The sequence below is a fragment of the Coregonus clupeaformis genome, chromosome 24, assembly GCF_020615455.1.
Source record: "Coregonus clupeaformis isolate EN_2021a chromosome 24, ASM2061545v1, whole genome shotgun sequence".
NCBI lineage: Eukaryota > Metazoa > Chordata > Actinopteri > Salmoniformes > Salmonidae > Coregonus > Coregonus clupeaformis.
Genome location: NC_059215.1, coordinates 45,351,136 through 45,423,224, shown reverse-complemented (window position 1 = coordinate 45,423,224; position 72,089 = coordinate 45,351,136). Strand labels below are relative to the sequence as shown.

At 43.3% G+C, this 72,089-nt stretch overlaps 1 protein-coding gene across 1 annotated transcript; it reads right to left on the bottom strand.

The window, feature by feature from the left end:
• Positions 1–36,735: 36,735 nt before the first annotated feature.
• On the bottom strand, positions 36,736–52,347 carry eif2d (eukaryotic translation initiation factor 2D). Its single transcript, XM_041845158.2, has 15 exons — positions 52,121–52,347; positions 40,511–40,701; positions 40,333–40,416; positions 40,143–40,233; positions 39,926–40,033; positions 39,168–39,430; positions 38,725–38,842; positions 38,524–38,569; positions 38,218–38,324; positions 37,961–38,119; positions 37,770–37,859; positions 37,516–37,611; positions 37,304–37,424; positions 37,040–37,214; positions 36,736–36,922 (listed from the first exon to the last, which is right to left on the bottom strand). The coding sequence occupies exons 1-15, from the start codon at positions 52,174–52,176 to the stop codon at positions 36,849–36,851; spliced, it is 1,779 nt and encodes a 592-aa protein (XP_041701092.2). The 5' UTR covers positions 52,177–52,347; the 3' UTR covers positions 36,736–36,848.
• Between the last annotated feature and the right edge of the window lie 19,742 nt (positions 52,348–72,089).

The window sequence follows — 72,089 nt, the reverse complement described above, 5'->3', positions numbered from 1 at the left end:
AGATGCAGAGAGAGGAATGAGAATCAGGGGCTCCGGCTTTGATTTCAGAGACCTCAGAGACATGGCAGCAGTCAGAAGGACCATATAGGTGTACTAATGTAATTCTCTCAGATCTAGAGCATTGTTTGTTCTATGTCATTGTAGAATGTCAAGTGTTGAAGATTAACCTCACACTTCTCATCCAGGAGAGTTCGGAGAAGAAATGCAGATAACCGGTTTGTCAAATTATAAAAAGTTTGACTATCTCATTGTGGAAGAGCGGATGCTCATACATGTTAATGCATTAATAAAGGGTCTAAAGACACTCGTAATCTGGAGTATGAATTATGAATGCTGACATTTCAAGCCTTTCCAGACATGATAAGTGCCTACTGAGTGAGTGTAATCTACATGCATACTGTATGTGAAATCCTGCTTCACTCTGCCATAGTCACAGTGAAACCTGACAGCGAGATACAGTATCTCCATCTCTCAAGGAACACCAGGGTTCTCTCTTTTTCCCTCTGAGGCCTAGAGGAAGTGGATAGGAAGAGACTGAATACAGAAGAGCGGAGGAGATGGACAGAAAGATGGAGAAAGAGAGAGATGGAGAAAGAGAGAGAGATAGAGAGATGGAGAAAGTGGTATGAAGCGAGAGAGATGGAGAGAAAGCGAGTCAGCGGGAGACAGGAAAAGACTGAATGAAAGCCAGAGAGAGAGAGAGTGATAGAGAGCTTTTTGATGAAAATATAAAGGTGCTGTTGTGCTGTCTTAACAGCCTAGATGGAGAGAATTAAAGTCTGTAAATGAATTAAGAGTAAGGCCGGGCTATAAATAGCCCAGAGAAGGGAGGAGGAAGGAGTCTCGGCTGATGAATTATGCAACAGACTGTGAGAGATATTCAAAATGACAATTATGTTCACATTCCACTTACGCAGAGTAACAGCCCAGTGACGTGAGGGAGACACGCTTACTGGGAATCTCTCGACAAGGGCACTGCAGATGACCACGCTAGCTAGCTAGCTACCTACGTCAGATACACACACAGTCTATGTTCAATCAATAACGTTTTCCTGGAAAAAACGAAAATTGAATATTATATTATAATATTGGAATATTCAGCCTTACATTTAAATTGTTCAAGATAAATTGTGTTTTCGCCTTATCACGGAAACCTGGTAACAGTGTTTTAATTCAAAAGAGCTCCCTGCTCGGTCCACTCATATTGATTTGTATATCGATGGTGTGACTTTCTAAGTTTCTAACTCTTTCTGTGTGAAATACCAACTCATCTTATAACCCAAAATAGATTTATCATACTTTGATGTAATTGTTTTTGATTTGCTGTTAAAAAAAATTTTTGTCTTTGTGATGCTATACAATCTCAGACAGTGAGATTATCAGGTCGTAAACATTATTGATCAGAATCGATTTCCTCTCGAAATTAAAGTTAGGCTCGTAAAAAAGGTGATGAGAGATCCCTTTAAGTAGAGAGAGAGAGAGAGAGAGAGAGAGAGAGAGAGAGAGAGAGAGAGAGAGAGAGAGAGAGAGAGAGAGAGAGAGAGAGAGAGAGAGAGAGAGAGAGAGAGAGAGAGAGAGAGAGAGAGAGAGAGAGAGAGAGGGGGGGGGGTACAGACTGGGAAAGATAGCTGGGCCTTTAGATCATCTCTTTTACAGCTTAAATTAAATTTGAATTATTACTGCAGGAATTTGGGTTTGGTTTCAAGACACTGCTCTTAACCATTAGAGTGCAAAGACTAGAAATTTGCAGAGAGCTAACATGCAAAGCTAATTCTGGATTGCTGGCAATGAATCTTGTATGCATCATCTTCCAAATGGCAAGCTAATGTTAGAGGGACATTGAAGGAGGAAATGCCTCTGTATAAATGCATTTGCTCATTACTCAAATATATTTTTCACCTACTTTGAGAGGAAGTTCGAAAAGTGCATTGAAATGATCGATTTCATGTCATGGATTATAGGCTATTCAATTTCTTTCAAATGTGAATGAAAAAGCCATACAGTACAGCGACAGCAGCACAGTTATTGTTATTACACAAACAAAATCATACAGTATGCTCATATCATCAGATATAATCTGGCATGCTTCCCTGTAGCCTAGCTCTGAAATGCCTGCATCTTCATCAGAATTCAGAACAGCGTGTTTAGCTCTCCTCTCCAGCCACAACCGCTTGCAGCAAACATACATAATTCACTATTGTCACCATAACAGGATTCCAAACAGCAGTACATCATGAAAGTGCAATTTGCAACAGCTAGCTCTGGCATGAAATACATCTGAAAGCACATACAGTTAGGTCCATATGTATTATTTATTTTAATACTGTATAAAATAAATAATACATATACTGAGCTATATTGTATGCAAAAAAAAAGGGAAATTGTATTATTTTATACCAACACAATTGCTCAGAGAAATATATATTGTTTAACAAGTAATACAAATAATTTTAAAAAGTGTCAAAATTATCGCCCACCCTATTGCCACTCACAAGGACTATGTGCTCCCGATCTCCATGGCCAATGTGAGTAAGACATTCAAGCGTGTTAACCCTCGCAAGGCTGAGATGACATGATGGCCACGCACACCAGTGGTGGGTTTGGTGTCGAAAAACGGAAGCATATGCAGAAAAGTACCTCATACCTACGGTAAAATATGGTGGTGAATCTTTGATGTTATGGGGCTATTTTGCTTCCACTGGTCCTGTGGCACTTGTTAAGGTCAACGGCATCATTAACTTTACCAAGTACCAGGAGATTTTAGCCAAAAACCTGGTTGCTTCTGCCAGGAGGCTGACACTTGGCCGCAAGTGGATCTTCCAGCAAGACAATAACCCCAAGCACACATCAGAATCCACAAAGAAATGGTTAATTGACCACAAAATCAGCTTTTTGCAATGGCCATCTCAGTCTCCGGACTTAAACCCCATTGAAAACCTGTGGTTTGAATTGAAGAGGGCAGTTGCTCATCTTTATAAAGGGTGCCAATCATTATAGAACTGACTTCATATACCCACGCACACTTCCTCAACCACATGCTGAGACACAAGAATGTGACGCACTCATGCACCATGGATGCACTCACCCACCAGCATGCACACACACCAGCACACACACACTCTCTCTCTCTCTTTCTCTCTCCTAACAACATTATGATCCCTCATCTTTTCCCCTTACAGTAAACAGCAGGGAAAGACCCCTAGAGTGGTGTTTCTTCACAGCTAGCGCTAAGCATCTTTCTAAAGGTGAACACCATTCATCATCAGCATATTTAGAAGCAATGTGGAAAGCAGCATCGTTCTTGAAGAATATGTTGAGTGCATGAATTGACAGTACAGCGTGGAGGATAGTGATGTGCAGTTCACAGTTCGTTACACCTGTGTGTAACACAAACGTGTTGTAACTGAAAAATACTGTCAGCTACAACTGTGTTAAAGGGATACTTTGGGATGTTATCTACTTCCCCAGAATCAGATGAACTTGTGGATACCATTTTTATGTCTCTGTGTCCAGTATGAAGGAAGTTAGAAGTTGTTTCGCGAGCCAATGCTAACTAGCGTTAAAACAATGACTGGAAGGTAGTTAGCAACTTCCTTCAAACCCTATGCAGAGACAATGGTTTCCACGAGTTCATCTGACTCTGGGGAAGTAGATAAAGGGCATCCTTGCCAAAATCCCAAAATATCCATTTAAAACCATTTAAAACTGTGTACAGAAAGTGTATATTTGTGGAATTAATCTAATTGTGATTTTTCAACCAAATATTGCGATTTGACTTGCGATATAGATCAAAACACTTCAGTGAACTGTTGGAATCATAGACATTGTCATGACAACAAATGAAAAAGTTACGTAGGATTTATGACAGGGTAGAAACCAAAGTGTCAGTCAGTGTTTCCCAGGGGACCCTTATCACATTTGAATAGATGTTGCATTGAGACAAAGATTTTAGAATAGGCTATCTGATTCAGAACATGCCATTGCACAAGCAACATGCTGATCTACACCACCACTGGTAGCAACCTGTATTAGAGCTAATGTTTGCTTTGCCCTAGGTTGTGCATTTAGCTAAATGACATTTAGCTAGCCAGCTAGCTAGTAGCGATTAGCATTAGCGATTAGCATTATTTGAGGTATATGCCAGCTTCTTTAGACTAACTCATGTTTTTCAGAGAGCAAGATACACAACCTAATAGTATAATAGAGAAAAGCAAAGTGGAAAGCAGCATTGTTCTTGTTTTGGAAGAATATGTTGAGTGGATGAATTGACATCACAGTGTGGAGGATAGTGATGTGCAGTTGGCGAACAATTCGTTATTTTTGAACAACTATTTTTACTGACTCTAGAGTCATGATTTATTTTTCAGAGTGACTCGCTCATTTTGGTAACACCTCATTTTAAGGGGTCCTTATTACGGTGTTATTACATGTGTAATAACACTGTAACAAGTATTGTAGTTAATTGTAATAACTCATAGTTACACTGTAATGACAAAATGTAACCGGTGGTAATTGCAGTCTGTAATTACAGAGGTGTAACAACAAATGTTTGTTACCATGCTTGTTACAAATGGGCAAGTTTCTACTAAATTCACCAATTTTGTGTTTCGTTTCTTCTCAGCTGCATCTGATTCAGTAATAACTGTCACAAAGTTGTCATCTCTTGTGGACAGATGCGCTGGGTGTCCGAGACTACGAAGGTTGGAGGCTCATAGGCTCTAATTACCTATAATGCGCACTCTTCAAAATCTCCACTCAATGTTGTTGCTAGCACTTGTCCCCAAAAAGTGTGCCATCTGGGTTAACTTGGTTGAGTTTACAAAAACAGATCAGATATAGGTCAACCTCACTGACTGGGGTCTACCATAGAGGTGTCACCCCAGATTATAATAAAAAAAAAATATATATATATATATATATATATATATATAATGAATGTGTATGTTATTTTAAGGCTTCCGGAAGCACCGTCCAAGTGAGAAAATAAACACACTAGTACAACACAGAGTACATGCAATATCTGCATAAGTATAATGTATTACTAGGTGTTACACATAATTTTGATAGTTAAAATGAAGTGTAACTTGAGGGGTACTTACTTGTAATTAATGTTTACTTACGTACTACATTACCCATCCTGACCATTATGTTAAGGCTTCCGGAAGCACCATCCAAGTGAGAAAATAAATGTAGCTAGTTAAAATGAAGTGTATCTTGAGGTGTACTTACTTGTAATTATTGTGTACCTACAAAGTACGTAACCCATTCTGACAATCTAATCGTCAGCTTCTGAAAGCGCCATCCAAGTGAGAAAATGAACACACTAATACACCACAGAGTATACAGTGGGGAGAACAAGTATTTGATACACTGCCGATTTTGCAGGTTTTCCTACTTACAAAGCATGTAGAGGTCTGCAATTTTTATCATAGGTACACTTCAACTGTGAGAGACGGAATCTAAAACAAAAATCCAGAAAATCACATTGTATGATTTTTAAGTAATAATTTGCATTTTATTGCATGACATCAGAAAAGCGGCACTTAATATTTGGTACAGAAACCTTTGTTTGCAATTACAGAGATCATACGTTTCCTGTAGGTCTTGACCAGGTTTGCACACACTGCAGCAGGGATTTTGGCCCACTCCTCCATACAGACCTTCTCCAGATCCTTCAGGTTTCGGGGCTGTCGCTGGGCAATACGGACTTTCAGCTCCCTCCAAAGATTTTCTATTGGGTTCAGGTCTGGAAACTGGTTAGGCCACACCAGGACCTTGAGATGCTTCTTACGGAGCCACTCCTTAGTTGCCCTGGCTGTGTGTTTCAGGTCGTTGTCATGCTGGAAGACCCAGCCACGACCCATCTTCAATGCTCTTACTGAGGGAAGGAGGTTGTTGGCCAAGATCTCGCGATACATGGCCCCATCCATCCTCCCCTCAATACGGTGCAGTCGTCCTGTCCCCTTTGCAGAAAAGCATCCCCAAAGAATGATGTTTCCACCTCCATGCTTCACGGTTGGGATGGTGTTCTTGGGGTTGTACTCATCCTTCTTCTTCCTCCAAACACGGCGAGTGGAGTTTAGACCAAAAAGCTCTATTTCTGTCTCATCAGACAACATGACCTTCTCCCATTCCTCCTCTGGATTATCCAGATGGTCATTGGCAAACTTTAGACGGGCCTGGACATGCGCTGGCTTGAGCAGTGGGACCTTGCGTGCGCTGCAGGATTTTAATCCATGACGTCGTAGTGTGTTACTAATGGTTTTCTTTGAGACTGTGGTCCCAGCTCTCTTCAGGTCATTGACCAGGTCCTGCCTTGTAGTTCTGGGCTGATCCCTCACCTTCTTCATGATCATTGATGCCCCACGAGGTGAGATCTTGCATGGAGCCTCAGACCGAGGGTGATTGACCGTCATCTTGAACTTCTTCCATTTTCTAATAATTGCGCCAACAGTTGTTGCCTTCTCACCAAGCTGCTTGCCTATTGTCCTGTAGCCCATCCCAGCCTTGCACAGGTCTACAATTGTATCCCTGATGTCTCCCGAGTGGCGCAGTGGTCTAAGGCACTGCATCGCAGTGCTAGCTGTGCCACTAGAGATCCTGGTTCGAATCAATGCTCTGTCATAGCCGGCCGCGACCGGGAGACCCATGGGGCGGCGCACAATTGGCCCAGGGTAGGGGAGGGAATGGCCGGCAGGGATGTAGCTCAGTTGGTAGAGCATGGCGTTTGCAACGCCAGGGTTGTGGGTTCGATTCACACGGGGGGCCAGTATGAATTAAAAATAAATAAATAATAATAATAATGTATGCACTCAGTAACTGTAAGTCGCTCTGGATAAGAGCGTCTGCTAAATGACTTAAATGTAATGTAAATGTCCTTACACAGCTCTCTGGTCTTGGCCATTGTGGAGAGGTTGGAGTCTGTTTGATTGAGTGTGTGGACAGGTGTCTTTTATACAGGTAACGAGTTCAAACAGGTGCAGTTAATACAGGTAATGAGTGGAGAACAGGAGGGCTTCTTAAAGAAAAAATAACAGGTCTGTGGGAGCCGGAATTCTTACTGGTTGGTAGGTGATCAAATACTTATGTCATGCAATAAAATGCAAATGAATTACTTAAAAATCATACAATGTGATTTTCTGGATTTTTGTTCACAGTTGAAGTGTACCTATGATAAAAATTACAGACCTCTACATGCTTTGTAAGTAGGAAAACCTGCAAAATCGGCAGTGTATCAAATACTTGTTCTCCCCACTGTATATCTGCATAAGTACAAGGTTGTCGCTAGTTCTTACACAGGATTTAGCTATTTAAAGTGAAGTGTAACTTATTGTTACTTATGAGCAATTTTTATATTTACTGAACAAAAATATAAACGCAACATGTAAAGTGTTGGTCCCATGTTTCATGAGCTGAAATAAAAGATCCCAGAAATGTTCCATATGCACAAAAAGCGTATTTCTCTCAAATGTTTGTACAAATTTGTTTACATCCTGGTTAGTGAGCAGTTCTCCTTTGCCAAGATAATCCATCCACTTGACATGTGTGGCAAATCAAGAAGCTGATTAAACAGCATGATCATTACACAGGTGCACCTTGTGCTGGGAACAATAATAGGCCACTCTAAAATGTGCAGTTTTGTCACACAACACAATGCCACAGATGTCTCAAGTTTTGAGGGAGCGTGCAATTGGCATGCTGACTGCAGGAATGTCCACCAGAGCTGTTGCCAGAGAATATAATGTTAATTTCTCTACCATAAGCAGCCTCCAACATTGTTTTAGAGAATTTGGCAGTACATCCAACCACCTCATAACCGCAGACCACATGTAACCACGCCAGCCCAGGACCTCCACATCCAGCTTCTTAAGCTGCGGGATCGTCTGAGACCAGCCACTCGGACAGTTGATGAAACTGAGTATTTCTGTCTGTAATTAAGTCCTTTTGTGGGGAAAAACTCATTCTGATTGACTGCCCAGTCATGTGAAATCCATAGATTAGGGCCTAATGAATTTATTTCAATTGACTGATTTCCTTATATGAGCTGTAACTCAGTAAAATAGTTGAAATTGTTGCGTTTATATTTTTGTTCAGTACTTATTACTCATTACTAAGTGAAAATACCTAAACAAAAGATGAGCTTCTACTTTAGTCAACTTTATTTCTACATGTAAAAATACCTTATATTTCTTACAAAATAATAATGTTTTTTATTGTTAGATTAATAATTAGAATCATTAGATTAAACAAAGATACATAGGCTTACTCAATAATATAAAATAACTATTCTAGTGGTGATTAAAATCTGTAGCCTATAATATGGTGAGTAGCCTAGATATCTAGCAAATTTTTCTTGCCTTTATAACATTACAAGTAACAATGGAAATCGACAACTCTGTCTCTGACTCTGTCTTCATCCGCTTCTTTCTTGTAAGCATTTCTCATCCTGGAGTCTGAGACCTTGTGGGAATCTGTGGTAGAGAAGAAGAATGTATGACAACTTAGCATAGACACTATACATTACCCCTAGTTATCATCATCATGATTTCTATAGTTTAGGCATATAAACTACATGACCAAAAGTATGTGGACACCTGTTCGTCCAACATCTCATTCCAAAATCATGGGTATTAATATGGAGTTGGTCCCCCCTTTGCTGCTATAACAGCTTCCACTCTTCTGGGAATGCTTTCCACTAGATGTTGGAACATTGCTGTGGGGACTTGCTTCCATTCAGCCACAAGAGCATTAATGAGGTCAGGCACTGATGTTAAGGCGATTAGCCCTGGCTCGCAGTCGGCGTTCCAATTCATCCCAAAGGTGTTCGATGGGGTTGAGGTCAAGGCTTTGTGCAGTCCAGTCAAGTTCTTCCACACCGATCTTGACAAACCATTTCTGTATGGACCTCGCTTTGTGCACGGGGGCATTGCCATGCTGAAACAGGAAAGGGCCTTCCCCAAACTGTTGCCACAAAGTTGGAAGCACAGTAGTTAGAAGCACAGCTGTAGCGTTAAGATTTCCCTTCTCTGGAACTAAGGGGCCTTGCACAAACCATGAAAAACAACCCCAAACCATTATTCCTCCTCCACCAAAATTCAGAGTTGGCACTATGCATTGGGGCAAGTAGCATTTTCCTGGCATCCGCCAAACTCAGATTTGTCCGTCGGACTGCCAGATCGGGAAGCATGATTCATCACTCCAGAGAATGCGTTTCCACTGCTCCAGAGTCCAATGGCGGCGAGCTTTACACCCCTCCAGCAGATGCTTGGAATTGCGCATTGGTGATCTTAGGCTTGAAGCTCCTGACGAACAGTTATTGTGCTGACGCTGCTTCCAGAGGCAGTTTGGAACTTGGCAATGATTGAGGACAGATGATTTTTACGCGCTACGCGCTTCAGCACTCGGCGGTCCTGTTCTGTGAGCTTGTGTGGCCTATCATTTCGCGGCTGAGCCGTTGTTGCTCCTAGACGTTTCCACTTCACAATAACAGCACTTACAGTTGACCGGGGCAGCTCTAGCAGGCCTGAAATTTGACGAACTGACTTGTTGGAAAGGTGGCATCCTATGACGGTGCCACGTTGAAAGCTCTTCAGTAAGGCCATGCTACACCTAATGTTTGTCTATGGAGATTGCATGGCTGTGTGCTCGATTTTATACACCTGTCAGCAACGGGTGTGGCTGAAATAGCCGAATCCACTAATTTGAAGGGGTGTCCACATACGTTTGTATAGTGTAGCTAGCTAGGCCTAGCTAGTTGTTGTGTTATCCAGATAGCTATAATAGTGGCTGTGTTGACACTGACCACTGATAAATGAAAATGATCTTGCAACGTCCCATGAAACGTGTCAGGAACATTAATATTGAATATTCTGAGAACATGGTAACGACGTTCTTGATATGTTCTGTTTGACATTAAGGGAATGTTCTCCTAACTCTAATGCCAAAAGATGCTAAAAAGGTTCTCAGAAGGTTTTTGCTAACATAGATAGTATGTTGCTCTAACTAACGGAAAACTGGACACTCAAACATTAGGGGAACATTACAGGTAACATTACAAAAACGTTCTCTTTCCCTAGAATTGTTAGCTGGGGGGTTCTGCATGCTCTGGGCATTACTGAATGAAATGAACAAAATTAGTCAAAAGATTTGGTATTTTGACTGAACAAGTTGAAAAGCTCAGAGTCAGTAAAAAGAGTCAAACTTCCCATCACTAGTGGAGGAACTGTGTGCTGCCTGCTTGAGTGACAGGGGGCAGGGCTTGGTGTGTGTGGCCCGGGCACTAGAAGCAAGCAGCCACGGGAGGCAGCTTGTCTTGTTTGAACAGTGTAGAGAAGACTGTTGTGACGAAATATTGATAAGCACTCCATTTTTTTATTGGATGCTCCCCCATCACCCAAAACTCCAAGCCACACAGAAAAATATTTAGTCGCACTTTGGAGCCCTGCCTGGAAGAGCTCTGTGCTGTGCGGTAGCTATTCACCCTAATGAAGGGCTGTATATCTGTTGGTCAAGCAGTGGCAGGCAGAGTTTAGCCATGCTATCCAGGAATCACTATGCCTCTATTTTCCCGCTCTCTCTCCTTTTCCGCTCAACATCAACAAAGTATTTTCAGGACGCTGCTATTAAGTTTGGACCGTACCCAAATAAAGTCTGGTTTTAAAAATCAATTTTAGCGATAAAGCCTCCATTGTGGGCTGGGTTATTCGACTCGGCGGAACAAGTGATTTAAAGGGGTTTTGATGCCAGATAGAATTCCAGAGAACAGGCCTCTGAGGTTTTCTGCTGAACATAAAGCCAATTGATCTGCCTGTCGAGATGGTAAGCTCCCAGCTCGACACAGGCTTTGTTCGCAGGTACAGCAAACAGACCTATTCACAATCTCGACAGGGGGTGTTGTTTCCTTTCCTGCACTTGCTTCTGCGGTATTACTGATCACGTTTACATGCGCACAGTATTCCGGATAGTAGCTCATATTCCGCTTAAGGTCTTATTCGGGATAAGATGTTTACATGCACCTTTGATATCCCGCTCATGAGTATCCCTGTATCCATGAATAAACAGAATATTCCTCACTTAAGTTAATATGGGTTAAATGGAATAGTAACTGAAATATGAACACTGACTGTAGGCCTATAACCTCTCACATATAGCATAATGTAATATGAACTCCTGCAGAATTATGCATTGCTTGCAGTAAAATGATACAACAAATGTTAATTTTGTCACTGGAACAGGAGTGATTTCTTTCTTTCAGCATCTCTTGAGAAAATGTGAATGTGTGTGTATTGTGTTATCTTTGACATTGTTATGCAAGCAGACCATATTTCAACAACAAATATGGTCTGCTATTAGCGTTATCAGAAACGCGTTTCATATTTTTCTCAGCTTTTTCATTTTCTTGAAACCGGTCAAACTGATGACATTTGGACATTTTGCACAGGACCAATCTTTCCACTGTTTTGGAGTTATTGCATTTTCTCCCCGAAACAGACAACTTAACCGGTGATAACTAGATTACTAATGCATTCATTCTATTGATGTAATACATTATTCTGATGAGCACGTTATTTAGTCTTCTAGGGCAACAAGTTATGACAGAAGAGTAGCTGCGTGTATCTAACAGACAAATGTCATAACAAATGTCGGAAATTATAGTATGGCCTACCAAATGTCGGAAATTATAAGGAGAAACTTGTCTAAATTAGGGGTGAAAGTAGCCAGTAGGCTATACGGTCCAGTATGGAGTATCAGCAACATACATTATTATGGTGGATCGAACTGCGCAGGTAGCCTACTTTTTGAAGTGATTTGTTTGACAATCAGATGAAAACGTCATCACACAACACCATGATATGCGAAACTGAGCCTGCTCAGACCGTGAAAAACAACAGTAAACAGGATAAGATGTTTACATGCCACAGTATTCCATCTAAGATCAGCATAACCCAGGCATTCTAGACGGATTTCTCATAACCGGGATACAAGCTTTTTCGGGTTATTGTAAACGGGTATGATGTTTATATGTATCATCTCAAGAACTGAATACTTGAGTATCTCGAAAAATAAAGGGATATTGGTGTTCATGTAAACGTGGTCACTAACTAAAAACAGGATAGGTTAAAGCTATATTTACCATAACTAATTGAAATACCAGCTTTCACATGTCCATCTCTTACACAAGTGCAGCTGGAGGAAAGGAAATGAGGAAAGGAAGTGGTTTTTGAACTATTGAGATACCAACCAGGGCCCGGTTTCCTAAAAGCATCTTAAGGCTAAGTTAATTGTTAGAACCTTCGTAGGAGCATCGTTAAATCTAAGTAATGTTTCCAATGTTGCACTTGAAAACACTCGTAATCTAAAGCCTGCCTCAGCCCACTAGAACAGCTAAGTGCATCGATAGATGCTTTTTTGCGTCACTTTATACACAGAATATCTCCGCTAAACATAGAATCACATGGTTTATCCGTCTCTCTCACCACCGATAACTTCAGAACAAAATTGACTACAAATAGAAAGTTGCCAATGTCTTTGCAATTGATACAATCGACATATAAAAATGAAAACCGAGATTAATATAAACAGTAGTCTATAGGCCTATTTCAATTATATTGAAATACACTGTATATAAAACAGTATGTGGACACCCCTTCAAATTAGTGGATTCGGCTATTTCAACCACACCTGTTGCTGAAAGGTCTATAAAATTGAGCACACAGCAATGCAATCTCAAAAAACAAACATTGGCAGTATGGCCTTACTGAAGAGCTCAGTGACTTTCAACGTGGCACCGTCATAGGATGCCACCTTTCCAACAAGTCAGTTGGCTCAGCCGCAAAGTGGTAGGCCACACAAGCTCACAGAACGGGACCGCCGAGTGCTGAAGCGCATAGCGCATAAAAATCGTCTGTCCTCGGTTGCAACACTCAACTACCGAGTTCCAAACTGCCTCTGGAAGCAACGTCAGCACAATAACTGTTCATCGGGAGCTTTATGAAATGGGTTTCCATGGCCGAGCAGCCGCACACAGGCCTAAGATCACCATGCGCAATGCCAAGCGTCGGCTGGAGTGGTGTAAAGCTCGCCGTCCGCCATTGGACTCTGGAGCAAAGGAAAAGCATTCTCTGGAGTGATGAATCATGCTTCACGATCTGGCAGTCCGACGGACTAATCTGGGTTTGGCGGATGCCAGGAGAACGCTACATGCCCAATGCATAGTGCCAACTGTTAAGTTTGGTGGAGGAGGAATAAGGGTCTGGGGCTTGGCTCCTTAGTTCCAGTGAAGGGAAATCATAACGCTACAGCATACAGTACAATGACATTCTAGATGATTCTGTGCTTCCAACCCTGTGGCAACAGTTTGGGGAAGGCCCTTTCCTGTTTGGCATGACAATGCCCCCGTGCACAAAGCGAGGTCCATACAGAAATGGTTTGTTGAGATCAGGGTGGAAAAACTTGACCGGCCTGCACAGAGCCCTGACCTCAACCCCATTGAACACCTTTGGGATGAATTGGAACGTCGACTGCGAGCCAGGCCTAATCGCCCAACATCAGCGCCCGACCTCACTAATGCTCTTGTGGCTGAATGGAAGCAAGTCCCCGCAGCAATGTTCCAACATCTAGTGGAAAGCCTTCCCAGAAGAGTGGAGGCTGTTATAGCAGCAAAGGGGGGACCACCTCCATGTTAATGCCCATGATTTTAGAATGAGATGTTCGGCGAGCAGGTGTCCACATACTTTTACCTGTAGTGTAGATTTTATGTTCAATAAATTGAGTTATATTTTGGTACTTGTAATTTGTCTCAATATATTTCAGAATCAGTGGCGGTCAGTGCCGTTTACGATGAGGGAGCACGATTCTTTTTTTATGAGCATGGCCTTATTTCTATTACAACATATTGGATGACTTTCATTCCTATTCCATTCACCTAGCTCAGTGTAACATCGATAGGTTTAGATTACTACATACTCAAATTTTCCCTATACCCATCATCAGGTTGCTACAACCTCGCCTATGATTGAAAGTTTCCAACGTAGGTGCACACGTCGAGAGAAACATTTGAGTAATCAAGGCGACAGACAGTGACACTTTCAATATTGCCTTGTACATTCTTGCCTGCATATAGCTGATCTAGGGTGTAATCATTAGTCCAACAGTTGCAAACAAGAGTTTCTATTGGACAAATTCAGGTATGTTTGTCCCCGTTTTGTTCCATTTGCTTCCGTTTAAGAAACGTTTTTCAACAGAATCAGAGGAATGAATACACCCCTGATCACACACAAGCACAGTTCAGTTTCATAGCAGCCAAACAGCATGATCACTTTGCTCGTTAATTCCTTCTCGCATCTACGCATCTCCTCCTCTCAACTTTTCCATTCGCTTGTGGACTTCAGTGCACAACACATTAGCTGTCTGTGACCAGGCGAAAAATCCTTTCCAAGCCAAACCTTCATATCATAACCGCTACACACAGCCTACATTGTTGTCACCATATTAGCTAACGTCATAGTCAACATAGCTACTAGAACTAACGCGTTAGTAAACCTGCTACAATCATGCAGTACAGTGTACAGTCAGCAAGTAGTACAGCAGTTACACCAGCGGGCCCCGGTGACAATACATTAATAAAACCAAAAGCTTACCTTGACTTGGAAAATGTCCAGTGTTGGATAGCCATAGCCAGCTAGCTAACATGGCATCCCTCTCTGTTTGAGCCGGGTGTTTGAGTAGGCTAAACTAAACTAGCTAGCTGCATTCCCTAGCTAAGTAAGTGGAAATATATATATATATATATATATAGCTAGCTCTCTCTCTCTCTCTCTCTCTCTCTTGCTTCTCCTTCATTTTTGAAGAAATTAATTTGTTAAAAACTGTTCAACTATTGTCTTTCTCTCTTTGAGTCAGCTACTCACCACTTTTTATGCACTGCAGTGTTAGCTAGGTGTAGCTTATGCTTTCAGTTCTAGATTCATTCTCTGATCCTTTGATTGGGTAGACAACATGTCAGTTCATGCTGCAAGAGCTCTGATTGGTTGGAGGACGTCCTCTGGAAGTTGTCATAATACCTGTGTATGTCTATGGAAGTTGGTGAGAACCATGAAACTCCTAGGTTTTGTATTGAAGTCAATGTACCCAGAGGAGGACAGAAACTAGCTGTCCTCTGGCTACACCATGGTGCTACCCTACAGAGTGCTGTTGAGGCTAATGTAGACCATTGCAAAACAGTTTGTTTTAATCAATTATTTGGTGACGTCAATATATTTAGTATAGTTCTATCTAAAAAAGATACGTTTTGGTTTTGTTCTTTTTAATTTATTTTTAGTGATGTCCAATTGGTAGTTACAGTCCCATCGCTGCAACTCCCATACGGACTCGGGAGAGGCGAATGTCGAGAACCATGTGTCTTCCGAAACATGACCCTGCTTCTTGACACACTGCTCGCTTAACCCGGAAGCCAGCCGCACCAATGTGTCAGAGGAAACACCGTACAACTGGCGACCGAAGTCAGCTTGCATGATGGGACAAGGACATCCCGGCCGGCAAAACCCTCCCCTAACCCGGACGACGCTGGGCCAATTGTGCACCGCCTCATGGGTCTCCCGGTCGCGGCCGGCTGCGACACAGCCTGGGATCGAACCCGAGTCTGTAGTGACGCCTCTAGCACTGCGATGCAATGCCTTAGACTGCTGCGCCACTCTGGAGGCTCCAAAAGGATAACTTCTTAAATGTTTCACTTTTCTTTCTTTTTTTTTTTCGGAGGAGGATGGTCCTCCACTTCCTCCTCTGAAGAGCCTCCACTGTTTAGAATGTGTAGCCTAACGTGTGCAATGATGTGCCAAATTGGTGATTTTGTGAATTTTTATTGGGTAAACATTAGAATAAACCATCTCAACATTTGCAGCCGTAGGTGGTAATATCTCCCTAGGAGCTGATCCATCGTCAGCTTTGTGAAATAATTATATGTGACGATCCCGGCTGTCTGAGTCGGGTCCTGTCTGGTGACTAGTGTTCCTGCTCGTATTCTCCAGTTTCCCGAGGGTTCGGGAACGCTCCGGGGAGCGCTCTGGTTTTCCGCACCTGCATCCCATCAGCAATCTGCACACCTGGTCCTGATCATCACCCTTCTTAGGCTCTGGGCCAACATCCAGTTCCTGCCGGATCGTTAGCCATGAACAGTATGTTTGTCAGCGTATCAGCCTTTGAGTTCTAGCGTTAGTTTTGTTGTTTTGCACCTTGTTGATTTGCTGTGTACTCACCTCCGTTTTGTTCTGTCTGCAGTCTCTCACCCGAACCTTCACCCAACCTCTGCCTGAGGGTCGGCGGCTGCCGAGCCAGTACCGGACCAACCACTGCACCCTCAACAACCCATCCACGCCACCCGCTCTGTTCCCTGGATTATTCAGCTTCACTCGGACTCTATAAATAAACACTCACCTTTGTCTCACGTACCGTGTCCTGGTCTGCTTCTGGGTTCTGGCTTAGTTAACCGTGACAGAACGATCCGGCCAGTAATGAACCCAGCGGACCTGGACTCTGTTCGCCATGCTATTACCCAGCAGGAGAAGATGTTGGGCTATCATAGCACGGTACTACAGGAGATCGCGTTGTCAGTTCGGAACCTTTCTACCGGTCTGACGGAGGTCCAGAACCAACGCAAGTGTCCGGTGGAGGATCCACTACCGGTTTCACCCATCTCGCCTGCCGCTTCTGAAGCTGTGTCCATCCGTGAGCCCAAGGTTCCGACGCCGGATAAGTATGAGGGAGAGCTGGGAAGATGCCGTTCCTTCCTTATGCAGTGTGGACTAGTGTTCGATCTACAGCCCTACTCTTATGCCACAGACAAGGCTAGGATAGCCTTTGTGATTGAGTTGCTGCGTGGTCGAGCGCTGGAGTGGGCTTCAGCCGTTTGGGAACGACAGGATCCCTGCATGGCTTCATACCAGGGGTTCACGGCCGAGATGAGGAAGCTCTTCGACCATTCCGTCCGAGGGAGGGACGCAGCTAGGCGCCTGTTTTCGCTTCGCCAAGGAACTCGCAGCGTGGCCGACTTCGTGATCGAGTTCAAGACGTTGGCTGTGGAGAGTGGGTGGAACGAGGAGTCTCTGCAAGCGGCCTTTTACCAGGGTCTGTCGGAGCAGCTCAAGGATGAGTTGATCTCCTATCCGAGCCTAGTGACCTGGACAGCTTGGTAGCTTTGTCTATTCGGGTGGATAATCGAGTCCGAGAGCGAAGGAGGGAGAAGCAATGGGTTCCGTCCAACCGATCAGCTTCTCAGTTCCCAGTCGGGTCGGGTGGTGGACCAGAACACGTCGATCATTCTCCTCCACAATGGATTAGTGGAGAGGTCCTCTCTCCCGATTCTGAACCCATGCAAGTGGGGCGGCACGGGTTAACCAAGGAGGAGCGTCAACAGAGACGTCAGACCAACTGCTGCCTCTACTGTGGTAGCTCGGGACATTACATCTCCACCTGTTCCCGGCGGTCGTCAAACTGCCCGGCTCGCTAAAGTTGGGAGGACTTTTAGCGAGCCAGTTTCAACCTCTCAGTACCTCTGTCAGACCCCGTTTCCCGGCTACCCTTGTGAACAGGAATCAGAGCTTAGCGCTTAACGCTTTTATCGATTCAGGTGCCGATGGAAGCTTTCTTGATGCCGAGTTGGTGGAACAGCTGGGGCTTTCCAAGGAGCAATTGCCGGAAGCCATTGAAGCGACCACTCTGAACGGCAGTAGTCTGGCACGTATCACGATGAGGACTGAACCGGTTAAGATGCGGTTGTCGGGGAATCATTCTGAGATGATTTCATTCTTCATTCTGCCGTCTTCCCATGTTCCTCTGGTCCTTGGATACCCCTGGCTGAAGGAACACAATCCCACGTTCGATTGGGTGACGGGCAAGGTAACGAGTTGGAGCCTTGATTGTCATGCTAACTGTCTCAAGACTGCCTGCCCCCATTCGGTTCCCAGTCAGGTGATTGAGGCTAAACCCCCAGATTTGTCCCTGGTTCCCGAGACATATCACGATTTGGGGGAAGTTTTCAGTAAGCAGAAGGCTCTGTCACTCCCTCCCCACCGACCCTATGATTGTGCCATCAACCTGGTCCCTGGAGCTGTCTACCCCAAGGGAAGGTTATACAGTATCTCCCGACCTGAACGTGAGGCGTTGGAGACCTACATCAAGGAGTCCCTAGCTGCTGGTCTCGTTCGCCCCTCGTCATCACCCCTGGGGGCAGGATTCTTCTTTGTGGGTAAGAAGGATGGCTCTCTTCGACCGTGTATTGATTATCGGGGGTTGAATGACATCACGATCAAGAACAAGTATCCCCTGCCCTTGATGAGTTCTGCCTTCGACTCCTTACAGGGTGCTACGGTGTTCACCAAGCTAGACCTACGCAATGCGTATCACCTGGTCCGGATCAGAGAGGGGGACGAGTGGTTGACGGGTTTCAATACACCGATGGGTCACTTCGAGTATCAGGTGATGCCGTTTGGACTGACCAATGCTCCAGCGGTATTCCAGAGTATGGTGAACGACGTCCTGAGAGATATGATCGGTCTCTTTGTGTTTGTTTACCTGGATGACATTCTGATCTTCTCGAAGGAACCTTCCGACCACGTCCAGCATGTCCGGCAGGTGCTGCAGCGATTGTTGGAGAATCGCCTGTTCGTGAAGGCCGAGAAGTGCGAGTTTCACGCCCACACGACATCCTTTCTCGGGTACATCATCTCCAGGGAGAGATTAGGATGGACCAGGGGAAGGTTAGAGCGGTTCTGGAATGGGCCCAGCCCGGTACGAGATTGCAGCTCCAGAGATTTTTGGGGTTTGCGAATTTCTACCGCAGATTCATCCGGGATTACAGCCGTGTGGCCGCTCCGTTAACTGCCTTGACTTCCAGCATCAGGACCTTCAAGTGGAATCCGGAGGCGGATCGAGCGTTTCTGGATTTGAAGAGGCGATTCACCAACGCACCGATTCTCTCTCAACCGGACACGGCCCGTCAGTTCGTCGTTGAAGTGGACGCGTCTGATGTGGGAGTTGGCGCCATCCTGTCGCAGCGATGCTCCACGGACAGTAAACTCCATCCCTGCGCCTACTACTCGTCGCCTTTCGCCTGCGGAGAGGAATTACGATGTGGGTAACCGGGAGCTTCTCGCGGTGAAACTTGCCTTGGAGGAGTGGCGCCACTGGTTGGAGGGGGCGGAGCAACCGTTTATTGTCTGGACGGACCACAAGAATCTTGCTTACGTGCAATCGGCTAAACGTCTCAACTCCCGTCAGGCCAGGTGGGCGTTGTTTTTCGGACGATTCAAGTTTGCCCCTGACGTTCCGACCTGGATCTAAGAACGGCAAGGCGGACGCCTTGTCCCGGATGTTCTCCAAGACGGAGGAGAGTGGGTCCAAGACCGAGACAATCCTCCCCCGGAACTGCGTCGTGGGAGCAGTTATGTGGAAGATTGAGGAGGAGGTGCTGGCGGCCTTCGGACTCAGCCCGGTCCCGTAACGGTCCACCCGGTCGGTTGTTTGTGCCTGAGTCGGTTCGTCCTGCTGTCCTCAAATGGTCCCACGCAAGCAAGATGGCTTGTCACCCTGGCGTGGCTCGGACTATGGCGTTTCTTCGCAGACGTTTTTGGTGGCCTGCCATGGCCGAGGATACTCGGGGTTTTGTTGCTGCCTGTCCAGTGTGTGCGCAGAATAAGAGTACCAATCGGCCCAGCTCTGGACTACTTCACCCCCTTCCTATTCCCCGGCGACCATGGTCGCATCTGGCCCTGGACTTCGTCACGGGGTTGCCCGCCTCTGAGGGGAACACGGTCGTTCTGACTATCGTGGACAGATTCAGCAAGTTCGCCCACTTTGTGCCAATTGCCAAGCTTCCCTCTGCCTCGGAGACGTCCGAGATCCTGGTTAGGGAGGTTTTCAGGGTCCACGGTTTGCCCAGTGATATCGTTTCCGACCGTGGCCCTCAGTTTACCTCTGCTGTCTGGAAGTCCTTCTGTTTGGCCATTGGAGCTACGGTCAGTCTCACATCTGGTTTTCACCCCCAATCCAATGGTCAGGCGGAGAGAGCCAACCAGAAGATGGAATCAACGCTACGCTGTCTGGTCTCTTCCAACCCCACCTCCTGGGTTTCTCAGTTGCCTTGGGTTGAGTATGCCCACAATACTCTTCCTACATCTGCCACTGGGATGTCTCCCTTCCAGTGCCTGTATGGCTACCAACCTCCCCTGTTTCCTTCTCAGGAGAAGGAGCTCTCAGTGCCTTCTGTTCAGGCCCATATTCGGCGTTGCCACCGGACCTGGCATCGGGCCAGAAAGGCACTCCTTAGAGTTTCGGACCGGTATCAGCTCCAGGCGAATCGTCGCCGGATTCCCGCTCCCACCTATACCATCGGAGATAGGGTTTGGTTGGCCACACGGGATCTTCCGTTACGGACTGAGTCTAGGAAGTTGTTACCGAGTTCATTGGTCCGTTTGTGGTGGAGAAGGTGATCAATCCAGTGGCAGTTCGACTCAAACTACCGAGGACGCTCAGAGTCCATCCCACCTTTCATGTCTCCTGCCTCAAGCCTGTCTTCCTCAGTCCTCTGTTGCCTCCTCCGCCTCCTCCTCCTCCTCCTCGGATGATCGGAGGTGGTCCTGCCTACACGGTGCGTCGCATCATGGATTCCAGACGGCGGGGCCGGGGTTTCCAGTATCTCGTGGACTGGGAGGGGTATGGCCCTGAGGAGAGGAGTTGGATTCCGCGGCGACAGGTCCTAGACGCAGACCTCATCAGTGACTTCTACCGCCTCCATCCTGGCGCTCCGGGAAGTCCGCCCGGTGGCGTTCGTCGGAGGGGGGTACTGTGACGATCCCGGCTGTCTGAGTCGGGTCCTGTCTGGTGACTAGTGTTCCTGCTCGTATTCTCCAGTTTCCCGAGGGTTCGGGAACGCTCCGGGGAGCGCTCTGGTTTTCCGCACCTGCATCCCATCAGCAATCTGCACACCTGGTCCTGATCATCACCCTTCTTAGGCTCTGGGCCAACATCCAGTTCCTGCCGGATCGTTAGCCATGAACAGTATGTTTGTCAGCGTATCAGCCTTTGAGTTCTAGCGTTAGTTTTGTTGTTTTGCACCTTGTTGATTTGCTGTGTACTCACCTCCGTTTTGTTCTGTCTGCAGTCTCTCACCCGGAACCTTCACCCAACCTCTGCCTGAGGGTCGGCGGCTGCCGAGCCAGTACCGGACCAACCACTGCACCCTCAACAACCCATCCACGCCACCCGCTCTGTTCCCTGGATTATTCAGCTTCACTCGGACTCTATAAATAAACACTCACCTTTGTCTCACGTACCGTGTCCTGGTCTGCTTCTGGGTTCTGGCTTAGTTAACCGTGACATTATAACGTTAAAGTAAGATTTGAATGGAGTAAGCTGGTCCGAGAGGAGCGCTCCCTTTCTTTCAATCGTATCAATATCGACACATGCTCCGTTTTGGGAAACGCATGCTACATCTTCGGCTGTTGTAGGAAAGATTCATAGTTAAAACACTCATAAGCCAAAGTTTCATTGCTATCGGGAAACCGGACCCTGGTTTCAGAGCAAAACATATTATATTTTACTAAAATCCATGCCACTCCATTTAGTATGTTACTTTACGTTACGTTACATTATTTGACCTCTTTAGTATGATATATTACATTTGACTGCTTTAGTATGATATGGTCACATACAACAGTAGGTTACTTAACAGAAAAACGAAAGGAGGGTGGTTGTTCGGGGTGGATGGGTGATTGGGTGGATGGGTGGCCATATAGCGCAAACATCTAGCTACCCAAAGGTTTCGTGTTTGAATCTCATTAACTTTGCAACTACTTACTACTTTTTAGCTACTTTGAATCTACTTAGCATGTTAGCTAACCCTAACCTTAACCTTAACCTTAACCACTAACCTAACGTAGCATATCATACTAAAGCAGTCGAACGTAGCATATCATACTAAAGCAGTAGAACATAGTATATCATACTAAAGAGTTAAATAATGTAACGTAACGTAAAGTAACATACTAAATGGAGTGGCACGGATTTTAGTAAAATATGATATGTTTTGCTCTGAGACCAGGCTGGCGATACGGCTGTACTCTATCATATGGGGGGGGGGGCTGTATGATGCCCATCATCTATCCGTGACTCAACCACATCAATCCCAGGGAGTCAGGATCGGGCCCAAAAATCTGATCTACCTCCGTCATCATAAATGTTATATTTCTTCTCTCATCAAAGCGCTTAAGCAGGTTTGGGTTGGGGAAAAACATGTCAAGCAGTGTAATCCATTTTAGATCCCCAATCCTCTCAGCATGACAACGTATTCTGTTCAATGGATCAGTGACGAGGAGCATCTCCAGAGTTCACTCCATGTCTCATAAAACAAACAGGGGCCTGACAGGAGGGATAACACATTGAGAGAGAGGGGCCTGACAGGAGGGATAACACATTGAGAGAGAGAGAGAGAGAGAGAGAGAGAGAGAGAGAGAGAGAGAGAGAGAGAGAGAGAGAGAGAGAGAGAGAGAGAGAGAGAGAGAGAGAGAGAGAGAGAGAGAGAGAGAGAGAGAGAGAGAGAGAGAGAGAGAGAGAGAGAGAGAGAGAGAGAGAGAGAGAGAGAGAGAAGGAGGGGGTAGAGAGAGAAAGCAATGAAACAAGATAGTAATCAGTGTAGTTCTTTTCACCAGATCCATTTTAATAGTAACCTTCCATCAAAGGGAAAACGAACTTTGCAATACAGACAGTTCTGCAGGATACAGGGTAAACTTAGTGAAACAACAAAATTCAGTGTACTGTAGCTCTCTCCAGCAGTATCCCATAGCTCCATCCCAGGGCAGATGGAGTCAGTATAATAACACAACCATCACAACAGGAGTGACCTGGCCCCAACACCAGGCAGCATCCCAAAACATGTCTCCTCTCCTGGGACCTAATTATCCCGACACCTTGGGCCCTAAGATTAGTCATCATGGACATGGTTAAAGTCAATGGAGTCTGCTGTGTCATCCCCTTAGAGTCAGGTACTAACTGACTGCATCTGTGAGATCTCTTTGTTTTTGTTCCAGTTCATTGATGATCTGTCTATTAACAGTTTGGCACAACCAGAATCACATATTAAGGATGCCATGTAGCTGCCACTGAGCAACCCACTGGTTGAGGTTGCCCTGTTGGCAATCACCTGGCTTCCAATGTCATCTAAAGCATCAAAATGTTGTTCTGTTCCAAGCCGTAGTGGCCAAGCTCTCTATCTGATTGTGGCTCCAGGCACCACATCAGAAACACAGCAGAAGGTCAAGGTAATGGACTTGTGTTGAAGTCAATGACAGTGTGACATGTCGCACTTAACAGGTACCAGTCTTTCCACCCTGGGTCCGGTGACACCTTTTTATCTTTGTGTAGTGAGCTGACGAAAGCGATCGATGCTGTCTGTAATGGATATAGTATTCTCAAACCAGCCTTACTTCCATCCAGAAAAGGCATTATCTTGACAGCCAGTAAAGACCTGTCCCAGACCTGTCCTAGGCAAGAGAGCCGTTTGATGAGATCCACTCAGTTCACCTTATTATGAAGGAGCAGCTCAACTGGTGTCTGTGGTTTCCCTTGTCCAACAATCTACCAACGAAGAAGTGCACCTGTAACTCCTCCTTTTTAATAACAGTAAGAGCTCCAAACCTGATTCCCCATCGTTTTCTGAGGACCAATATACCAAATCCACATAAGATCAAATCAACTATCTAATAATGCATTACAGAATAAAAAGGTAAGAAACATTTTGTGTAGATGCTACATGATATTCTGTAAAACAACACAGAAACAATTGTCCTTTTCTTCGTTTTCCCCTCAGGCGGTGGTTAGACAGGCAGTCATGCGTAAATGATCGCATAGATCCTGACACGCAGCTACACAGGAGGGAGACACAGTTGGTGAGCAATGAGCATATCTATACCTACATCACTTCTTCATGCATTTGTACGGTTTTCCACCAGAAATAATGGATACATCACAAAGATTCACTGTATATGATTTATGAGAAAATAAAGACTTTGAACCATATTGAAGAACAGGTGCATGACTTCAGTTATGTATTGACTCCTGCCTACAGTATATAACTGACAGTGGTGTACAACGGTACAGTGAGCAGATACAACAGAATCTGGACTTCTATCGAAAGTGCCATGGAAATGTTTACGCCATGTCTTGTTTACAAACTACTGCTGTGCACACACCCCTGCCCTGCAATTTGGGCCAGAGTTAATGGAACTGTGGGAGATAAAACCGTCCTCAACAGTTGCACTAGAATGATACCCTTTTATCATCACCATTGCCATCTACTGAATGGGATTGAACAGATGCCAAATACAGAAATATTTAAAGGTCCAATGCCGTTTTTATCTCAATATCATATCATTTTAGTCTCCTGTAGCTCAGTTGGTAGAGCATGGCGCTTGCAACACCAGGGTTGTGGGTTCGATTCCCACGGGGGTTCAGTATGTAAAATGTATGCATTAACTGTAAGTCGCTCTGGATAAGAGCGTCTGCTAAATGACTAAAATGTAAATGTAAAAAATGCTATGGGTAACAATGAAGTACCTTACTATATGTTATTGGCAGAGAGGTTTGGAACTATTTTTCTTATTGGTCTATTAACTAATTTACCAACTGGTGATGTCACCAGGCAGGCCAAAACAGGCTGAAATTTCAGGCTGTCTTTTCAAACAGCTCTTATACTAAAACAGCATTATCATCATTTTCACAATGTCACAGTATTATTCCAACCTCATAGTGTGGACACAGGAAAATCAATTTTTTTTTATGCACTGGGCCTTGAAAAACATATCTCCCAATGACCAGCTTACAGCTTAAAGGGTTACATAACATCCTCAGGCGCTGAGTGCTCATGGTCATGTTTAGTGTGAGGAGGCACACTGACTCTGGCTCAAATGGTGCTTTACTGGTCAAAAGTAGTGCGCTATATGTGCCATTTTGGGGCACAGATACTGTATGAATGGCCACATATACCCATAATTCACCTCTGGGGAGACTACGACGGAGCAGGGATGGGGGGGTATGTAGGATTCTCTGTCCCTTGGGGGGTGAAGTACAAGATGACCCCAGATGTCGAATCCTCCGCAGCAATTCCTCTTCACTGCTCAGAATACTGATCATGGAACCCTGGTTTCCCTGGCAACAAGGCTCCTCTTCTAATATAGCAACCAGCGCACGTGTCAGATGTTTTAATTTTTTATAATTCCAACAAACCAACCCTTAATCTCTTCCTGTCTTTTCACTCAGTGCCATGCCTGTTTTGTTCACTCCTCCAAGGCTTTCCCCTCTGCTTTCAACATGTTTTATGAGCAGCAGAAATCCTTTTCTATACACCTCTAATCAGTGTAGTTGGCGTGCTGTTGTACGTTGTAAAATGTCAAGCATGTAAGCACCCCAGGACAAAGGACTAATTTAGGTTAAGTTGGAAAATCACATAGCTGGATCCTGGTACCTAATAAACTGAGCCTTGAAGCCATAATTATTGTCATTACTGTCATTGTTGGTGCCCAAAATGCCATCACTCACTGCCTGGGGTCAGTCATATTATGGGAAAAATTGTAAACTATCTTCAGCGTATAACCTTTGCACAGAGATGTCTTTAGGCCAGCTAATTGCCATGTACGATTGTGTAGTATTGTGCAATGCAGTGCAGAACAGATTCCTTGCTTGTGGTGTAGAAAATGTGAGTTTAAAAAATATCAAACCGTTAGAAAGGAATCCTTTATCCAAAGTACCCACACAGTGCCATCTGTTGGCTGGCTTCAGCATTACACTAAATTCCTCAATAAAACCTAATCTTCATCTGCATCTGCAGCCTGGCCTCAAAGACTACACGTATCATAGTAAATGTAAATCCGTAAAACTCAAATTAGCATGATATCACATTTGGTATGGTTACAAAAAGACAAAAGGTTACTTTCCAAGTTATCTGTAGCTTTTGAAGTGTGTAAACACTTTATTGCTTTTATGTATTTTGTTTTGTTGCTTTGCATGTGCTCACTGCTCATTGTTTGTCTGTATTGTTATTGTAATTGTTTTTAATAACCTGCCCAGGGACTGCGGTTGAAAATTAGCCAGCACTTTTACTGAAACGTTAATAAAAAAATAAACTCAAACTCAAACTTAAGCCAAAAAAACAAAAGGAGGAAGGTTGGTTGGTTGGGAGGATAAGTGAGCGTCTGATGCGAACGTCTAGCAACCCAAAGGTTGCATGTTTGAATCACATCACAGACAACTTTAGAATTTTAGAAACGACTTACTACCTTTTAGCTATTTTGCAACTACTTAGCATGTTAGCTAACCCTTCTCCTCACCCCTAACCCTAACTCCTAGCCTAGCTAAAGTTTACCACCTAGCTAACGTTAGCTACAACAAAGTGGAATTCGTAACATATCACACGAAATGGATGATGGACATCCACAAATTAATACATACCATATGAAATGTAACATATCGTACTAAATGGAGGAAGACAGTATTACATTTACTATGTTACATCTATACCTAAGTCCAGGTTGGAATCTGATGAGATTAGATCTGAGCAGGAAGAATTTGTGTCATCAATTTAAAGGGCAAATGTTCAGCATTAAACTTGATTATGCAACTCTAGCCTACAACCAATTTCACATTAGAGTAATAGCAATTCACCCCTTAAGGCGGAAACCAGTTAAACTTCCACCAAGCACTTCACTTAACCTCTGACGCTATAACACCTGTGACTTGATAATGGGCAAGTCACAGCAGCCTTATCCCGCCTGTCTCATACGGTCTATGGTCTCTCAGCAGGAAACAAAATAGAATGCTCATTCTGCCTTCTAGATTCTAGAAGGTCATTCATTGCCAACGTCAGCACAGTGTTCCTTGGCATGCACCAACCCGTTTGTCAAGACTGCCAAAATAGTAATGTCATAGGCTGTCTAAAATGACACCCTATACCTTATAATGCATTACTTTTGACGTCATAGCCTACAGGTTATGGCAGTGGCAGACGGATGGAGTAGGAATGCATCATCTACAGACTCCCTGCTATGCTGCCTGGGAAACAGTGCTTTATGCTGCACCACTAGGCATATACACAGATGGATGTTGTCTCCCCCCACTCAGTCAGCCATGAGAGGAGAGAGAAAGGGTGAGTCTGCATATTCTAGCCTGAGGTCCAGAAACACACAATGAGTCTGAGAGCGAGTTTTGAAAAACGTTCTCTCATTCATTTAATTAATGTTCTATTTCAAGCCATATTCCAGTCAGAGCTATGATTTTTTTTCACTTCAGTATCACTTCAAAAAGGGACTGTGAAAGAGAACACAGACACTAACTGTCTAGACAAACAGTCCCTTAGTTGTTAGCTGCAGAAATATAAAATCCATAGAGGCGGAGCTCATTTCTTAGCAGATAACTGCAGTAATGGAGTGCCATAGCCTATACTATCCAGCCCCTGCCTCTCCAGTCTAAAGTGCTTACTGTCATGTCACAGTGGAGATGGAACAGCAGAGCAGATATTACCCACTCAGAGAAGTGTTATTCCCATTCTGACAGGCTGAAGTATTGGGCCATTATATTTTGAATGAGAAGAGATAGAACATACACACATCCCAGCTAACAACAAACTTTAACACAACATAAGAGAACGTTCCCTTAAGAGTCTCATTAGGTCATTATCTATCATTTTCATGGCGTCTTGTAGTCTGGTTCTAGATATGCCATCAGGACATTGAAGCCGCATCCTTTACCATTGACAGTGGCTGCATATCAACTGCAATCATTTCTGTAATCAGCGCTGTGATTTTCTCACTCCGTCCATTATCGCACTTCCTTCGTGTGAAGAGCCTGTCTAATGTCTGTGGTTGGGGGCCTCCGCTGCTGCCAGCAACGGTTTGGGTCTCACAGTGCCTCCCTTTCAGATGGTTAAAGATCAACTCTGGGACCTTAAGCACTTACAAATTCATAACATACTGTACGAATTGAAATTCATAACATATCATACGAATTGAAATTCGTAACCTATCATATGAATTGCCGCCACACCCCCCACAAAACAAAATGGATGACATAGTACACAATTGTGCAACATTTTTGTGGACCAGTTTTGGCTCGTGAGCACTACTTTTAAAACTCCTGGCTAAAATTATAAAAAACCTCTGTAGCATCGCTTTAAGCATTGCACCTGTACTGCCTCTGTAGCTCAATTCCACCTTGCAAAGTTTGCATTTCACTCACCACCTTCTCATTTAACTTCTGAAAGTATTGGCATACAGGACTTCCCTGCTGTCGCTTCCCTCTCTCTCTGCCATTTTTCCAACTGTCAACGACGATGACATGCTGAGCACTTTATAATTTGAAAGATGCATGTCTCCTCCTACTAATGTCACAGCATTGTTGCGTTAGGTATTTGTTAAAACATTTTTTCCCCCTTTATGATGATGATCGGGACCTGTTAGTGGTAGTTTTGCAATAACTGCACTGTGATTAAAATTTACTTTTCCGGTTAGGGATTTTTTCTAAATGTTAACAATCCCAATTTCATGTTAACATTCATACCCCTATCTAGAACATTGCTATCTTTATTCTGAGAACATGGCAACCATGTTCGGCGTATGGTTTGTGTGACATTGATGGAATATTCCCCTAACCTTTAGAAAACTGGACACGAATGTTCTTGCAATGTCCCATGAAACGTGTCTAGAACATTAATACGGGATATTCTGAGAACATGCTAACCACGTTCTGGGTAAGTTTTGTTTGACATTAAGGGAATGTTCTCCTAACTCTAACAACAATACATGCTAAATAGGTTCTCAGGAGGTTTTTGCTGTTGTTCCCTTATCTAACGGAAAACTGGACACTCAAACATCAGAGGAACATTACGGGTATTACAAAAACGTTCTCTCTACCTAGAATTGTTAGCTTGGATGTCAGTATGTGTCACGGATCCCCCCCGTACTGCTACTCATTCCGTTCACCAGTTCCGGAGGTCTACGTCACCGGCTTTCTAGGCGTCACTGACATGGATCATTACCACCAACCCCGGACTGTCTTGTCTCATTACGCACACCTTGTTCCCATTCCCACTGATTAGTATGTGTATATATGTGCCCTCTGTTCCCCATTGTCCTTGTCCATTATTGTCCCATATCCGTTGATCTCGTGAGTACTGTGTATTGTGCTCTTGTTGTTTACGGGTCTCGTCCTGTGTATTGTGTAGAGGTTACACCTCGCTCTTTGTTTGGGTTACATCCCTTTGATATATATATATATTTATGTTTGTGTTGGGTAGAGTAAATAAAACCCCTAATACATATTCCTGCGCCTGTCTTCTAATCATTACACAATGTGACAGTATGAGACAAGAAAAGTAGATGAGTGGAAGAAGGATCTTTAGATGCACAAAAGGTGAGTAGAATATCCAACCTCTGAAGTCCAACCAATAAGCTTGTCTGTGCCTCAGAGATCCTCACAGAGTAATAATTAACAATAGGTAAATAAAGACACTGTGTGCACGTTTGCATGTCTGTGTGCGTGTGAGGGGTTAACTCTCAGTGATATGACCATAGCACAGATATGTGCTAGTGATGGTGAGAGGAGAGGGACTCTCCTGGATGCTGTTTCTGCTAATAGTATACATTATATCTGGTGGGTAAAGACATGAACCCCCAAGAGCAACACTGGATGGACACTCTGCAGGGTGTGTTCTACCCAGCCTTGGCTATAGTGGGCATCCCCTGTGAGTATACCTAAACCTATAGAACTACTTGCTGCTAGGTATGGTTGTCTTATACAGATGGATGAGTACAATGACTAGGGGTGTTGTAGAAAAATTGGTAAATTTGTTCAGCACACATCAGAATATGCATGTTATTTTTTTCCACAAATGAATTTGTCAAATCATTGAATGGATCAAATGGATAATGAATTTAATGGTTATAATGAATATTTCTTTGAGTAAAATATATATGGCTATAGTAACATTAAGTTTAATTAATTAATTATGATTAAATGCTTCATTTGTTTCCAATGGAAAAACCCTAATGATACGAATCCCTCCTCCAGCCAACATTGTTACCTTCCTCATCTTCTGGCGGAGGAACTGCCTGCTGTCCAAGTCCAGCACCTTCTATCTGATGGCCATCTCTGTAGCTGACACTCTGGTCCTCATCTTCATCGTGGTGCTGGAGATCACTGTCAAATTTTACCAGGAGGTACTTATTTAGTCAGAAATGTCACTGCTCTTTTAATTTATAGTTCTGTCAGTAACACTTTACATTGGATTTCTATAGTAATGCTGTAATTACTACAGTAACAGCAAACAGCATTGTATCAACATGCCATTACCTAGTAGCCTATTTCAGGGTTTTCCAAATGTTGTTCTGGCGCACGCTTTGGTTTTTGCCCTAGCACTACACAGCTGATACAAATAATCAAAGCTTGATGATGAGTTGGTTATTTGAATCAGCTGTGTAGTGCTAGGGCAAAAACCGAAACGTGCACCCACGGGGGGCCCCAGGACCGAGTTTAGGAAACCCTGGCCTACTTTACTAATTGTTTTGTCATTTCTTTGTAATGGATTTTTAGTGTTTGTTGTTATTACACTGACGGCATTAGGAATAGTCGCTATTACTATTCCCTCCATTTTAAATGCACATTAATTAAGGCTTGATTTGATTTGAGGAGCCGTTTTGGAGCCGTGAGCCCTGGTGCCGCCTGAGAGACATTTTCAGCTACGGGGCCTACAACACCTCAACCTGGCTGGTGGTGGTTTTCACCGCAGAGCGCTTCATAGCCATCCACACCTGGGCCATCAAGACCAAACTCTGCACCCCGCGCAGTGCCTTATTGGCCATCGCCACCATCTTACTCCTCAGCCACCTCCTGGCCATACCCTACTACTGGTCCAATGTCTCGGTTTTCGACCACAACCAGACCAGATGGGCCTGTATATACGAACCTGAGGCCCCTCTTGGTTATGTGCATGCCCTGGTGGGGGCCCAGACCTTAGTGGCCTACGTCCTACCTTTCCTCATCATCCTCACCCTCAACGGGCTGACTTTGCGACAGATCTCCCTTAGCAGCAGGGTCCACATGGTGGCGGCTGCCGACCTGACCTCAGGGGCCTACAGGGTGACGCCCCTGCTGCGCTCCAGGAAGAGGAAGTCTGTAGTGCTCCTGGTGACCGTGTCCATGAGCTTTGTGCTGCTATCCGTCACCCGCGCAATCACCCAGATCATCCTACGCACCACCTTCTTCTACGGCCAGGATCGCAACGACTACAACCTGCAGATCAATGTGGTGGCTGACATTGGTAGCATGCTGAGCCTCAGTAATGCAGCCATCAACATGTACCTGTACGCCTGCACTCAGGCCAAGTTCCGTCGGGAGTTCACAACTTGTGTCAGACAGGTTTTGTCCCAAGACTAACAAAACCCTACCCAGCAGTACACTTGGTCTGGACCAAGCTGAAGGTACTTGGGGTTAGTGAGCCTGTTTTAAACCCTAGTTTCTCAGAACAATGGAAAATGGATGAGTTCTCATAACACACGTTCATAAATGGTTACCGTTTCTCCAGACATCTATAATTGACTAGGAACTCCATAAAACTCAGTTTAATATTCTCACCCGGTTAGTATTTGTGTACTTTACGCCTTTTGTTGCTCTGTAAAAGTAGGATAACATCACCCTGTCAATGCTCACAGCAGAATGACACACATCTGCAGCATTGTTTGCCCCTGCAGTCAAAATTAATTTCCTAGAATAGGTTTCCAGTCACAATGCAAACAAAAGGAGACAGATATACAATAAAGGGAGAGCTCTGTTCCTGGCAGTAGCATTTTTCATTTCCTAAAACAGGTGTCTGGGATTAAGAAATGCTATCTTGATTGATTTGTCAACACATTTTTTGGAGTGGTAGCATTGTCTGCTGTTTGCTTAAGCCTGCTAGAGTTGTTTTGATATTTAATGAGCTACATTATGGAGGGTCACGTCAACATGGACATATGTTATGGATACTGCTGTAACGGTGTCGTCACATTCCTTACCCACGGACGCTAGCTTTAGTATAATATGGTGTATGTGTTGTGTGTGTGTGTGTGTGTACGTGTGAGAGAGAGAGAGAACAAGTGACAAATTGTCTGACTTGTTCCTGCCTATTGACTGCATGAACTTCACAAAAACCAAGTGATCAAAGGTCATGCAGTTTTTGATGAAGTCGCGTGCAAGTAGCTTTTTACCAACTGCACCATGCAGCCATCCCCTGGCTAGTGGGAGTCACTATTTGTTTAGGGTGTTTACGGATGACCCACGTGAATGTGACCAGTCATGAATGTAACATTAATAAACTTTACTTAGATTCATGTATACAATGGATATACAAATGTTTGTGATATGAGACACTCTCACCAATTGATTGTACAATGTACACACATATGATTTCAGATGCACCTACCCTGACAACTTCGGTCTGTAGTCGCTTTCAGTAGCCTTACAACTCGAACATACCCAATGAGTTCGACTTCTCCTGCTCAGACATTGCATGCATCAACCAATGGTTGAGTGCCACATCAACGACTGTGCTGTCGGCCTACACAAATCATATATCACGCCATTTTGAAGTCAGCACAAATGATTTACAGGATGGCAGGTTCAGGTCGTGTTCCCCTGCTCAGACGTTGCTGAAGCATGCCAGACCTTATGCCGCCTGGATAGGTAATTTACATATCAGTTATCCACATCATAGCAATCTGGTGCCAAACGGCCGAAATCTATCATTATCCAAATATCTCTGCCCCAGAATGTCAGATCATCAAAGGGTAAAGTGCTTATTATTCAGAAGTGATTTTCTATGTAGTTTGAGGGGATCTACAATGTCCGAGAAAGGTATGTTTGTGTGCTAATGCCCAGGTTTGACAAAAATTATGGAAAATATGCTTTTTCTGTGTATTGGGCACAAAATGGTTGAATCAACGTAATTTGTCAACGCATTGGGAGGTGGAATCTACGTGGAAAATACATTGGCTTTGAAAATAGTCATCAATGTAAACTGTTGTTGAGAGGATGACATTTCAACCACAGGATTATGTCATATCTAACCACGTTTCCATCCACAGTTTTTATGCAAGTAAAGTCATTTCGTATTTAAAAAAAAATCATGACAGCTGTGATGGAAACAGATACAGTGCTTTCAGAAAATATTCATACCCCTCGACTTAATCCACATTTTGTTGTGTTACAGCCTGAATTCAAAATGTATTACACTGAACAAAGATATAAATGCAACATCCAACAATTTCAAAGATTTGCTGAGTTACAGTTCATATAAGCAAATTAGTCAATTGGAATAAATTAATTAGGCCCTAATCTATGGATTTCACGACTGGGAAAACAGAGATGTATCTGTTGGTCACGATACCTTAAAAATAAGGTAGGGGTTTGGATCAGAAAACCAGTCAGTATCTGGTAAGACCACCATTTGCCTCATGCAGCACAACACACCTCCTTTGCATAGAGTTGATCAGGCTGTTGCCTGTGGCCTGTGGAATGTTGTCCCACTCTTCAATGGCTGTGCAAAGTTGCTGGTATTGGCAGGACCTGGAACACACGGTCGTACACATCGATCCAGAGCATCCCAAACATGCTCAATGGGTGACATGTCTGGTCAGTATGCAGGCCATGGAAGAACTGGGACATTTTCAGCTTCAAGGAATTGTGTACAGATCCTTGCGACATGGGGCCATGCATTATCATGCTGAAACATGAGGTGATGGCGGCGGATGAATGGCACGACAATGTGATCTCCCATCTCTAGTAGCAAATTGGCCTGAAAAGCAAACAGGTAAGCCCAACTGAACATGAGTGTAGTGCTGGTCATAAACGAAGCACTGGGGTTGAAGTGGTAAGCCTGTGAAGGCTCGATCACCGGCTCGAACCGACCCAAGTGGGTTGAGGCTGCGGGGTAGCCTCCTCGCCCGTAGGCTGTTTTGAGGGCGAATGGGTAAGCGCAGCGAGTGCTTTACGCAGCAGGACTTGCGGTTGAAAAAGCTAGTTTGGGGTAGCTAGCCTTCTGGCGAGTTACCCGGGTTAGCTAAGCCTTACGGCGAGAGCTAATCTTTGTAGTGTCATTAGCTAGCTTTCTAGCTGGCTAGACGAGAGACCGGAGCTAGCAACACTACCGTTGCTGTGTAGTAGTGCTGGTACGGTTAGCTTGCCTTACGGCGAAAGCTAATCCTTTGTTAGCGTGGTTAGATAGCCTTGCAACTAGTTAGCTAAAGCCTTGCTAGCCTTGTGGCGCTTGCTAAACGGAGACTGATGAGTAGAAAATGAATTCTACTAAGCAAAACCATTTGAGTTGAGGTCCTACGTTTGGCAGTGTTAACCTCACGGTTCTCCTGACAACGGTTCAGTAAGAAAACTGAAATCCAGTCGAGTTGAAGAGCGCTTTAGTGAACGCAGTCAACTTCCGCAAGGAAGACAGGCGAGAAAGACCAGTTGGGTGGGCAAGTGGCTCCCTTTATGGAGGAGAGGGGCTCACCTCATTCGCCACTCGACCGGTCTGTCTTCAACAGACACTGTGTGATTGGCTACTTCGAGCTGGGGAGTTTGTCAGGATCAAAATAAATAACAGAGCAAAACCCAGGTAAAAACTTAAGAGGAAAACCATCCTCAGTTTTCTGAAAACCTAACCCTGGGAGGGATAGAGTTTTATTTTCCGCAGGACAATTACACAAATGTTTATGCCAAAGACACACCAGAATGTCTTTCCAAGAAGTGCTGAGTGTTCCTGAATGGTCCACTCAGTCCTGACTTGAATCTGCTTAAACAAATCTGAGACAATGTTTGAATATTGCTGTCCATCTATGATTCCCAACCAAATTTACTGAGCTTCAGCAATTTTGACAAAAACAATGGTCCTCTGTAGCTCAATTGGTAGAGCATGGTGCTTGTAATGCCAGGGTAGTGGGTTTGATCCCCGGGACCACCCATACGTAAAAATGTATGCACACATGACTGTAAGTCGCTTTGGATAAAAGCGTCTGCTAAATGGCATATTATTATTATTATTATTATAATAAAGGTAACTGCCAAAATAAAAGGCAACACTTCGAGTAAATGAGGGATACAAAGTATATTGAAAGCAGGTGCTTCAACACAGGTGTGGTTCCTGAGTTAATGAATCAATTAACATCTCACCACGCTTAGGGCCTGAAACAGTGTTTTCCATCAACAAAACACAAAATTATATAGTAAATTGTGGAAGTATGGGGTCACATCCCTACAATAGAGTTCCAGACACTTGCAGAATCTATGCCAAGGCGCATTGAAGCTGTTCTGGCAGCCCTATTAATTCACTTTATGTTGCTTTCTTTATTTTGGCAGTTATGTTGCCCTAAGAGTTGTGCAAGGTTGGTAGAATCTTATTCAAAATGATTCACAGCTGTTCCAATTTTTTTGGGAACATTTTCAAATTTCCTTCACTTTCAAAATGTGGAGAACGTTATGTAGATCAGTAAGAAAAATATCAAATGTAATCCCGTTTTAGATTACATTTTAAGGCAGCAAAATGTGAAGACTGTGCAAGGGGTGTGTAGACCTTCACTACGCAAAATAAATATCAAATATACTGTATAGAATTGGGCAAAAGGCATAATTTTTTTTTAGCTACTATAGTATTGAATGTGCTTATATTGTGACTCAGTTTTATACGATTCTTCAATACTAAAATGTATTTATTTTTCGATTGGGCTATAATTTTTTTGTTGTTGCTTTAAACCACTACATTTGGAAGGACATTAAAATATATTTTACATTAAAATGGATTAGTAAAGGAAATCAAGGATATCGATTTAATCTGATAATGCAGTGTAAACTTCTCACCTCTGTAAAGCCTGTGATTGAAATTCATCAGTGACTCCATTACAGAACTATGTGATGGTAGGTTTTGGTGCAACGCTCCATCTTATTTTCCCATGATTAAAATCTTCCAAAAATTTAAATATATGACATGTTTACTGCTTAGCACTGATTTTGCCGTGTAATAACAATTACAAAACCAGTACTTCTAACAGTTTAGGCTTTGTCAGAGATACGTCATTGCATTCTGTCTGTCACTATGGAAGTGTGTGGACACTTACATGTAGCATCCCGTACTGACGTTTTGAGTCATTCAGTAGAAAATGTATTCAAAGCAGATGTCATATACATGTAGTGCAAAATCTCATAGCTTCATATCAGCATACTTTAGTTTAAGGGGATGGATTAATAGAGATCCTAAACTCATCAAAAAAAAAAGAATATCAACCCATTCTTTACACATTTTTTTAAATGAACAATAATAAGGCATATTCATTGAAGCAGGTGTCCTCATTTTAAGGCTACAGAGAGCACAATGTTAGCCTGGATGCAAGAAAGAGACTTGCTTCACTTTCTCAGCCTGGTAATTCTGGCAAAGAAACTTTTTGCCATTGTTTCATTAATGGGGGCTGTTTCTATGGAACACAGGGCGGTCATATTTTAATGACTTGGTCATTTTGTCATAAGTAACCCATGGTCACAGAATGCACAATGTCAGGTATTGCTAACCTCACCCATAGACAGAGAGGATGATGCTTGGCCAGGTCACAAATTGTGTAGCATATTCTTACTGAACAGACATATCAGGCTGGCACCATGAAACATGAATGACAACACCAATTTAGCCAAATCCTGGAGTAGACTTTATTTCATGAACGATAAACAATTAGTTGTTGTTGTTTGGCTTTTTCTGCATAGCTATACATACACGTTGATGAAATATTGAAGTTCTACTATTTCTTCCTCCCAGGCTTCTGAACTTTGTTGTCTAGTCCCTGGATGTACTTGCAGGGAATTTGATACTTATCTGCAAAAAAAAGTGGGGAAAAAGCCTTAGAAATAATGCACATAAACACCTGTTAAATCAAGAGCCGGAATCAAGACAGTCTTGTCATGAGGTTTCCAAGAGGACATATTTCCGAACCTAGTAGCAGTTTGCAGACTTGCTGGACCTGGTTTCCCTGTATTTGGACCAGGACTCGGTCCTTGGAGCCGGGGACGGGGTTCAGGGCTGAGCTGGCCTGGACTCTGCGCTGCAGGGCGACTGACACCGCCATGGGGTCCAGACCATACACCTCCAGGTTCTTTATCATTGTCACCTAAAGAGAAGGGAGGAAGGAAGGATATTTTATTATCAATCACAAAGATTGAGGAGTGCTGCTTTAAAAACATGTTGTCATGGGTGTACCTTCTTGTTGGCGCCCCTGGAGGCCACAGAGATGTCTATGGGCTCAATGTGGCCCTTCTTTATTATGGGTGGCTGGCCAGGGAACACCAGCTGGTGGCAGTGCTGCATTTTGTATAGCGTCCTGTGGACACAAGATGGTGGTGTTAAATCATAATCCAAGGCGTGATGCAGCATGACTTCAGGCCAGTGTTTCACTACCCATAGCTGTTTACCTGCTGAAGAGGTCATCCCACTTGAGTGCCTCCACCTCCTGGTACTCTGACTTCTCCAGTAGGCAGTCACATAGGATCGGGTTAATGATGACATAACTGGTGGAGTTCACACAGACTGTGTTAATATAGGAGAGTTGATAGCTACCACCTTGAACAGATATTTGCGCTGGCAGTGAATCTCCCAAACAACTGGATATTGAAAGTCTTAAATCCTGAATGAAAGTGAAAGCTTTGAATCCATGCAATCTCCTCACTTTTTATTCTTCTCATCCACCAGCTCGTTCCTCTTCACATAATCTGTGATGATTTCTCTCACTTCCGCTGGTTGGAGTACTGTTCCTTTCCTTTGAGAGAGAGCACCGACATGTCAGTACAACTCAAAACATTTACTTAAAAACATAAAAAAAGACTACACAGACGCTTGCAGGCATGTACCCAGACTCACCTCTTCTTGGCATCTTGAAACAGAGGCTCCAGACGAGAGGACACCATGTAGAGAGTAGTGATCTCAGGGGGATGGTAGGGCTTCTCACCCTCCGCTCCTCCCACCTCCACTGGGGCCTCCTCTATCCCAGGATCCTCTGGGGTGCGGAAGGAGCGCAGTCTAGATGCAGCAGAAAAGACAGTATAAAAAAAACACTTCACTATTGCTAATCTCAAGTCCCCCCCATAAATGTCGTAGGTGGAAGATTATATACTCACGCTGGGTTCTTCCAGTCAACCTCTACGATGCTCTCCACCCCTTTACTCAGCTCCTTCACCCTCACCAGGCTGTGCTGCTGCTGCATGCTCTGAAGGAACTTGGATAACTGGGGACAAAACATTAGATTTAGGATTTAAGGGATAATTCAGTGATTATTGATGAATAGTCAAATTGAAAATGTCTGGGTTTTGCCATCCTCTTTCCAAAATTCAAGATTCAAGTTTATTAGAAACATCATAGCATTATGAAATGAGACGTCCTTTACAAGTCAAGTCGAGGACCACTCTTATTCTAAGACGGGTTACCTTTTTATAGCTTGATTTCTTGATGTCAAGTTGCTTTCCACTTGGACTGTAAAACAAAACAAAAAAGTATGAATATTCAGTTCAAAGCTACTTCTCTTAAGCATAATGCTAACTTGAGATAGGCCACATGCACACAACTCAAACTTTTGCATTTATGCACTGATGTCAGTGGGAAACTCAATGTCCCCGAGTAGTGTTCACCAGCAGGAGAACATGTGGATGCGCAGGAAGCTACTGGTCAGCAGGGGGAGCTCTGACTTCTTCACTTTGCTCTTGAGCGCCTGGAGGAAACACTGCAGCAGCAGGGCGTCCATCTGCTCTGTAAGGACAGGACTATGTTTGAATATACACTGTAATTCTCTCTTTTTTTGTTTGTCAATTCATGACTCTTTTATGCAATAAGATACTTGCTTTCAAAGAAATACACATAAAATCAAATATGTTTGCCATCAATCTCTTTGTTTTAAGGATTTTGATTTGTTAAGGACAATGTAATTGTGTTGGGAATAAAATATTAACAGAACACTAGAGCAAAGAATACCAGAACTCTTCTCAATTCCCTTAGACCCAAACACATGGACACATATCATAATAACTGCCAAACTCTCCTCTCACTGGATCTCCATTTGAGCAGTAATAGCTACCTTGTTGGCTCCTCGGGTCCTCTGGGTATTCTTCTCCTTCTTCTTTCCCCTGCTCCCCCTCCTCCCTGTCAGCCAGGCTGAGCTCCTGGATACCAGGACAGGGGGCATCTGTGGCCTTGTCACCATCAGAGTTGGGACACGGTTCCTCTTCAACCCCGTCTGTTGCCTCTTCATCCTCCTCCTCCTCTTCTCCATACATTGCCTCGACACCCTCAGCGTCCACATCAGGAATGGAGGGAGGACCAGACTTGTCTCCAAATGCCCTAAAGAGAGTAACAGATGAAATAAGTGATGAGGAACTTCTCAGGGTGGTGAAAGTGCACAGTGATCTTGATGATCCATTCCAATAGATATCAAGGGTCTTATTCTGGTGACATGATGATCGATGCTTGACTGCCGTTCCACAAATAAAAATATTCTCGCTCTTATCCATAATAATATCATCATGTAGACTAGACTAATCGCACTGTTTCTGCAAGCTGTTGGCTATTCGGTACATGAAAACTTAAGCGAAAAAGTACATTTTGTTTGCAAAAACGTCATCACGCACTATTTTTAATCCGCAACAAGTCTGTTGGATGGAAACACACCAAATGCGCATATTTTCTTGATGTGGATTTTAGAATATACGCATGAAAATCTGTCCGTAATTGGATGGAAACCTAGCTATTGACAAACAAATGTTGTGTCAGGGTTATAATCATTGACAGTCTGACCACGCTTCAGTGTGTGTGTGTTGAGGTTGACCAGGCACTCACCACAGGCTGTCCAGGTAGGTGTGGAGGACTGACACCCCTCTGCCCTTCATGCCCAAGCTCCGCATCTCAGCACTGGACATGGTGGCAGTGCCCACTGCCACGGGAGCCCTGGAAACAAACAACCAGGACGTTCTGAACAAGAATATGAAGCCTGCCATTGTCAATGTGTTCATTATAGACAGCGGTAACAGCCAATCAGTGATTAGCTTAGGCCTACCTGTTGCTAACAACTTTAACAGCGCAGCAGTCCCCCTTCTTCACCTCTGGGAGACCACTTAGAGGCACCACCACTCCAGGCAGCATGAGATCTGTGGAGGAGCAGGGAGGATAAAGTTTCAGAATACATGTTAATGACTGATACATTGATTAATATTAGTCCAGGTTTTACATAAGACAAATAACCTTACCTGCCCCTCCAGCCAGCTTCTGTAGCACTGGAGGCCATGTTGTGAATGCTGGCAAGACATGGGGATAATGCCAAAGCGTATACACTGAAAACCAACAAGACATACAGTACAGTCAAGATTTCCCTTTTTTTCTGAATTATATGGTCAGTGCATCTCTGCCACTTGACTGTAACCCTACCTGTGGGATAGAGGCGTTTCTCCAGCTCAAAGAACACTGGGTTCTTATGAAGTACGTAGAGGGTCACTGCATCTCCCTTGTGGGCATAAATCTTCACTACATTCAGCTCCTCCTTGTTTGGGACCAACTCAGACAGTTCCTCCACAGACAGAGAGGGAAAGGCTGTGGATACGTCAGCTTTCAGCTTCCTCCTAAGGTGGGTAGAGAGGTGTTATGAAATATATATCTGAAATAGTTTTCAGGAAATGTTGTGATGCTTTCATTTCCACAAGCCTAGAATAACTGAATTTCAACCACCAACTGCATCTTAGTGGTGAGAGTAGGAAATGGAACAGGACAAATAGCCAAAACCTAGAACAGATGTATGCAATAATCTTTAGTAGCCAGATGACGATATTTAGTCGTTTCATCGCCATCTGCCGGCCTTCGGGCTACCGGCACAGTAAATTGAAATGTAATTTCTGTCTTCCCACAAACAGTTTTTGTGCAACCCAATACAATAGGGAGCAATGCTGCAGTGTAAATACTCCAGCGTTGTTAATAATAGCAGCTAGGTACCCATCTAAGCTAATTGTAGATGCTAACTACCTTTAGCGTCTATTGATGAAGGGGGATCAATAGGCGCTTGCTCTAAATGTGAATACGCATCCCTTGCTGTACGGTTTTGGAAACCTAAGGAACACATTTTCAATAAATCAGTGAGAAATAAAAAAAATTAAATATGTAAAAATACTAAAACAAATAAAGTACTACACACCTTTATAGGGTTAGGGTTACCACACGGCCGTATTTCCCTATTACAGCACTTGTTTACGGAAAACAGACGGAAGAGAGGCGTACCAGTGCTAATTACATATCTGCATCTCCGAACACCTGTGTGTAAACAGAAGATGGACGCCACAAACGTGTTGTCACTGAAAAATACTGTCGGCTGCAGTTGTGTTAAAACCGGATAAAACAGTGTACAGTAAGTGTATATTTTGATGGGATATGAAAGTAGAGGGCTTTATGTTTCTAGAACCGTACCGCAATTGAGAATCTATTTGATTCCCGTTAAGATGGAGTATTTGGCTGTCGGAGCCAATTCACCTCTAAACAGAACATGTAAGGTCCTTGGACTGTGCATTCGGAAAGTTTCAGACCCCTTGACTTTTTGCCACATTTTGTTACAGCCTTATTCTAAAATGGATTAAATTTTTGTTTTTTTCTCCCCTCAATATACACACCACATCCCATAATGACAAAGCAAAAACAGGTTTTTAGAAATGTTTCCAAATGTATTAAAATTAAAAAACGAAATATCACATTTACATAAGTATTCAGACCCTTTACTCAGTACTTTGTTGAAGCACCTTCAGCAGCGATTACAGCCTTGAGTCTTCTTGGGTATGACGCTACACGCTTGGCACACCTGTACTTCGGGAGTTTCTCCAATTCTTCTCTGCAGATCCTCTCAAGCTCTGTCAGGTTGGATGGGGAGCGTCGCTGCACAGCTATTTTCAGGTCTCTCCAGAGATGTTAGATCGGGTTTAAGTCCAGGCTCTGGCTGGGCCACTCAAGGACGTTCAGAGACTTGTCCCGAAGCCACTACTGCGTTGTCTTGGCTATGTGCTTAGGGTCGTTGTCCTGTTGGAAGGTGAACCTTTGCCCCAGTCTGAGGTCTTGAGCGCTCTGGAGCAGGTTTTCATCAAGGATCTCTCTGTACTTTGCTCCGATCATCTTTCCCTCGATCCTGACTAGTCTCTCAGTCGCTGCCGCTGAAAAACATCCCCACAGCATGATGCTGCCACCACCATGCTTCACCGTAGGGATGGTGCCAGGTTTCCTCCAGACGTGACGCTTGGCATTCAGGCCAAAGAGTTCTCCCATCTCCACAGAGGCACTCTAGAGCTCTGTCAGAGTCACCATCGGGTTCTTGGTCACCTCCCTGACCAAGGCCCTTCTCCCCCGATTGCTCAGTATGGCCGGGCGGCCAGCTCTAGGAATAGTCTTGGTGGTTCCAAACTTCTTCCATTTAAGAATGGAGGCACTGTGTTCTTAGGGACATTCAATGCTGCAGAAATGTTTTGGTACCCTTCCCCAGATCTGTGCCTCGACACAATCCTGTCGTCTCGGGGCTCTACGGACAATTCCTTTTGACCTCATGGCTTGGTTTTTGCTCTGACATGCACGGTCAACTGTGGGTCCTTATATAGACAGGTGTGCCTTTCAAAATCATGTCCAATCAATTGAATTTACCACAGGTGGACTCCAGTCAAGCTGTAGAAACATCAAGGATGATCAATGAAACAGGATGCACCTGAGCTCAATTTCGAGTCTCATAGCAAAGGGTCTGAATACTTATGTAAATAAGGTATTTTTTATATTAATTTTTTATACATTCGCAAAAATTTCTAAAAACCTGTTTTCGCTTTGTCAATATGGGGTATTGTGTGTAAATGGATGAAGAAAAAAAAAACAATTTAATCCATTTTAGAATAAGGCTATAACGTAACAATGTGGAAAGCACGAACCACCACATTTAACCATGGCAAGGTGACTGGGAACATGGATGTGTACAAACAGACCAGCTACGATCTCCGTAAGCCAATCAAAGAGACAAAACGACAGTACAGGGACAAAGTGGAGTCTCAATTCAACGGCTCAGACACGAGACGCATGTGGCAGGGACTCCAGACAATCACGGATTCTAAAAGGGAAAACCAGCCACGTCGCAGACACCAACACCTCGCTCCAAGACGAGCTAAACACCTTTTTTGCCCTCTTTGAGGAAAACATTGAGCCGCCGACACGGGCCCCTGACGCTCATGAGGACTATGTGCTTTCCTTCTCCGTGGCTTACATGAGTAAGCAATTTAAGCGTGTTAACCTTTGCAAGGCTGCCGGCCCAGACAGCATCCCAATCCGCATCCTCAGAGCATGTGCAGACCTGCTGGCTGGAGTGTTTGAATGTCTTTAATCTTACCATATCCCAGTCTGTTGTCCTCACTTGCTTCAAGATGTCCACCATTGATCTAAATGACTGACTATCACCCCATAGCACTCACTTCTGTCATCATGAAGTGCTTTGAGACGCTAGTGAAGGACTATATCACCTCCACCTTACCCGACACCCACTACAATTCGCTTATCGCCCCAACAGATGCATGGACGACGCATTCACCATCACACTGCCCTATCCCACCTGGACAAGAGAAACACATATGTAAGAATGCTGTTCATCGACTAAAGCTCAGCTTTCAACACTATAGTGCCCTCCTAGCGCATCACTAAGCTTAGGGCCCTGGGTCTGAACCCCAACCTGTGCAACTGGGTCCTGGACTTCCTGATGAGCCAACCCCAGGTGGTGAAGGTAGGCAACAACACCTCCGCCATGCTGATCCTCAACATGGGGGCCCACAGGGGTGCGTGCTCACCTACCAACCAGTAAGAATTCCGGCTCTCACAGACCTGTTAGTTTTTCTTTAAGAAGCCCTCCTGTTCTCCACTCATTACCTGTGTTAACTGCACCTGTTTGAACTCGTTACCTGTATAAAAGACACCTGTCCACACACTCAATCAAACAGACTCCAACCTCTCCACAATGGCCAATACCAGAGAGCTGTGTAAGGACATCAGGGATAAAATTGTAGACCTGCACAAGGCTGGGATGGGCTAAAGGACAATAGGCAAGCAGCTTGGTGAGAAGGCAACAACTGTTGGCGCAATTATTAGAAAATGGAAGAAGTTCAAGATGACGGTCAATCACCCTCGGTCTGGAACTCCATGCAAGATCTCACCTCGTGGGGCATCAATGATCATGAGGAAGGTGAGGGATCAGCCCAGAACTACACGGCAGGACCTGGTCAATGACCTGAAGAGAGCTGGGACCACAGTCTCAAAGAAAATCATTAGTAACACACTACGCCGTCATGGATTAAAATCCTGCAGCGCACGCAAGGTCCCCCTGCTCAAGCCAGCGCATGTCCAGGCCCGTCTGAAGTTTGCCAGTGACCATCTGGATGATCCAGAGGAGGAATGGGAGAAGGTCATGTGGTCTGATGAGACAAAAATAGAGCTTTTTGGTCTAAACTCCACTCGCAGTGTTTGGAGGAAGAAGAAGGATGAGTACAACCCCAAGAACGCCATCCCAACCGTGAAGAATGGAGGTGGAAACATCATTCTTTGGGGATGCTTTTCTGCAAAGGGGACAGGACGACTGCACCGTATTGAGGGGAGGATGGATGGGGCCATGTATCGCGAGATCTTGGCCAACAACCTCCTTCCCTCAGTAAGAGCATTGAAGATGGGTCGTGGCTGGGTCTTCCAGCATGACAACGACCCAAAACACACAGCCAGGGCAACTAAGGAGTGGCTCCGTAAGAAGCATCTCAAGGTCCTGGAGTTGCCTAGCCAGTCTCCAGACCTGAACCCAATAGAAAATCTTTGGAGGGAGCTGAATGTCCGTATTGCCCAGCGACAGCCCCGAAACCTGAAGGATCTGGAGAAGGTCTGTATGGAGGAGTGGGCCAAAATCCCTGCTGCAGTGTGTGCAAACCTGGTCAAGAACTACAGGAAACGTATGATCTCTGTAATTGCAAACAAAGGTTTCTGTACCAAATATTAAGTTCTGCTTTTCTGATGTATCAAATACTTATGTCATGCAATAAAATGCAAATTAATTACTTAAAAATCATACAATGTGATTTTCTGGATTTTTGTTTTAGATTCCGTCTCTCACAGTTGAAGTGTACCTATGCTAAAAATTACAGACCTCTACATGCTTTGTAAGTAGGAAAACCTGCAAAATCGGCAGTGTATCAAAGACTTGTTCTCCCCACTGTATAAATGCCGAACTTGATCAGATGTCTTTGGAGGTATTGGCAGATTTTTTTTAAATCAGTGCCATTTGCTGTATCTGACGGTTTCTGAAACAAAAACCTATTGCAAATTGTTGTGGACCTGTAACCAGATCGTTTGAATTCAATAATGTTTTGAACTTACTTTGTCCCGAACATAAATATGCTGCACTGCCAGCGAATTCAGAAACATTGTCTACTCTGAAAAAAATGAAAAACTACAGTAGGCCTAGTTACAGTGGTAGCCTACACACTTCAATGCAAAACTCTGTTCACCTGTTAAATTCTACTGTATGCTATAAACCACGCTCCCTTACGGATGCATAGAGCAATATTATGGAAATGTATTCCACACGGTCTAATTTACATATTAAGTGCCTAATTTGCACTTATCATCTCTGTTGTACGTGGACCATGAAAAAGTCATAACAATATGACCACCCTATCTTGCAGTTATTGGACAAAAAGTGTTGAATTTAAGAATTCAGACAGATGATTTGGTGCCTTATGACTAGGGATTAAGATTGACCTGTCCGCTAAACATTTTTGACCTTTTCCCGATAACTTGAAAATAAGATCTCAGAAATGGTAAGTCTTATCCTCATGAAAACGAGGATCTGTGTTCCTGAGAAGCTTCTCCAACATGGAATACAAAGGATAACACCTGAACAACAGATTCATTTTCTCCCCTACTATAAGGTGTAGGCCTTACGTTAGGCTCCTTTAGTCCAGTATTGTTACTATGCTGTCCTACAATCTAACTAGCAAAGAGGCAGGATGCGCATAGTTTCTGCTAACTTTCCCCTTTTATCTCTGGGATGCCTATAACGTTACTAGCTGTAGGGATGTCAAACGTTCAGCCTGTTGCACAGACCCTATGGACGTTCTAGTCTAGAGCGTATGGTTAAATTGTGCATAGGAGCATTTGTAATCTCTCTCTCCATGGTTAAAGTAGGGAGGAATACAGTGCCTCGCAAAAGTATTCAAACCCTTTGGATTTCTTCATATTTTATTGGGTTACAAAGTTGGATTAAAAATGGTTGTCATTTTTTTGTAAACAATCTACACAAAATAAAGTGGAAGATTTAAAAAAATTAAAAGATACATTCAAATTTCATAACTAAAATACAGTCGTTGCATAAGTATTCAGCCCCTTTGTTCAGACAAGCCTTAATTAGTTAAGGAGTCAAATTTGGCTTAACAAACCACATAATAAGTTACATGGACTCACTGTGTGAAATAATACGGGTTGACATGATTTTTGAATGCCTAACCCTTCCTGTGTCCCACATACATACATACATACATACATACAACCTCTGTAAGGTCCCTCAGTCAAGTATAGAATTTCAATCACAGATTCAACTACAAAGACCAGGGAGCTTTCCGAAAGCCTCATAAAGGGGAGTGATTGGTAGATGGGAAACAATAACAAATCCGACATTGAATATTTCTTTAAGCATGGTCTAGTTAATAATTACAGAATTCAACCACCCAGACACATCAAAGATACAGTCGTCCTTCTGAACTGAGCTGCAGAACAGGAATGAAACTGCTCAGGGATGTCACCATGAGGCCATTGGTGATTTTAAAACAGCTACAGAGTTCAATGGCTTTGATGGGAGGAAACTGAGGATAGATCAACAACATTGTAGTGACTCCACAATAATGACCAAAATGACTGAGTGAAAAGAACACAAATATACTGAATAAAAATATTTCAAAACATGCATCTTGTATGCAACAAGGCACTAAAGTAATACTGCAAAAAAAAGTTGCCGCCTAAATGCAAAGCCTTATGCTTGGGGCAAATCCAACAAAACACAACACATCACTGAGTAACTGCCTCCTCCTGTTTAAGCATGGTGGTGGCTGCATCGTGGCATGGGTATGCTTGACAACAGCAAATACTGGGGACTTCTTCAGGAAAAAAAAGAAACGGGACGGATGCTAAGCAGAGGCAAAATCCTGGAGGAAAACCTACTTCAGTCTGCTGTACACCAGAGACTGGGAGAGGAATTCACCTTTCAGCAGGACAATAACCTACAACACAAGGCCAAATATACACTGGAGTTGCTTACCAAGAAGACAGTGAATGTTCCTGAGTAGCCAAGTTAACATTTTGACTTCAATCTGCTTGAAAATTTATGGCAAGACTTAAATTGCTGTCTAGCCATGATGCCCAACATCTTGACAGAGTTTGAAGAATTTAGAAAATAATAAACGGGCAAATATTGCACAATCCAGGTGTGCAAAGCTCTTATAGACTTACCCAAGAAGACTCACCACTGTAAGGTGTTTCTAACATGTATTGACTCAAGAAGTTGAATAATTATGCAACTACTATATTTAGTTATTCACATTTTTCTTCCACTTTGACATAAGTATTTTGTGTACATTGTTAAAAGAAATGACAATTAAATGAATTTTTATCCCACTTTGTAACACAATAAAATGAAGAAATCCAAGGGGTCTGAATACTTTTACAAGGCACTGTATATGTCATTGTTGTAAAAATGTGTTTGTGTGCTACATTGACTATGATCATATATTAATATATTGACTTACATTTAATTATGTTATATTACATTATATTTCCCCTATGGAAAGTGTCAGGCCTACTACATTACACAAGCTCACATTTTCACCACATAACATTGAGTGGAATTAGGCTACACATCCTTTTTGCTTCAGATTAGCAATGTTAATAAAACACATTAAATCAATTGTTTTAAACATATTCATATATTTGGTTTGGTACCGTTGATTTTGTTATACGCGCCTGTCTGTCGAATGACTTATTTTTTCTCAAAAACAAACATGCTTCTTGACACACTGCTCGCTTAACCCGGAAGCCAGCCGCACCAATATGACGGAGGAAACACCATACAACTGGCGACCGTGTCAGCGTGCATGCGCCCAGCCCGCCACAGGAGTTGCTAGAGCGCGATGGGACAAGGACATCCCAGCAGGCCGGCCAAACCCTCCCCTAACCCGGACGATGCTGGGCCAATTGTGCGCCGCCTCATGGGTCTCCCGGTCGCGGCCGGCTGCGACACAGCCCGGGATCAAACCTGTGTCTGTAGTGACGTCTCAAGCACTGCGATTCAGTGCCTTAGACCGCTGCATGGCACAGATAATTCTGAACGCTCTCTGTATAAAAATTGATGGCCGAACACCAATACACCAATTTGAGAGTCAAACTATCAGTTAAATCAGGGTTTCCCGAACTCTGTCCTTGTTTCTGCCCCGTTTCGGCAGCCTCCCGGAATCTCCATCCAACAAGTCTGGGTAGCGCTCGATGGTGCTGCTGTGGAACCTTTTGAGGATCTGAGGACCCATGCCAAATCTTTTCAGTCTCCTTAGGGGGAATAGGTTTTGTGTGCTTAGACCATGTTAGTTTGTTGGTGATGTGGACATCAAGGAACTTGAAGCTCTCAACCTGCTCCACTACAGCCCCGTCGATGAGAATGGGGGCATGCTCGGTCCTCTTCTTTTTCCTGCAGTCCACAATCATCTCCTACTGCACTCTGACTGCAATATTTTTTTGTAAGGGTGTATTCAACAAATTCTCTTCTAAACAGTAATGTAAAAATTATCAGATTCTGTGTGGCCGTTGAACAGTTTAAGTTTAAACAGCGCATACACCCCAAACGTTTACCCCGTTCTATTGATTTCAACGTGATATCAATGGAAGCGACTAATAAAGAAATGTGCGTTACACTTACCACGATGGCAAACCACTTGAATCAAAATGCAACACTTCAAAATCTCGCTAGGTGTCTTCTACAAGTTGTCCTCTAACCAGTGATGTACACATTATTCCCAGATTCCGTGTGGTTTTTGAGCTGTTAGTTTTAAACAGGATGTGCAACCTCATCTTGCGCTATTGAATTTAATGTGATAATCGATGAATGATTGAGGTGTTGAGTTTCTTTCTGTTTTGGTGACTCACATACCAAAATGCAACATTATATAACATAGCTGTCGGTCTCCTGCAGGTTGTTCTCTAATCAGTGATGTAAAAATACCTCCAATTTCAATGTGGTTTTTAAGCGGTGGTAGTTTCAACAGTTCATGCAACCTGATTTCCCCACTAATACATACAGTGCATTTGGAAAGTAGTCAGACCCTTTGACTTTATTCCACATTTTGTTACGTTACAGCGTTATTCTAAAATTGATTAAATTGTTTCTCAATCTACACACAACACCCCATAATGACAAAGCAAAATCAGGTTTTTAGAAATGTTTGCAAATGTATTTAAAATAAAAAAACTGAAATATCATCTTTACCTAAGTATTCAGCCCCTTCACTCAGTACTTTGTAAAAGCACCTTTGGCAGTAATTATAGCCTCGAGTCTTCTTGGGTATGACGCTACAAGCTTGGCACACCTGTATTTGGGGAGTTTCTCCCATTCTTCTCTGAAGATCCTCTCAAGCCCTGTCAGGTTGGATGGGGAGCGTCGCTGCACAGTTGTTTTCAGGTCTCTCCAGAGATGTTCGATCAGGTTCATGTCCGGGCTCTGGCTGGGCCACACAAGGACATTCAGAGGCTTATCCCGAAGCCACTACCGCATTGTCTTGGCTGTGTGCTTAGGGTCGTTGTCCTGTTGGAAGGTGAACCTTCGCCCCAGTCTGAGGTCCTGAGCGCTCTGGAGTAGGTTTTCATCAAGGATCTTTCTGTACTATGCTCCATTCATCTTTCCCTCATGCCTGACTAGTCTCCCAGTCCCTGCCGCTGAAAAACATCCCCACAGCATGATGCTGCCACCACCATGCTTCACCGTAGGGATGGTGCCAAGTTTCCTCCAGACGTGACGCTTGGCATTCAGGCCAAAGAGTTCAATCTTGGTTTCATCAGACCAGAGAATCTTGTTTCTCATGGTCTGAGAGTTCTTTAGGTGCCTTTTGGCAAACTCCACACGAGCTGTCATCTGCCTTTTACTGAGGAGTAGCTTCCGTCTGGCCACTCTACTATAAAGGCCTTCTGGAAGGTTCTCCCATCTTCTAGAGGAACTCTGGAGCTCTGTCTGAGTGACCATCGGGTTCTTGGTCACCTCCCTGACCAAGGCCCTTCTCCCCCGATTTGGCCTGGCGGCCAGCTCTAGGAAGAGTCTTGGTGGTTCCAAACTTCTTCCATTTAAAAATGGAGGCCACTGTGTTCTTGGGGACCTTCAATGCTGCAGAAATGTTTTGGTACCCTTCCCCAGATCTGTGCCTCGACACAATCCTGTCTCGGAGTTCTACGGCTAATTCCTTCGACCTCATGGCCTGTTTTTTTGCTGACATGCACTTTCAACTGTGGGACCGTGTATAGACAGGAGTGTGCCTTTCCAAGTCATGTCCAATCAATTGAATTTACCACAGGTGGACTCCAAATCAAGTTGTAGAAACATCTCAAGGATGATCAATGGAAACAGGATGCACCTGAGCTCAATTTCGAGTCTCATAGCAAAAGGTCTGAATACTTATGTAAATAAGGTATCTGTTTTTTATTCTTCATTAATTTGCACAAATTTGTAAAAACCAGTTTTCGCTGTTATAATGGGGTATTGTGAAGATTGATGAGGAATAAGGCTATAATGTAACAAAATGTAAATAACAAAAAGTAAAATAAAGGGGTCTGAATACTTTCCAAATGCACTGTATTTAATTACCCTAAACCAGTCCTCCACACGGGGACGGCGGATTTTGAGTCAACCCGCGCATCACTATAAGGTAGTATTCTGGTATTCCAGTTTGCTGATGTCAGAAGAATTCATCATGAATCAGAAATTCCTGTTAATTAATTCAGGCAAAAACAGGAAGGAATATTTTCCCTCCTCACAGACAGGCTAGCTATTGGCAGATATATGGGAAAAAATCTTCCCTCCGTATACCGGCAAGCATTTCCAGATAGGGAAGAATCTGCTCTACTCACACAACAGCCCCTGAAAGGACACCGTTGGGAAGGGCAATGTTGGACTTATTTCCAGCACAACAGAATTTCAGACAAACACACACAGGGCCAGATAATCATACAGTACTACGCTCAAGAGCCCAGTCAGCCCAGCTTGTTGATAGAGGAGTTGGCTATAGAGCATACAGATCTGAGGCCAGGCTAGTAGGCAAACCCCTATCCAGAGTGGGAAAGGCCATCTAAGATGGTGGTTCGTCATTCCAGGGAGGTCTAGCCTGTGAGAATAGTATCGAGGTGTACACGGAATCGGTGACTGCGTTCATCATGAAGTGCATAGAGGGTGTGGTTCCCACTGTGACGTTTGGAATTTATTCAAACCAAAACCCGTGGATAGATGGCAGCATTCGTGCAAAACTGAAAGCTCGAACCATTACTTTCCGAAAGCACTGCATGTGATTTATTGCCACTTGTCAAAACAGTGTTTTTGGTGCGTGTGCAGTTAGTAAGGTGCTCGTTTAAATAAATACAAGTAATACGGTTACTATTGATGCACGTGTGTAGATAGTACATTATGTTTTCAATATATCACGAACTGTTTCTGCATATTGGTTATTGATTTGGACACGTTAAAACTGTGACATTTGGGATATTTATCTAAATGTTGTCAACAGGAAGCAGCATCACCATTTTCAACTTCAGTTTTAGGAATATAACTGTCAACATTAATTTCTAATGGTATTGTACTTAACGAGGTAGAAACTGCTGAATGAGTCCAAAAACGTGCTGTGATACACATAAATCACCAGAACGGCAGAACGGGTTTGTCCTGCCTAGCTATAGCTGGCAAATGGAGCAAGGGACTCTCCTCACCTGTCGGATCCTTTGATCACTGTGTTGGACTTGACACGGAACGATTTCGCAAACATCTTGAAAGGGATACCGTCGTTAATTCAAGCTCTTACTCCTGACATGTATTCAAGTATATTTACTAAGTTTAAACCCACATTTCGCAAGTTATTTCGTAAAAAAATACAGCACTTGAAATGGACAGCAGCGTGTCCATTTTGGTGCATCACAAACTACGTCCGATAAGACACTGCCATTGCTGCTCATTGGTTCCTAGGATATACCCTAACATAGCTACATTCTTCTTCGATGGGGTTTAACGGCGGTTGGCATCCAATGCATTAGCGCCACCAACTGGACGGGGTATTGAATAAGAAACTAAAAAAACATTGAGGGAAAGTGGGATAACGACATCATACAAAATTAAACACTTAAACTAACAAAACCCACCCCACTTCTTCAATCACAGTCCACTCCTAAATACATCCCTACACAGGCTCAGGGGCCTGTGATGGCGAAACATTCGTCGACAGAATTTCTTGCACGGCCTCGGCTGTGACATTTTTTGGTACCCTTCCCCAGATCTGTGCCTCAACACAATCCTGTCTCGGAGCTCTGCAGACAATTCCTTCGACCTTATGGCTTGGTATTTGCTCTGACATGCACTTCTTCTTCTTCTGTTTAATGGAGGACTACAACCCAAAAAGGTGTATAGCCGCCACCAACTGGACGGGTAAAAAAACTAAAAAATAATGGAAAAATCAAATCCATACGTGATAGGGAAACTAACTTAATCCACCCAAATAAAAATAGTACATTGACAAAAAACTCCCACTTCTTCCTTCTTTCAAATCTCCATATCTCCCTTATCAGGTTCTAGGGCCTGAGACGGTGGTACGACTTGTGACAATATTCAATGTAATTCCTCCGCCGAGAAATCTTTCAGCCCCAGGAACTGCTCCGCCGCATCCACAATTATGTATATCTTCCTGGACCTTCTCTCCACCTTGGCAGGGCCAAAAATAAAATATCAGGGTCCTGCTGGTGAAAGGCAACCCCTGCAGCCTGCAGTGAAGGCCTATCCACCACCATGGACTCTTCAGGAGCACCATTTAAATCCTCAACCCTTTTAACAGCTGCTGCATATAAAATGCTCTGGACAACCCTGACTTTGGCCACTTCATTCTCTTTCACCCTTGTTGGGCATTCGAAAGACGTGGCTTCATGGTTCCCACCACAATTGCAACATGTCACACTTTCATCACTTTTAAAACACATGACATTATCTTTTCCACAACTTGGACATCTCGGTTTCTACCTTCTGCAAACACTTGAAATATAACCAAAAGCTTTACAGTGATCACACTGCATTGGTCTTGGGATAAATGGTCTGACTCTGTAGTTTATATACCCCAACTGCACTTGAGCAGGGAGAGACTCCATATCAAAAAACAAAAGAACAGATAGACTCTTCACTTTTTATTCATTCATCACACGATTAATCCGACGTGCATTAATCACTCCGGACCGCAGAGTGAAGGAAAAGCAGCCAACAAGTGCTCAGCATATGTGGGAACTCCTATGTATACACTACCAGTCAAAGGTTTGGACACACCTACTCATTCAATAGTTTTACTTTAGTTTTTTACAATTTTTTACATTGTAGAATAATAGTGAAGACAACAAGTGGTGAGAACTTGTTGGCTTGTCCAACTCATCCCAAACCATCTCAATTGGGTTGAGGTCTGGGGATTGTGGAGGCCAGGTCATCTGATGCAGCACTCCATCACTCTCCTTCTTGGTCATATAACCCTTCCACAGCCTGGAGGTGTGTTGGGTCATTGTCCTGTTGAAAAACAAATGATAGTCCCACTAAGCCCAAATCAGATGGGATGGCGTATCGCTGAAGAATGCTGTGGTAGCCATGCTGGTTAAGTGTGCCTTGAAATCTAAATAAATCACAGACAGCATCACCAGCAAAGCACCCCCACACCATAAACACCTCCTCCTCCATGCTTTACGGTGGGAAATACACATGCGGAGATCATCCGTTCACCCACACAGCGTCTCAAAAAGACACGGCAGTTGGAACCAAAAATCTCCTATTTGGATTCCAGACCAAAGGACACATTTCCACCGTTCTAATGTCCATTGCTCGTTTTTCTTGGCCCAAACAAGTCCCTTCTTCTTATTGGTGTCCTTTAGTAGGGGTTTCTTTGCAGCAATTCGACCATGAAGGCCTGATTCACACAGTCCACTCTGAACAGTTGATGTTGAGATGTGTCTGTTACTTGATCTCTGTGAAGCATTTATTTGGGCTGCAATTTCTGAAGCTGGTAACTCTAATGAACTTATCCTCTGCAGCAGAGGTCACTCTGGGTCTTCCATTCCTGTGGCGGTCCTCATGAGAGCCAGTTTCATCATAGCACTTGATGGTTTTTGCGACTGTACTTGAAGAAACTTTCAAAGTTCTTGAAATGTTCCGTATTGACTGACCTTCATGTCTAAAAGTAATGATGGACTGTCGTTTCTCTTTGCTTATTTGAGCTGTTCTTGCCATAATATGGACCTCTCCCTCAACGTGACCAAGACAAAAGAGATGATTGTGGACTACAGGAAAAAAAAAGAGGACTGAGCACGCCCCCATTCTCATCGACTGGGCTGTAGTGGAACAGGTTGAGAGCTTCAAGTTCCTTGGTATCCACATCACCAACGAACTATCATGGTCCAAACACACCAAGACAGTCGTGAAGAGGGCACAACAAAGCCTATTTCCCCTCAGGAGACTGAAAATATTTGGCATGGGTCCTCAGATCCTCAAAAAATGATACAGCTGCACCATCGAGAGCATCCTGACTGGTTGCATCGGTATGGCAACTGCTCGGCCTCCGACCGCAAGGCACTACAGAGGGTAGTGCGTACGGCCCAGTACATCACTGGGGCCAAGCTTCCTGCTTCCTGCCATCCAGGACCTCTATACCAGGCGGTGTTAGAGGAAGGCCCTCAAAATTGTCAAAGACTCCAGACACCCTAGTCATAGACTGTTCTCTCTGCTACCGCACGGCAAGCGGTACTGGAGTGCCAAGTCTAGGTCCAAAAGACTTCTCAACAGCTTCTACCCCCAAGCCATAAAACTCCTGAACAGCTAATCATGGCTACCCGGACTATTTGCAATGCCCCCCCACGCCCACCCCCCACCCCATCTTTTTACGCTGCTGCTACTCTGTTAATTATTTATGCATAGTCACTTTAACTCTACCCACATGTACATATTACTTCAACTACCTCAACTAGCTGGTGCCCTCGCACATTGACTTTGCACCGGTACCCCCCTGTATATATAGCCTCCCTACTGTTATTTTATTTTACTTCTGCTCTTTTTTCTCAAAGCTGTTTTATTTAACTTTTTTATAAAAAAATAAATGCACTGTTGGTTAAGGGCTGTAAGTAAGCATTTCACTGTAATGTCTGCACGTTTTGTATTCGGCGCATGTGGCCAATAAAATTTGATTTGATTTGGTATTTTACCAAATAGGGCTATCTTCTGTATACCCCCCCCCCTAGCTTGTCACAACACAACTGATTGGCTCAAAAGCATTAAGAAGGAAATAAATTCCACAAATTAACTTTTAAGAAGGCACACCTGTTAATTGAAATGAATTCCAGGTGACTACCTCATGAAGCTGGTTGAGAGAATGCCAAGAGTGTGCAAAGCTGTCATCAAGGCAAAGGGTGGCTATTTGAAGAATCTCAAATATAAAATATATTTTCCTTTGTTTAACACTTTTTTCGTTACTACATGATTCCATATGTGATATTTAATAGTTTTGATGTCTTCACTATTATTCTACAATGTAGAAAATAGTACAAAAAATTAAGAACAACCCTTGAATTAGTAGGTGTTCTAAAACTTTTGACCGGTAGTGTATATACAGTGGGGAGAACAAGTATTTGATACACTGCTGATTTTGCAGGTTTTCCTACTTACAAAGCATGTAGAGGTCTGTAATTTTTATCATAGGTACACTTCAAATGTGAGAGACGGAATCTAAAACAAAAATCCAGAAAATCACATTGTATGATTTTTAAGTAATTAATTTGCATTTTATTGCATGACATACTGTAAGTATTTGATACATCAGAAAAGCAGATCTTAATATTTGGTACAGAAACCTTTGTTTGCAATTACAGAGATCATACGTTTCCTGTAGGTCTTGACCAGGTTTGCACACACTGCAGCAGGGATTTTGGCCCACTCCTCCATACCTTCTCCAGATCCTTCAGTTTTCGGGGCTGTCGCTGGGCAATACAGACTTTCAGCTCCCTCCAAATATTTTCTATTGGGTTCAGGTCTGGAGACTGGCTAGGCCACTCCAGGACCTTGAGATGCCTCTTACAGAACCACTCCTTAGTTGCCCTGGCTGTGTGTTTCGGGTCGTTGTCATGCTGGAAGACCCAGCCACGACCCATCTTCAATGCTCTTACTGAGAGAAGGAGGTTGTTGGCCAAGATCTCGCGATACATGGCCCCATCCATCCTCCCCTCAAAAGGGTGCAGTCGTCCTGTCCCCTTTGCAGAAAAGCATCCCCAAAGAATGATGTTTCCACCTCCATTCTTCACGGTTGGTATGGTGTTCTTGGGGTTGTACTCATCCTTCTTCTTCCTCCAAACAAGGCGAGTGGAGTTTAGACCAAAAAGCTCTATTTTTGTCTCATCAGACCACATGACCTTCTCCCATTCCTCCTCTGGATCATCCAGATGGTCATTGGCAAACTTCAGACGGGCCTGGACATGCGCTGGCTTGAGCAGAGGGACCTTGCGTGCGCTGCAGGATTTTAATCCATGACGGCGTAATGTGTTACTAATGGTTTTCTTTGAGACTGTGGTCCCAGCTCTCTTCAGGTCATTGACCAGGTCCTGCTGTGTAGTTCTGGGCTGATCCCTCACCTTCCTCATGATCATTGATGCCCCACGAGGTGAGATCTTGCATGGAGCCCCAGACCGAGGGTGATTGACCGTCATCTTGAACTTCTTCCATTTTCTAATAATTGCGCCAACAGTTGTTGCCTTCTCACCAAGCTGCTTGCCTATTGTCCTGTAGCCCATCCCAACCTTGTGCAGGTCTACAATTGTATCGCTGATGTCCTTACACAGCTCTCTGGTCTTGGCCATTGTGGAGAGGTTGGAGTCTGTTTGATTGAGTGTGTGGACAGGTGTCTTTTATACAGGTAACGAGTTCAAACAGGTGCAGTTAATACAGGTAATGAGTGGAGAACAGGAGGGCTTCTTAAAGAAAAACGAACAGGTCTGTGAGAGCCGGAATTCTTAATGGTTGGTAGGTGATCAAACACTTATGTCATGCAATAAAATGCAAATTAATTACTTAAAAATCATACAATGTGATTTTATGGATTTTTGTTTTAGATTCCGCCTCTCACAGTTGAAGTGTACCTATGATAAAAATGACAGACCTCTACATGCTTTGTAAGTAGGAAAACCTGCAAAATCGGCAGTGTATCAAATACTTGTTCTCCTCACTGTATATATAGTGAGGGAAAAAAATATTTGATCCCCTGCTGATTTTGTATGTTTGCCCACTGACAAAGACATGATCAGTCTATAATTTTAATGGTAGGTTTATTTGAACAGTGAGAGACAGAATAACAACAAAAAAATCCAGAAAAACGCATGTCAAAAATGTTATAAATTGATTTGCATTTTAATGAGGTAAATAAGTATTTGACCCCTCTGCAAAACATGACTTAGTACTTGGTGGCAAAACCCTTGTTGGCAATCACAGAGGTCAGACGTTTCTTGTAGTTGGTCACCAGGTTTGCACACATCTCAGGAGGGATTTTGTTCCACTCCTCTTTGCAGATCTTCTCCAAGTCATTAAGGTTTCGAGGCTGACGTTTGGCAACTCGAACCTTCAGCTCCCTCCACAGATTTTCTATGGGATTAAGGTCTGGAGACTGGCTAGGCCACTCCTGGACCTTAATGTGCTTCTTCTTGAGCCACTCCTTTGTTGCCTTGGCCGTGTGTTTTGGGTCATTGTCATGCTGGAATATCCATTCACGACCCATTATCAATGCCCTGGCTGAGGGAAGGAGGTTCTCACCCAGGATTTGAAGGTACATGGCCCCGTCCATCGTCCCTTTGATGCGGTGAAGTTGTCCTGTCCCCTTAGCAGAAAAACACCCCCAAATCATAATGTTTCCACCTCCATGTTTGACGGTGGGGATGGTGTTCTTGGGGTCATAGGCAGCATTCCTCCTCCTCCAAACACGGCGAGTTGAGTTGATGCCAAAGAGCTTGATTTTGGTCTCATCTGACCACAACACTTTCACCCAGTTCTCCTCTGAATCATTCAGATGGTCGACTTTTTATTTGAGACTACCAAGTGAAACTGTCCAAGTAAAGTGGTCAAGAAAGTGGAACCATTTTACATTTTGAGGAATGGTGCTATTATGGCCAATAGCCATGCATATTTGAAAACAATAGAGTATGAGTATTTTCACCATCTCACTGATGAATGATAAATTATGGTAGTGCACTTCGATGTGCAATAGAAGGACTTAAATTTCGACAGCAAAAATGCAGATGAATTCCTTAAGACATACCCACACTTTTCAAAGCACATTAACTTATTCAACTTCCAGTCGAAGTGCACCAGTCCCTCCAGCAGAAAAGCACCCCCACAGTATGATGCTGCCACCCCCGTGCTTCACCGTTGGGATTGTGTTCTTCAGCTTGCAAGTATCCCCCTTTTTCCTCCAAACATAACGATGGTCATTATGGCCAAACAGTTCTATTTTTGTTTCATCAGACCAGAGGACATTTCTCCAAAAAGTATGATCTTTGTCCCCATGTACAGTTGCAAACCGATAAAGTAATCCTTCTACCCCCCCACCCCACCCCCCAAAAAAAGAAAACATTGTAAAGTGGTTGTACCACTGGCTATAGGGTGAATGCACCAATTTGTAAGTCGCTCTGGATAAGAGCGTCTGCTAAATGACGTAAATGTAATGTAAATGTAGTCTGGCTTTTTTATGGCGGTTTTGGAGCAGTGGCTTCTTCCTTGCTGAGCGGCCTTTCAGGTTATGTCGATATAGGACTCGTTTTACTGTGGATATAGATACTTTTGTACCTTTTTCCTCCATCTTCATAAGGTCCTTTGCTGTTGTTCTGGGATTGATTTGCACTTTTCGCACCAAAGTATGTTCATCTCTAGGAGACAGAACGCGTCTCCTTCCTGAGCGGTATGACGGCTGTGTGGTCCCATGGTGTTTATACTTGCGTACTATTGTTTGTACAGATGAACGTGGTACCTTCAGGCATTTGGAAATTGCTCCCAAGGATGAACCAGACTTTGGGAGGTCAATTTTTTTTTCTGAGGTCTGAAATACATCCACAGGTACACCTCCAAATGACTCAAACGATGTCAATTAGCCTATCAGTAGCTTCTTAAGCCATGACATCATTTTCTGGAATTTTCCAAGCTGTTTAACGGCACAGTCAACTTAGTGTATGTAAACTTCTAACCCACTGGAATTGTGATACAGTGAATTATAAGTGAAATAATCTGACTGTAAACAATTGTTGGAAAGATTACTTGTGTCATGCACAAAGTAGATGTCCTAACCGACTTGCCAAAACTATAGTTGGTTAACAAGAAATTTGTGGAGTGGTTGAAAATGAGTTTTAATGACTCCAACCTAAGTGTATGTAAACTTCCGACTTCAACTGTATACTGCTCATAAGAGAGCAGACCAGAGTCCCACCGATACCTAGTTAGTCTCTTGTGGATGCCACTTTCTCTCTGAGGCCCTGACTGTACACTACAAATCCTATGATTCATATCCGACCTTCAGGGTTGTTGATAGTGCAAATCATTGCTCTTTTGATTGCATTACGGTAAGCCTCTCCTTTCATTTTAAAATGGGAATACTTTCTGATCTTGTTTGAATATGTCTGCATTTAGGCCTCCTCTGCTGCACCAATTCTGACATTGCTTTCATTTTTCAGAGTATAAAAAAAAAAAAAAAAGAGTCTAACACATTATCAGATCTGTAGGTCTATTTATATAACACACAGTTATATAGTCATTCTGTCTTTGCCCCATTATTTACTTAGTAGGCTACTACAGTACAGGCATATTCAGCAACTGTCTGATTCAATGAGTTACGAATAATCCATTGTTTATGAAGATATGTTTAGTAATACAAAGTGATAATCCGATTATTTAGTTTTACGCAGGCAACTTTGTCTTTCAAGGCTAAAATTAAACCATTTGTCTCCACAGCTTTTATAATATTAGAGGTTTCCAGGAAACATTTTTAGAAAAGGGCCAATGTTTTTCAAATACTGTACACCTAAACGGTTATTTCTGAAATTCAGTAACTGATATGCCACTCATTTGTTCTCTTCACTCACTGCATTGTTGTAAGAGTCCACTATCACTCCTTTGCTCTTAGTCAACCCTAAGATCTTCTAGATCCCTCAAACTCAACTATGGACCTCGAAGCCAGTTCCGCTGCGTTTTTTCATTTTTACCTTCTAATTAGGGATTTAGACCTGGGACACCAGGTGGGTGCAATTAATTATCAGGTAGAACAGAAAACCAGCAGGCTCTGTACCTGTAGGGTAAGAGTTGAATACCCCTTTTCTAGATCATTGACAGACTTGAAATAGACAGATGTCCCATGCTGTTTTCTAGATCTCCCAGATAAACCTTAACCAATAACAGCATCCCACCCCCTCCTGTCTCCTTTCACCTCACACACTCTTCCTCTGATCTCACAGACACACACTCTTCCTCCTTTCATTACCCCTCGGGGTAGTGTTTCTGCCTGCAAGCCCCAGTGTTAGTGGGCAGGCAAAGATCATTGAAAATGGATCACTTCCCCTGATAGTTCCTCAGTCTGCTCCTCTGGGCTCTATTAGTCAGCCCTGATGCACATGTTCCCCTTCACCTGGACACCTGCTCTGATTGGGAGACCAGGGTTGGCAGCTTTGGGATGCTGAGCACAGCTTGACTTTGCAGTGGAGATGAGGATGAGGTATCAGATGCATAAATGCGTTTATACCACAGCATTGTTGATTACTCGTTTTTGATTGGTATTAAAACCAGATAATGGACAGTTGGAAAATAAATCAGGACACCTTGCAATCTTGAAGCAATATGCGCCTATACATGCAGACCGTACTTGCTACACAGTTACAGAAAGCTAAACCAATAACCACACAAACTGAAATTGTAAACATTGTAAACGCAGTACCAAAAATGCAAAACTAAGCTAGCTAGCTGATTTGTTTTTGTAGAGACATTTATTTTGGAGCATATGATGACCTAACGTGGTGAGTGATGAACATGAATTTCTCCAGTCCCTACTGTTGCAGTCATGACACTGTCATCCTCCCACAATTTTGTAGTTTGACCAGCAGTTTTTTTCAGCAACTGATTTTTAAAAAAATGTGGTTGTCATATTGGCATGTTTGCTAGCAACAAAGAATTTAGCTAGCTTCTAGCTTAATGTTTGATATGCAATGCGATCTCCTCGTAAGGAACAGTGTTGTGTCCTGATGAGAAGGCAAACTTTTCTAGTTATGCCATGCAAAATTGGGCATTGTTAGTTCATTTTTATTGATGTATCCAAATGAATGTCAATAGAAAACAGCTTAAGCAAATGCAGCTACTTTGCTGTTATTCTGGCTGCAGAGGTCGTGACTGTTTTAGCCGTAGCTAGTTGGCTAGCTAATAAGCAAGGGATAAGAACGTTGCCAGCGAGCATGGCAACGGAACATGTAGAACGAACAACCGGGTCGCGTCCATAAATATAGAACTAATCGTACAAACAACTGGGTCGAGTCTCTAGCAACCAAAACATGCGGAAGTATGAATTATAGAAATGAAAAATGTTTTTAAAAAATTATACTGTGCTTTAGTATTATTTTATTTGCCAACTGTGGTATAAGCAGGATATACGCCTCTGTTCTGTACATTACCTTGGAAATATGAACTCCGCAAAGGGACGAGGCACTGCGTCGTCCATATTTTCCAAGGTAATGTACAGGACGTCAGCGTTTATCCCTTACTCATCGATCACCCTTTAGCAGCTTGTCGTGGTGTATTGTGTCCGTGGCTTTGGCTCTGTGTCAGGCCCCTTAAGCTTATACAGTAGATGGGCTTCATTGATCAGTGGTTTGTTGATCCAGTGTATTTTACACATTGCCTTTAGGAGGAATTATACAACAACTTATGTCATTCTTCCTTTCCCACAGTCATATAAGGCTAGATATTCAGATCAATTTTTTCTCAGGCCATATCCGAATACAGACTCAAGATCATGAACTTCTGAATTTTTTGTAACCTCACAAATCCTTCCTTTCTACTGCATCCAAAGTCTTTGAGAAGGAGAGCTTTGCTTTTAGGCTTATAGTCTACACCCTATCCCTGTCCTTTCCTCCTCTGCCTGGGTCAGGCTAATACTATTAGGCCTAACAGGGCTAGAGAGAATGGCACATGTTCACTGTACAGCATTTGCGTAATCGACAACCACGCTCACTGCTTTGTTCTTACTCTACCTTAAGTCAAGATCATTTACGATCTGAAGATGACAGGTTTGCAATGAATAACCCCATCCCTGCTGTCTTTTCCTCCACTGCTTGGCCCATGGTAATACTTTTCACTGGAGGAGAAAGAGAGGGACATACCTAAGTCTAAAATTAGCCTGGCGCGAGAGGCCAGAGAGGATTGGGGATTATTCAGTCTGGATTCCTACAGCACCATGCTCCACAGTGATATATTCTCAGCAATTATTGGGCAGGGAAGGTGTCCAGAGACGGGTAAACTTACTCTGCACAAACAGCAGAGAGACCTCCCTGGAATGACGAACCACCATCTTAGATGGCCTTTCCCACTCTGGATAGGGGTTTGCCTACTAGCCTGGCCTCAGATCTGTATGCTCTATAGCCAACTCCTCTATCAACAAGCTGGGCTGACTGGGCTCTTGAGCGTAGTACTGTATGATTATCTGGCCCTGTGTGTGTTTGTCTGAAATTCTGTTGTGCTGGAAATAAGACCAACATTGCCCTTCCCAACGGTGTCCTTTCAGGGGCTGTTGTGTGAGTAGAGCAGATTCTTCCCTATCTGGAAATGCTTGCCGGTATACGGAGGGAAGATTTTTTCCCATATATCTGCCAATAGCTAGCCTGTCTGTGAGGAGGGAAAAGATTCCTTCCTGTTTTTGCCTGAATTAATTAGCCGGAATTTATGATTCATGATGAATTCTTCTGACATCAGCAAACTGGAATACCAGAATACTACCTTATAGTGATGCGCGGGTTGACTAATAATCCGCAGTCCCCATAGTTATATAAGCGGGGTGGACTGGTTTAGGGTTGTTAAATATCGTGTGGATGAAGGGTGGGTGGGTGGCGGGCAGGTTGAATAAAGAGAGCAATATCTTAAATCCATAAATATAAAATTGTTGTGCAATTTATACATTGCATTCGGAAAGTATTCAGACACTTTTAATTTTTCCACATTTTGTTACGTTACAGCCTTATTCTAAAATTGATTAAATAAAAACAAATCCTCATCAGTCTACACACAATACCCCATTATGACAAAGCGAAAACCGGTTTTTAGACATTTTAGGAGATGGGAGAACCATCTAGAAGGACAACCATCTCTGCAGCACTCCACCAATCAGGCCTTTATGGTAGAGTGGCCAGACGAAAGCCACTCCTCAGTAAAAGGCACATGACAGCCAGCTTGGAGTTTGCCAAAAGGCAGAGCTGAATGTCCTTTAGTTGCCCAGCCAGAGCCCGGACAAACATCTCTGGAGAGACCTGAAAATAGCTGTGCAGTGACACTCCCCATCCAACCTGACAGAGCTTGAGAGGATCTGCAGAGAAGAATGGGAGAAACTCCCCAAATACAGGTGTGCCAAACTTGAGGTTGTAATCGCTGCCAAAGGTGCCTCAACAAAGTACTGGGTAAAGGGTCTATACTAATGTAAATGTGATATTTAAGTTGGTTTTTATGAATTCGCTAACATTTCTAAAAAACAGTTTTTGCTTTGTTATTATGGGTTATTGTGTGTAGATTGATGAGAAAAAAATAAACAATTTAATCAATTTTAGAATAAGGCTTAAACGTAACAAAATGTGGAAAAGGTCAAGGGGTCTGAATACAGTGGGGAAAAAAAGTATTTAGTCAGCCACCAATTGTGCAAGTTCTCCCACTTAAAAAGATGAGAGAGGCCTGTAATTTTCATCATAGGTACACATCAACTCTGACAGACAAATTGAGATTTTTTTTCTCCAGAAAATCACATTGTAGGATTTTTAATGAATTTATTTGCAAATTATGGTGGAAAATAAGTATTTGGTCACCTACAAACAAGCATGATTTCTGGCTCTCACAGACCTGTAACTTCTTCTTTAAGAGGCCCCTCTGTCCTCCACTCGTTACCTGTATTAATGGCACCTGTTTGAACTTGTTATCAGTATAAAAGACACCTGTCCACAACCTCAAACAGTCACACTCCAAACTCCACTATGGCCAAGACCAAAGAGCTGTCAAAGGACACCAGAAACAAAATTGTAGACCTGCACCAGGCTGGGAAGACTGAATCTGCAATAGGTAAGCAGCTTGGTTTGAAGAAATCAACTGTGGGAGCAATTATTAGGAAATGGAAGACATACAAGACCACTGATAATCTTCCTCGATCTGGGGCTCCACGCAAGATCTCACCCCGTGGGGTCAAAATGATCACAAGAACGGTGAGCAAAAATCCCAGAACCACACGGGGGGACCTAGTGAATGACCTGCAGAGAGCTGGGACCAAAGTAACAAAGCCTACCATCAGTAACACACTACGCCGCCAGGGACTCAAATCCTGCAGTGCCAGACGTGTCCCCCTGCTTAAGCCAGTACATGTCCAGGCCCGTCTGAAGTTTGCTAGAGTGCATTTGGATGATCCAGAAGAGGATTGGGAGAATGTCATATGGTCAGATGAAACCAAAATAGAACTTTTTGGTAAAAACTCAACTCGTCGTGTTTGGAGGACAAAGAATGCTGAGTTGCATCCAAAGAACACCATACCTACTGTGAAGCATTGGGGTGGAAACATCATGCTTTGTGGCTGTTTTTCTGCAAAGGGACCAGGACGACTGATCCGTGTAAAGGAAAGAATGAATGGGGCCATGTATCGTGAGATTTTGAGTGAAAACCTCCTTCCATCAGCAAGGGCATTGAAGATGAAACGTGGCTGGGTCTTTCAGCATGACAATGATCCCAAACACACCGCCCGGGCAACGAAGGAGTGGCTTCGTAAGAAGCATTTCAAGGTCCTGGAGTGGCCTAGCCAGTCTCCAGATCTCAAACCCATAGAAAATCTTTGGAGGGAGTTGAAAGTCTGTGTTGCCCAGCGACAGCCCCAAAACATCACTGCTCTAGAGGAGATCTGCATGGAGGAATGGGCCAAAATACCAGCAACAGTGTGTGAAAACCTTGTGAAGACTTACAGAAAAAGTTTGACCTGTGTCATTGCCAACAAAGGGTATATAACAAAGTATTGAGAAACTTTTGTTATTGACCAAATACTTATTTTCCACCATAATTTGCAAATAAATTCATTAAAAATCCTACAATGTGATTTTCTGGATTTTTTTTCTTCTAATTTTGTCTGTCATAGTTGACGTGTACCTTTGATGAAAATTACAGGCCTCTCTCATCTTTTTAAGTGGGAGAACTTGCACAATTGGTGGCTGACTAAATACTTTTTTTCCCCACTGTACCTTCCGTATGCACTGTATATGGATGGATGGATAGATTACATTGTTCAACCATTTCCTAATGGCACGGTTAATAGAGGCCACAGAGACAATGTTGCGGTTAAAGGGTAACTCAATCCCAATTTCAGCCTTTGCCCAACCTCTTCAAATAAATAAAGTGTTGAGGTGAGAAGTTGTGGGTTTTGGGGAATTGCTCATAAATAGTCATTTTCGGGGTGGTAAACGTAGTCGTACCTGATCCCAACACTTTCTCACTAAAGTCTTTTTTATTAGATGTCCACTGGCACACTGATAATTAAAATGTGCACCACAAGCAAATACGGCTCTAGGCCAGTTTTCCCTTTAGCGATGAAATTTAGACTTTCGAGTGTTTTTTAACGATGCATCTTTCCTACAACGGCCAAATATGCGTTTCCCAAAACACCACGCAGAGAGAACTTTTGCTAAGTGTGTCGTTGAGGCATTTGTCGATACTGATAGGAAAAAAAGAAAGGCAGCGGTGCTCTCTGGTCAGCTTTCTCCTTTCAAATCTTACCTTAACATTAGAATTATTCCACAATACTGATGACGGATCAGCTCTTAGTGTCACGCCCTGACTCTGGGGACTCTTATTTTTTGAGCCAGGGTGTGATTTTCTATGTTTGTGATCTAGGTTTTCTAGATCTATGTTGGCCGGTGTGGTTCCCAATCAGAGGCAGCTGTCGCTCGTTGTCTCTGATTGGGGACCATACTTAGGCAGCCTATTGGCACTAGTGGGTTGTGGGATCTTGTTCCGTGTGAGGTTTGTTGTGTGTACCTTAGGACGTCACGTATCGTTGGTTTATTGTTTTGTCGTTGTGTATATTCATTAAATAAACATGTTTGCTTATCACGCTGCACCTTGGTCCGTCCCGTTTATGAACGAACGTGACACCTAGAGAGAGATTATCACCTACAGTGGCATGGGAAAGTATTCACTCCCCTTGGCATTTTTCCTATTTTGTTGCCTTACAACCTGGAATGAAAATATATTTTTTGGGGGGTCTGTATCATTTGATTTACACAACATGCCTACCACTTTGAAGATGCAACATATTTTTTATTGTGAAACACACAGGAAATATGACAAAAAAACAGAACTTGAGCGTGCATAACTATTCCCCCCCCTTTTTTTGCAGCAATTACAGCTGCAAGTGTCTTGGGGTATGTCTCTATAAGCTTGGCACATCTAGCCACTGGGATTTTTGCCCATTCTTCAAGGCAAAACTGCTCCAGCTCCTTCAAGTTGGATGGGTTCTGCTGCTGTACAGCAATCTTTAAGTCATACCACAGATTCTCAATTGGATTGAGGCCTGGGCTTTGACTAGGCCATTCCAAGACATTTCAATGTTTCCCCTTAAACCACTCAAGTGTTGCTTTAGCAGTATGCTTAGTGTCATTGTCCTGCTGGATGGTGAACCTCTGTCCCAGTCTCAAATCTCTGGAAGACTGAAACAGGTTTTCCTCAAGAATTTCCCTGTATTTAGCGCCATCCATCATTCCTTCAATTCTGAGCAGTTTCTCAGTCCCTGCCGATGAAAAACATCCCCACAGCATGATGCTGCCACCACCATGCTTCACTGTGGGGATGGTGTTCTCGGGGTGATGAGAGGTGTTGGGTTTGCGTAAGACATAGCGTTTTCCTCAATAGCCAAAAATCTCAATTTTAGTTTCATCTGACCAGAGTACCTTCTTCCATATGTTTGGGGAGTCTCCCACATGCCTTTTGGCGAACAACAAACGTGTTTGCTTATTTTTTTCTTTAAGCAATGGCTTTTTTCTGGCCACTCTCCAATAAAGCCCAGCTCTGTGGAGTGTACGGCTTAAAGTGGTCCATGGACAGATACTCCATTCTCCACTGTGGAGCTTTACAGCTCCTTACATTTTACATTTACATTTTAGTCATTTAGCAGACGCTCTTATCCAGAGCGACTTACAGGAGCAATTAGGGTTAATTGCCTTGCTTAAGGGCACAGACAGATTTTTCACCTAGTCGGCTCGGGGATTAGAACCAGCGACCTTTCAGTTACTGGCACAACGCTCTTACCCACTAAGCAGGGTTATCTTTGGTCTCTTTGTTGCCTCTCTGATTAATGCCCTCCTTGCCTGGTCTGTGAGGTTTGGTGGGCGGCCCTCTCTTGGCAGGTTTGTTGTGGTGCCATATTCTTTCAATTTTTTTATAATGAATTTAATGGTGCTCCGTGGGATGTTCAAAGTTTCTGATAAAAAAAATTATAACCCAACCCTGATCTGTACTTCTCCACAACTTTGTCCCTGACCTGTTTGGAGAGCTCCTTGGTCTTCATGGTGCTGCTTGCTTGTTGGTGCCCCTTGCTTAGTGGTGTTGCAGACTCTGGGGCCTTTCAGAACAGGTGTGTGTATATATACTGAGATCATGTGACAGATCATGTGACACTTAGGTTGCACACAGGTGGACTTTATTTAACTAATTATGTGACTTCTGAAGGTAATTGGTTGCACCAGATATTATTTAGGGGCTTCATAGCAAAGGGGGTGAATACATATGCACGCACCACTTTTCCGTTATTTTTTTTTTTTTAGAATTTTTGAAACAAGTTATTTTTTTCATTTCACTTCACCAATTTGGACTATTTTTTGTATGTCCATGACATGAAATCCAAATAAAAATCCATTTAAATTACAGGTTGTAATGCAACAAAATAGGAAAAACGCCAAGGGGGATGAATACTTTTGCAAGGCTCTCTATGGCTGTAAATATTGAAGCGGCTTATTCTAATGCTTACCCTATAATAATGCACTAAATCAAGATTTGGCAGATCATTGCACATGTTAGGTGTATGACCCAAGTGAAGACATACGTGGCACTGAGTAGCTTCGTTCATTATGAAATATATTGAGGCAAAAATTTGACAGTAGCCAAATAGCCAAATAAAACTCAATTGAATCAACATGAAATTCGCCCCCGCTGACAATAAAATGTATTCAACTTCATTGTGAAGTTATCGGCTGTCATGGAGAGACTGATAAACACTGTGATTGTTTACTGGAGATCTTCTCTTTATAAAGTGACGCGTGAGGGCGAAAAGCCTCTAACAACGCACTTAGCTGTTCTATGAGTGGTCTGAGGCTGGTGTTAGATTACAAGCGTTTAAGTGTGATGTTAATAACAATGGTTTTAGGAAACAGCTCGGATATTTAACGATGCTCCTACTAAGGATCTAACGATGAACTTAGCCTTAAAATGCTTTTGGGAAACCGAGCCCAGGACAGTTAGCTCACAGTGGTAAGGAACCGAGTTCCTGACATCTAAATTATTTCCACTTGCGGTGTAAGTTTGAATACCCCATTGCACGCAAAAAAATCTTTTGAAACGTTGACTCACAGACATGACCACCATTGTCATATATGTCTTGTTACGATGGATGTAGCTACGAATATAAATGTATAATCTTCATAAAAGCCCATAGATGTGTATGAAACGGTAAGCAAAAACTTGCGGAAATGTGCCTTGCTGCCTTTTGAATTTTGTGTAACGTCAGTAGTCTAGTCAAGGAAGCATCATTCAAAATATATTGGCACACTCCACTTACCAGGACCATTGCCAAATAATGCGTGCTGTCACCTGCTGTTATAGCAGTCCTTCTCAAATAGTGGGGCGCGCCCCCCTGGGGGGGCTCGGAGCGATGCCAGGGGGGGCGCGTGTGACCCCGGGGAACATGCTTTTTTTTGCCGCAGGGAGTAGGGTCTTTTTGCACCGAACAAGAGCACACAGCACAGAGCAGGAGATATGAAGTGCAGGTAACAAACCCTTAAGAGACACCATGGAAAAATATTTAACAGGGATGAAAATAATGGCGGAGAGAGACGGAGATAATGAGACAAACGTAAGTCTCCCGAAAGCTAAGACGAGGAAATATGACGAAGCGTATGTAGCGCTTGGCTTCACTGTGACTACGGTGGGAGACGAGGAAAGACCGGTATGTTTACTTTGTCTAAAAATGTTGGCAGCGGACAGCATGAAGCCAAATAAATTAAGGCGTCACTTAAAGACATTACACCCCAATCACCAGACCACTAAAAACAAGAGTATTCTCTGCTATCTGTGAGGAGATGGGAGCTGAACATCAAGCTGTGCTGTTTCACAGTGAAGCGAGGTGGCTGTCACGAGGAAAAGTATTGTCCCGAGTTTTTGAGCTCAGAGAGCAGATAAGAATGTTTTCGGAGCAGGAGCACAAGTATGACCTCGCAGAAAAATTTAGTGATGAGAACTTCCTGGCAAAACTGGCCTACCTGATTGACATATTTGGAAAGCTAAATTAACTAAATCTACAGCTTCAAGGGAAAGATAAACACCTCCCTCAGGTCACAGACAAGATCAGCTCTTTCACTCGAAAGCTTGCAATGTGGGGCAGGCGACTTGATGAAGGGAAATACTGATTCATTCGAGAACCTGCATGAATTTGTTGACACTACTGACTATGATGCCACCTCAGTGATTCCATATATTAAGGAGCATATTTCATCACTGATGGGATTCTTTAAAAAGTACTTCCCTGAAAACAGTTCCCAATATGACTGGGTGAGAGATCCTTTCAATGCACCAGCTCCAACTGGTTTCAGCTCTGCAGAGGAGGATATTGATATGACGTCTGACTCCACATTGAGACTGTGGTTCACATCACAGACACTGAGTGAATTCTGGCTGAGTGTAGAGAGGCAGTATCCACTCTTAGGGCAGAGGGCCATGGGCATTCTTCTTCCTTTTGCAACATCTTATCTTTGTGAGACTGGCTTCTCTGCTGTTGCTGCACTGATGACCAAGTACAGGTCCCAGCTAAACATGGAGCAGGAGCTGAGAGTTGCAGTATCATGCTTCAAACCCTGCTTCGAAAAGCTGTGCACTGCAAAACGTGCTCATTGTAGCCATTAATCCTGACTTCCTCATTTAGATTTTTTTTTAAATCAGCACATTGTTTTATTCATTTTTGTTTTATAGGTCAAAGTGTTTCATATATTGTGCTCCTGAGTTCATGTTGCGGATCAATTTGAATGTATTATTATTTATTGATTATATATTTTATTTTTCAGTATCAAATGGTCAAAAAAAAATTACAGTTTAAATAAGGTTTGAATTATTTATTTTTTTCAGGCAAATTGATGCACTTTAAGTATTTTCTGTTACAGACTAAAAAACAATGTTAATAAAGTTATTATTTGTTGTAAGTTGATCTATATTTCTTTCTTTTTAATTTTTTTAAATGTTAATAAGGATACAATGTTATGCAGAGGTGTACTTATAACAATTTTATAGACAAATGATACTGTTTACAGTCGCACCGGAGAGTTGGGGGGCGCGAAATGTTTACTTCTTCCTAGGGGGGGCGTAACAGAAAATAATTGAGAAGCACTGTGTTATAGTAAGCCTTGAGGTGGTACCACCCAGCACATCTAAAAGGGAGTGTATTTTCAAGGTGCCTCTACATCACCATTTCAATGGAGTTGAACCGCTAGGGGCAAAAATAAGTAGATTTACTACTAAAAGATCAAAATATATCACTTTTGCAACAAACTGTTTCATTATAACTTAGCCTAAAACATGTTTTTCTATTAATTAAAAAACAAATGAAAGTTTCTCTTTAAAGCTTATTTCCTGCAATTCTACACATTTTGCCATGGGGCTGAGAGAGAAATTGCAGTTTCAAAGCTAGTTTCCTGCAATTTCCACAAAAATAAACTAGACATTCAGCAAGAATAAAAAATTCAAAAAATGTCATGGCATGGGCTCCCATTGATTTAAGCAATAATACAATAATACACTCGGCTCGCCTCGTGGCTATGACCACGTCACAGCCATGATAAAAATGTCACAACAGATGGTGATGGCACCGGAGGAGATGGCTGCTGTTTTACGGCCCTCTAACCAATTGTGCTATTATGTGTGTTTTTTCGCGTTATTTGTAATTTATTCTGTACATAATGTTTCTTTCACCGTCTCTTATGACCAAAAAGAGCTTCTGTATATCAGGACAGCGATTACTCACCTTGTATTGGATGAAGATTTTTTCTTCAACGAGTCGGACGCAAAGGATATTCTACAGACACCCGACAAGGCCCAAATCCCCGTCATTCGCATGAGAAAGAGACAGAGATATCGTGGACGTAGGTCGGGGTGCCTTGTAAGGATCCAACG

Excerpts from the sequence above, each read along its gene's own strand:
- eif2d (XM_041845158.2), bottom strand. The coding sequence starts at position 52,176 with ATGTTTGCGAAATCGTTCCGTGTCAAGTCCAACACAGTGATCAAAGGA. Across the intron at positions 37,612-37,769 it reads GTGGATGAGAAGAATAAAAA|TTATGTCATCATTAACCCGA; the intron begins GTGAGGAGATTG and ends GAACTCCACCAG. Across the intron at positions 37,215-37,303 it reads CCAGGGGCGCCAACAAGAAG|GTGACAATGATAAAGAACCT; the intron begins GTACACCCATGA and ends CCTTCTCTTTAG.